Source organism: Pavona decussata, unplaced genomic scaffold (assembly GCF_977016875.1).
Source record: "Pavona decussata unplaced genomic scaffold, jaPavDecu1.1 SCAFFOLD_386, whole genome shotgun sequence".
Lineage (NCBI taxonomy): Eukaryota > Metazoa > Cnidaria > Anthozoa > Scleractinia > Agariciidae > Pavona > Pavona decussata.
The window spans coordinates 3,200,356-3,271,881 of NW_028145758.1; the positions used below are offsets into that span (position 1 = coordinate 3,200,356).

At 38.7% G+C, this 71,526-nt stretch overlaps 8 protein-coding genes across 8 annotated transcripts in view; 2 read left to right on the forward strand and 6 right to left on the reverse strand.

Annotated features, from left to right (window-relative positions):
- Positions 1-2,284, forward strand: part of LOC146451702 (uncharacterized) — a 2,841-nt gene extending 557 nt beyond the window's left edge. Inside the window, exon 2 of the mRNA XM_085098869.1 lies at positions 1,566-2,284. Within this exon, the coding sequence (XP_084954995.1) occupies positions 1,566-1,987 (422 nt within the window). The 3' untranslated portion in view covers positions 1,988-2,284. The remainder of the gene's footprint in view (positions 1-1,565) is intronic.
- A 3,913-nt stretch (positions 2,285-6,197) lies between these two features.
- LOC146451703 (MAP kinase-activated protein kinase 2-like) lies at positions 6,198-19,860 on the forward strand. The gene is made up of 10 exons (XM_085098737.1): positions 6,198-6,517; positions 9,483-9,622; positions 10,394-10,458; positions 10,911-10,990; positions 12,835-12,958; positions 13,602-13,677; positions 15,371-15,495; positions 15,601-15,686; positions 16,839-16,919; positions 18,707-19,860. The coding sequence occupies exons 1-10, from the start codon at positions 6,350-6,352 to the stop codon at positions 18,815-18,817; spliced, it is 1,056 nt and encodes a 351-aa protein (XP_084954863.1). The 5' UTR covers positions 6,198-6,349; the 3' UTR covers positions 18,818-19,860.
- Positions 19,861-24,739: 4,879 nt separating this feature from the next.
- LOC146451704 (neuropeptide FF receptor 1-like) lies at positions 24,740-30,071 on the reverse strand. Its single transcript, XM_085098806.1, has 2 exons — positions 26,592-30,071; positions 24,740-26,423 (listed from the first exon to the last, which is right to left on the reverse strand). Exon 2 carries the CDS (start codon positions 26,227-26,229, stop codon positions 25,174-25,176), a length of 1,056 nt encoding a protein of 351 aa, XP_084954932.1. The 5' UTR covers positions 26,230-26,423; positions 26,592-30,071; the 3' UTR covers positions 24,740-25,173.
- A 10,038-nt stretch (positions 30,072-40,109) lies between these two features.
- LOC146451705 (neuropeptide FF receptor 2-like) lies at positions 40,110-42,049 on the reverse strand. Its single transcript, XM_085098930.1, has 2 exons — positions 41,863-42,049; positions 40,110-41,736 (listed from the first exon to the last, which is right to left on the reverse strand). Exon 2 carries the CDS (start codon positions 41,667-41,669, stop codon positions 40,713-40,715), a length of 957 nt encoding a protein of 318 aa, XP_084955056.1. The 5' UTR covers positions 41,670-41,736; positions 41,863-42,049; the 3' UTR covers positions 40,110-40,712.
- Positions 42,050-51,648: 9,599 nt separating this feature from the next.
- LOC146451706 (neuromedin-B receptor-like) lies at positions 51,649-53,263 on the reverse strand. Its single transcript, XM_085098971.1, has one exon. It carries the CDS (start codon positions 53,217-53,219, stop codon positions 52,059-52,061), a length of 1,161 nt encoding a protein of 386 aa, XP_084955097.1. The 5' UTR covers positions 53,220-53,263; the 3' UTR covers positions 51,649-52,058.
- Positions 53,264-61,211: 7,948 nt separating this feature from the next.
- Positions 61,212-63,684, reverse strand: LOC146451708 (prolactin-releasing peptide receptor-like). Its single transcript, XM_085098738.1, has one exon. It carries the CDS (start codon positions 62,919-62,921, stop codon positions 61,902-61,904), a length of 1,020 nt encoding a protein of 339 aa, XP_084954864.1. The 5' UTR covers positions 62,922-63,684; the 3' UTR covers positions 61,212-61,901.
- Positions 61,212-71,526, reverse strand: part of LOC146451707 (alpha-mannosidase 2C1-like) — a 44,797-nt gene continuing 34,482 nt past the window's right edge. Inside the window, exons 34-35 of the mRNA XM_085098721.1 lie at positions 69,484-69,601; positions 61,212-61,372 (exon numbers count right to left, since the gene is read on the reverse strand). Coding sequence (XP_084954847.1) covers positions 69,490-69,601 — 112 coding nt within the window. The 3' untranslated portion in view covers positions 61,212-61,372; positions 69,484-69,489. The remainder of the gene's footprint in view (positions 61,373-69,483; positions 69,602-71,526) is intronic.
- The window catches only part of LOC146451709 (substance-K receptor-like), a 4,819-nt gene continuing 4,151 nt past the window's right edge, over positions 70,859-71,526 (reverse strand). Inside the window, exon 1 of the mRNA XM_085098875.1 lies at positions 70,859-71,526. This exon is cut by the window's right edge and continues 4,151 nt beyond it. The gene's annotated coding sequence lies outside the window, so the exon portion shown is untranslated.

Below are 71,526 nucleotides of genomic sequence, written 5' to 3' on the forward strand. Positions count from 1 at the left end.
TGAGGGCAACTTTGATAATTGCCGGATAGCATCTATACTATGTTAAAACTGTATGGACATTGCTAGATCGATTCAAAGCCCTTTGCAGTGATTCAACAGAGAATCAACGAGGGAGGAACATTCAGTGGCGTCCAGCGAGAACAAAATTAAACTCATAATACTTAAGTATTCTTTTTATGTTTTCTCAGATCGTTTGTAAAAAGTAACACTAGCAATATTTGCACTGCTGAGATTCTTTAGACGAATTCTGATTTAAGACACAAAGAAATGTAAAGCGAGATCTTATTCGCTGAGTTAAAAAGCTACAACGCCACGATTCTGAAAATCTTTATCTCTCCAGAAACAAAAGGAGCTATTTTACAAAAGTTAGAGGTGCATTTTTCTATAGAAAATCTCCAGTTTTTAGCCAGTCACAAAACAATCCGACAAATACACGAGTCGATTCAGGCAGTTTTCTCGTCTTAAAAGGAAACGCCCCTTGCCCTTTGATTGTCCGTGACTTTGGCCTGTATTTTCAGTTTAAAAAAACCCAACTAGGCTACAACAGAAGGTAAATAAATTCCAGGAGTTGTTTGTTTTGATCATGTGAATTGCGAGGATTTCAAATGTTTCCGCAAAAACGTAAATATGTATATAATTACCTTTTAAACTGGCAAGGGCCTGTCGATAAGAGCAGTATCATAACAAGTGATTTGACATTTCCTGGTTAAATAAATAAAACGATTGCAAAACGGACCCCCAGAAATACAGACGAAGCCGATAAAAGATCGTTTCTTTTCAAGCACTACAAATTATTATTATGACTATCTAGGAGGTTATGAACTTGACGTTGAACTCTTCTCTATTGCGCATGCCCGACGGCGTTCACAAAGTCGGAGAAACAAGGATTGGTGATAACAACGCTGTCATTGAATACAGTAATTGTAAGCGCGTGCGCGTGCGTTCTACGAAGGAGCAACGTCCGCAAGTTCCAGTTCATCTCTGTCCCTCGAAATACCCTGGGTAGCTTGGTTGCTATAACGTTGTAATAAATAAATACTTGATTTACGCGTGTGGAAACATCGGCCAAGAGTGAAATACTGCTGCAATAATTACCACCACCCAGTGTAATCTATTATTAAACAGCATAAATTATTAGCCTTATTAAAATAACAGTATTTCTATTTGTAACATTACAAGAATATGAATCGAGTCACCAAATCCACATAACCAGGAGCTTATGACCATAAGCTCCTGACATAACTTAGAAAGTTTGTATCTCCAAAATTTTGCTTGCGTTTAAGTGTTTATTCTGTGGACTCGGTATCAGCGGGGTCCTGGTCGGGTGAGAATAGTAGAATAGTGAAATGCGACGTCAATTTCCGATAGAGAAGCATAATACTCCAACACGATTCTCGGTTTACTAAATAAGCGCGTTGAGACTCGGGGATCAGGTTGCGTTTTTAGTGATTCTGCTTAATCTTAAAAGTTTTGTTGAATTTTTTTCCAATAATTTTTTTTTACTACAAAAAGCTATATGTTATGCACGGAGTGCTATACTTACACTGATTTTCCTTCACTAACAGACAACGTCCATCCCAATGTACCTGGGGATCCTCCTCAGAATACAACGCGCAGTTTTCAGTATGCAACAGCCGAATCATACTGCCGCCTGAAGACCTTCTTTGCTAATGTCTCCAGTTTGCGTATGGATCACCTGATCATATCACCCGGATTCCCTATCAGGTTTGGCTACTGTGATGGGCCATGTGACAGCCCCTACAATCCCGACGCCAAAGACAACACCTACGTTACTGATGACGTATTAATCCGTCACCTCGCCAACCTTGATGACGTTCCACTTTCTGATGACCAAAAGAAGAAGTTTAAGACTCCCTGCTGTGTTCCTATTGAATACACGAGCTTGTGGGTTACCTTGGCAACGGCAAAGGGTGCGAGGAAGATGCTCTTGATCAATGCTATTCCGCTGAGCTGTGGCTGCCGCTAAAAAACGGCGAGATTTCAATTTTCTTCTCTTTAATATTTTAATAATCGCTTGACGTGAATCAGATGCTTTTTGCTTGCAAGTAAATCTTTTAGCTCCCATAAAAAGTAATTTTCGCACATCGAAACGATATTATTAAATGTTTGTTGATTTCATTATAGAGTTGATAATTTTTTTATGTGAACTTTATTTTGAGCTCTTTTAATTGCCATTACATATTCAGGATTATTTTGTAGCAAATAACATGATTTGATTGTAATGTGATTTGACTGTAATGGAAATAAACAAGTTCTACCGGCAACACATTATTAGATTTTTGATGAATATTATGTTGCGTTTGGTCCCAGGCCCATGAGAGTTCTGATGGTCTCTAAGGCCACACCAAAATGTTGAAAAAAAAATGTCGTTTCCAGGGTCAATTCTAGAAAGGAAGCACGTGATAAACACCGTCTCCAATTCAAGGCATTAGGTATATTACTTTTTATATCCTCATAGTTTAGATTAACAACCTACAGAGAGTTTGACAGTGACCCGAAGTCGAACCACGCCATTTTTGTCAAAAAAGGAATCGATGGTACAAAAGAAATAGTATAATTTCATCGTTTTTTGAATTCAAGCGAAGGCGAGATAAATAGAAAGATATCATTAAGCATCCTCTTCCTTGGGCACCTCTAACAGTTCGAAGTTGGTAAAGAACAACAGCTGTGCCTCAGTTTTCCAATCCACTTGCCGAGACACTCTTCCTCGTGTTTGACATAATTCAACAAATAGAGAAATGGAATTGAAGGTAAATATATGAAATAGCAGGCACTTGAACAGCGGGGGATGGTAAGCTGAAATGTCGATCAGATGATCGTTTGAAAACGTAATCAACCAATTGGTATTTTGAAGCGTTGCCTGTCCATCGTATCGGGCTAAAGTTCCTTTCTCTAAAAGAGACGCATGAATTGTTTTTTAATTCATCCAATCGAAACAAAAAAAGAACGTTTTTTGAAGCTAAGCAAATGTCGATAACGTTTAATGATTGTTTCATGATTTTTATCTCGAAAAGCATCCCTCCAGAGGTCAATGTTAAAAATCTTTCTTCCCAATTGAAAGTCTCAAAGACTCAGTAACTTTTTACCCATTCTACAGCCAGTCCACGAATACCGTAGTGATATAGTTCGTCAAAGAGAATTTCGTGATTCACCGTATCAAACGCCTTAGAAAGATCTAAAAAGACTCCGTCAGCAAGCTCTCTGCGATCAAGAGCAGACGAAATTTTGTCATACAGGTCAATAAGTGCGTGAGTGGTAGAATGGTTTTTCCTAAACCCATGATGGTTATCACAAAGAACGTTGAAATCAATTAGGTAACATAAGATACGATTATAAACAATCCGCTCAAGGAATTTTGAAAAACAAGGGATGATCGAAACAGGTCTATAATTAAAAAAAAATGAATTTGTTACCAGCTTTGAAAATGGGCACCACCCGAGCGATTTTCATTTGGTCTGGTACAACTGATGCCATTTAATCACTATAACTTTGTTATCATTTGTAACCATTGTAATCATTGTAATTTATTAATCATTGTATTTTGTGTGTGGCAATTAAACTAAATAAAAAAAATTAAAATAAAAAATAAAATAAAAATTATGTTTCCTTGATTGGGATGTAATCAATAGCGCGGTATATTTACACTGAAATATGTTTGTGTGGCTCCTGCCCGGGATCATGAATTATATAAAAACAGATAAGGGAACAAAACAATTTCAACATTAAAGTAAACACTACAAGGTTGATGCAAATAAATTCAATCACGATTACCTCGTTTGAACAGGTTCCAAGTAAAGTCTGTACTCTGGTACAAACTCTTTACGGTGTTTGGTAAAGCACACAAACAGATAACAGCGTTATTAGCGGCACGAACAAGCGCGGAGTGGTTTTACATAACCCGTCAAACAAATTAAACGCCGCCGTCGATCACTCCTCTCAGCTAAGACAGGAACGACGGTATCAACAGAACGTATCTTATATCCAGCACAAATTACATGTAACAACATTGTTAAATAGTTTTAAAAACTTAAGCTGGAGAAACAATGAAATATAGTTTCTAATAATGTCTAGTTGTTTAATAGCTATTGCATGGTAAAATAAAACCGCTATATATGACAACAAAGTGAAGAGAAATCGTACGTGTTTGCTACAGTAAGGCGCAAGACCCTCCGTCATAAGCACAGTGTAAGCACACGTTTTCAAGGATTAAACGATCTATAAACAGGAAGAAGTCGAGATAGGTGGCTTGCAGTGACTCGTTTGCCAACTAACTAACCGACTTTAAGATAAAATTTTAAACTTTCGCAGTAAAAGCTACTTTGCTAGGATATCGTGTACACTGAACCGTTTTCTTCAAACTTAGTGGTGACGTAGTTTGATTCTGAAATGGTGCAGTGAAGTTGCAATCGTAGATCAGAAGATAGGCTGTTCCATAACCTGGCTGCGCTGTAAGAGAAAGTTTTCTTTGCATAATCGGTACAGGGCAGTGGAAGAGCCGGGGCGATCTGTACCGTTTGCAACGTCTTAATACAGTTACATGATCGAGAAGACAAAAGAACAAAGGTCAACAAACAGCAGACATTGGTCTCAACCATAAAAAACAATGCAGCTGCAGGTCATCAGGGTCCAGTGAAAATAGAGCTTTTGAAAGGTGCTGGTCTGCTGGAAGAGTCACGTAGCTTATTTTCAGTATTCCTCAATCGACGAGAGGTGAGTTCGTCCCTAAACAGAAATCTAGATTCCAGGTATTCAGGAGTCAAACCATGTAAAGTTTTATAAGATCTGCTGCTGTCATTGGCAATCTGTAGTTAAGCCAAAATAATCACGATTTGACCGGCACGGAGTAAACGATTGGTGTTCGATTTGTTTTTTGTTATGGCCGGTTTGTTCCTTGTATCTCTCCGATTTTAAGATCTTATCACTGTCAGTGTAGAAAAGCTGAAACTATTTGCGGCCAAAGGTGGCGGACAAATTGCAACGAAAATGCTTTATAGAAAGAATAAAAGAAAAAAAGGTTTTTTCAATCGACACAGCGGTTACGAACTACAAAGCGGTCTTTTTGGACATTTTGTCACGTGATTCTCACCACATCAAGTCACGTGACATAAATTTTAAACTTCTTATTACGCGGGATGCCCTGATGGCAGACCTAATCTTATACCCAGATCTCCCACGAAGCATACAGTGGGAATAAATGAGACCACATTAAGCATCCCGCGAAAATACCATTAGGGGCATCTTGTTCACTTTTAAAAAATAAGTTGATCTTTTCGTTTCTGGTCCTATCTTCATTCCGCATGAAAGTTAATTGTCTCAGTATTGTGGCCCAGGCCGTCCGTTCTGTAGATCTACAATCTCAGTTTTGTCCTCCTTTGACGAAGTTTTTCATAAATTTTCATCTTTGCCGATACGGCTTTATATTATTGAAAGGAAGTGAATGTGCGGTGAGATGAAAATTACGAGACCTGCAAATGCTCCGGGTTAGACCAATGCTCGATCCCCGGACGGGACAATGCCCCATTAATGCCCGGTAGTATTACTAGCTTAAAGGGGAAGTATCATGGAGTTTTTGATATCTTTTGTTAAAAATGATGAAATAAGACCTTCTATCACCTGCCAAATAATTCTAGAATGACGAGAGGAACGAAATCAACTCAATTCTTGAAAGAAACAACTTGTGATCTGTTCTAGAGCATTTTGGAAACAAAAATGCGAGAACTTGAAAAACGTTAGCCTAATATTTTTCAAGTTTCAATCCAAACCGGCCTACTCTGTCTCTGGCCAGAGGCACTAATCGACAGTTTTATTGCACTGGGGTGATAATTTTTAACAAACTTGACAATTATTTCGCTGTTTCTGCTGACAGTCAAACATTTTTGGATTTTGAAATGACAGCAAATTTTCGTGATACTTCCCCTTTAATATCACACGGGACCCGATGACACAGTTGCGTAGCTTTGGGTCATCTGCTATTGACCCTTTTCATTATTTTTGTCATTGCTCATTTAAAGCAGATTCAATACTCTTGGTTGCTTTATATTGAGTTCTTGGCTCCAGGAATAGAAACTAAATATTCGAATTGAAATTTTTCCCATTATTACGTCAAGAAAATGCAACTTCCTAAACTCAAAAAAAATATCCCAAAAATAGCAACATGCTAATAGGTTCGGTTCTAGTCTCCCAACTATTATGCGCGGATTTCATCATGGCGACTCGGTGATTTCACGGTGCTAAGCAAATTTCCTTATTCGCGAGTCTTCAGCAGAAGGAAGAGCGACGATTTTAAAGTTTTAGAAGTAATCCAAGTGTTTCTACGATAAATCTAACTATGTCCTCAGCTAACAAGCCTCTTTTTAGCGTTCCTCCGCCTTTCCACGCAAAAAAATCGCTTATAACGAACGACTACACTATCTCACAGAAGGTGCTAGGAGTTGGAATTAACGGCAAAGTTCTAGAGTGTTTTGAAAAGAAAACTGGCAGCCGATTCGCCTTAAAGGTAAGATAAAGTTTAAGCAGTTGCTTTAACTAGTCAGTTGTTTTCTACAACTGGAAAATCTGTAATTTTATGTGATCTTGGATGGCGCCTAATGAGAAGCTTAAGTTAACTGCTGTGAATACTTCCTACGTAAAGATATCCTTTAATTGGATTTTGTACGCCGGTACGGCATCCAAATTCCCCCTGTATGTTCTTCGATATGCTTGCTTTCATTTTAGTGCTGGTAAAGTTCCGAACGGTAAATTTCCTTGCAAGCTGATGAATTTCGATCGCAGCACATAATCTTTTTCAAGATATGATGTGCGTAAACAATACAGATTAAAATATTGCGACATGCATAATTTTTATTCGTGATGATAACAGTTTGGCTGTATGTGTAATTTTGCTAGTAGCCTGGGGTTCCATTTGTCAAGTGCTAAGTTTTAAAACATCATGTGATATTGTTCTTCTGGAGTAAAATATCGACATAAATTTTTCATCCTTGTCTGATGACATAATTATTGGCATCAACAAAGTAAATATGCACAAAATGCAGAGTTGACAGATGAAGAAATGTACAGTTTATTCAGTAACAAAGTATCGCGTATAAAGATACTGAAAATTTCCTTAATGACCATTACTTTTAGAACTTCTATCATTGAAAAACAGGATAACCGAGTTTTTCAATCAGAACCTTAATTATGTTGATCCAAACTCCCCTCACAAATTTGCACCACTGTTCAACTGATTATTACAGGTAGAATGTGAGCTGTGTTTTTTATCCCTGTATATAAATTTTGGAGCACATGACTTAACTTGGCTTTGTGTACTGGAAAGTTCAAGTTCATACAATGAGTAAAGCAGACTGGAGAAAAATATTTTTAAATCGAAAAAGCTTGATGTTTGAGTTTATTGACATGTGAGCAAGCCACAGTATTGTCTATTGTATATTTAACAATTATTCCACGAGCGCGCGTTGGATATGAGATGATACATAGCCAACATTAGGCGCGTAGCGCCGAGTTGGCTATAATCATGTCATATCCAACAAGCGTGAGTGGAATAATTGTTTTATTAAAAACAATCAAGAAATATTGCTAAATCTTGCTGATTTTGTTTTGCAAGAACAGCCAGAAGTCAGCTTAATGGCCACCATTTCTCGGGCATGGTATAATGGCTCATATACCATGGCCGCTAAGCCAATCAAATCCCTGGAATTGCATTATACAATGATTCAGTTTTTAATAATTGTTTTTATGCAATGACCCTGTTTTCACATGAAAGCAGTGAAAGATGTTATTTTTTAGCAATTATTCAGTGGAATGGTAAAGATTGTGGATAATTAGTAAAATAACTTTTGAAAAGCACTTAAACATTTAATCGACTTACATAAAATATTTCAAGCTTCATATCATACTTTCCATGAGGAAAATGTACCCATACTGTAACAAATCATTTATAGTTTTTTGTTGACTTATCAACTTGAAACAAACAACAACGAAAACAGCAACATCGTCACCATTAACAACAACAACAACAACTTCATCACTATCATCATCATCATCATCATCATTTGTATTGTGTATGTGTTGCATAGGGTGCGATAACAACAGAAACACCAGAAAAAAAAAAAAACAAAAAAAAAAACAAAAAAAAACTATAACAAAACCTGTTTATTGTAAACATGGTCTCTGTGCAGGAAATGCCTTTGCATTTAGGCAATCTGTACTGTATTGTCAGGAAGTTTTTAACTGAAGAATGGAGAACAGCTGGTAGATTCAAGCATTAGTGTGTACTATGATCCTGCAGTTTATCAATCAATGTTGACTTGCGGGAAATTCGACTTCATAGTTTATTAAGTTGTTCAGTACTTCAGTAATTTGAACTGGCAATATCTTATTGTGTGAGATCATTTAGAGGTATTCTGGTTTTGGATTACAGTTGAATCTATCTTCAAGGACAGTTGTTTATTATTAATTGACACCCCGTTAATACAGACATTGAAACAGCTGCCTTGTTCATTTGGGCTATGGTTGATTTCAATGCTATGCGACCTTTGAAATCAAAACTTACTTGACAATAGATAGAATTCCGTCATTCAAACACAGGACTACAGTTTACCTCAAATGGACACCCCAAGCATCCGAGATGGCTATGGATATGCCAATGTTTACTTGTTGTTGTTGTTGTTGTTTTTAATGGGAATTTTATGGTTACAAATGTTTTTGCATTTTAGAGAAAGCAATGATTTCTCAGCTACTGGTAATGAACAAGTTCATGAACAAGTTCACCCTTGCTTTGGGTGTTGGGAGATACAGTGTAATTTCAAGAACTGCTTTCAATCATTGAAAGTAGTTCTCAATTTGAAAATATCTTGCAATTCTTGATCGTGACTGATTGATGATTTGAGTGCATTAAGATCACCTTGTAACCTACAGTGTCATAGTCCACGTTGTCCCCTCAGCAAAACAGGAAGTCGCTGGAGTCAAACATTTTGTGTCCTCTCAGTGAAACAGGAAGTTGTTCTTTAAGTGGATTATTTGTGTCAGACGTTTTGTGTCTTTAGCAAAGTTGTGACTTTGTGCATGCTACGTTACAGTTGGGTGCCAGGAATGTAAATTTATTGTCTTGATCTTCTTTTGCGTGGATCTTGAATTACAGCATTACTGTTAGTGATATGTGTTCATATTTCTCAAGTTCTAGAACTAATTCTTCTCAAAGTTTATCATTTAGCTACATGTCAGTAACTATCCTCAAACCCGAACTATGCTATAATTCTTCATATGGGCTGAAGAACAGCCAGTCGGTTTACTTCTCCTTATAACTGAGGTATCAATGACAAGTTTGATTGGTGAAGTATATAAATCGCTTTGTGAATTTTGATTTTGAAGGTCAATCATGTACAGTTATGGTGAAATCAATGGTAAGTCAACTACATGTACGCTTGGTGATAAATAATTGTCTTTTGACTTCATGTTTACTTAAGGTTTTGCAAGATAATGCTAAAGCGAGGCGAGAGGTAGACCTTCACTGGAAGGCATCAGGATGTCCATATATTGTTGGCGTCAAAGATGTTTATGAGAACAAATATGGAAAGAGTGATTGTCTGCTTGTCGTTATGGAATGGTAAGTTATCAGGCTAAGATGAGACAGGGGTTTGACTTTCTAATTCTTCCAGTGTTAACTTACAGGTACATTTCACCTTCATTTCTGGGCCATATCATCGGTCGTAATGCCACCAACAGGCCGGTTTTGCAACAATTGGCCATGTGCACTAACTTTCCATAACTACATAAGCAGTCAGATAAATTATTTTATCAGGAGTAAACAGAGTGTATACTAACTTAACAAGCATGCTTATTTTCAGAATGGAGGATTTCTATGGCTGTTAGAATTAAGAAGGATTAGTATGGGAAGAAGAAACCTTGCCATCATGTCCACTCACACTCCAGTGTTTTTCCGTGGTTAACTTTCAAATTTTCAAACTCTCCCTTGTGTTTTACTGGCATCAATCTAATTTGATCTAACGCTTAAGTTTAAGGTACATGTATCCAGCAACCATTTCATTTTGAAGGGATTAATTATCATATTTAGATTAGATTTAGATGGACATTTAAGTGTAAAAATTAGTGAGAAAACACAATGTTTTGATGTTGCCATGACATCATTTTCAAGTGACAAAATAAAAATTCAAACTGTTTTTTTGCTAGTTTTTATCCTTGATTTATTATATAACAGAAAATTTATTTGGATGGCAAGGCGTTGTCACCTCCATACCCCATAGTAAAGCCTCTAATTTCTCAGGTATTCAAACTGTCACTGTATGACACTGGTCTGAAAAAATATGAAAATCGGCAAGTGTAAAAATTTAACTTAACTTAATGTCTGTTTCTTTAGTATGACAGGAGGAGAACTGTTTGAGAGAATTCAACAGAGAGGTGATAACCCTTTTACTGAAAGAGGTAGGCTCCACATTTACAAGTACAACCTCTGCAGCATGGAAATTTATGAAAATGCCTTTTCTCACAGGATAGCTGGTTGATTTTTTGCGTGAAGCTGTGTACATAGACTTGGTTATGAAGCTTCATAAATGAAATGGAAACGTGTAGTCCCACTGTAATGTATAGCCTTTAATTATCCTTGTTCAAACACTTTAATTGAAGAGTTTTGGGTTAGTTTAATTCCCAGACTTGTTGTCATATGTGGGTTGAGTTTGTTGTTGGTTCTCGTCCTTGCTCTGAGAGGTCTGAAAAACCAACATTTCCAAATTCCAATTTGATCTGGAATCTGAGGTTTGTTACAGGTTTGTCAGTCATAACAGACTGTTGAGTATCAATTCCTCGTTAAACAAAGTTGATTTATTCATTTCATTTATTTCATTAAATTTAATGTATTGTTTATTTTTGATTTTCAGAGGCAGCTGCTGTTGTACGTCAGATTGCCCTAGCGACAGCTCACCTTCACTCACTGAACATGGCACACAGGGACTTGAAGGTACGAGGGTAAATGATGCACTTCAGCAAGATAAAGTTGTAACATAGCACATGTGCTTCCTAATCTAATTGCTATTAGTGTCATCATGGTACTGTACATTTCTCAACATACGCACGGTCGTGTGTCCATCAGATGACATATGCAAGTCAGATGGGGAAGCATGTGTGCACTATGTTATAAAAAACTTTTTACAGTGAGACAACACCGAAGTTTAATTGACATTTTAGCATAAAATAAAGGTTAATGTTGGCAAGCAACAACTATTGAGCCCGCATTATTACTGCGGTCCACCCTTAACATGTGACTTCCATATACGGCAGCCTGCTTTGCATCTTAATCTGTGCCAGTCTTTTCAATCGCCACTTTCTTGGAAGGCTGCAAGTTGAGCAGCAGCAAAGTTTTTCCCCTCCCACCCTCCCTTTTTCTCTTGTTGCTTGCCTCCCCTTATCCTTTCTATTTTGTTCACTGCATTTTGCTCTATCCTTTGTCAGTTATTCAGAGATGTTTAATAAAATTATTAAGGGCGGGGAATTGCTGCCTGCGGCACCCCTTCAGCCCTGTGCTGAAGCCCCGTCAGGGAGGGGGGGCTATAGGATTTGCTGGACTTGGTTAACTTGGCCCAAGGACATTATGCCGGCCATGCGTTTTCACGTGTGAACTATGCCCCCCCTTGCAGGACAGGCATGAGGCACCCCCTCGGTATGGCGCCATGTACCGAGGCCCCTCATTCGGTCATCATCCGGTCGGTGGGTTTTATCCGAGCCTTGTTGGTATATTCCCTGCCCAACTTTGCCCACAAAAGAATATTGTGTTTTCTTTGTGTCTGCGCGCCATAACATTAATGAAACATTATGAATAAACCGATACAAGAAACCATTTTCATTTTTGTGTTTTTGTACAGCACATTTAGAGAATATTGTAATTAATCAGGAATCATTATTTTACTTTATTTTCACTATGTTATAAAAGAATTGGTTCATGCTTTTAGCTGTGCATATATTGAGTTATGGATGCACTCAAGAAGCTAGAGTTGCTCTTGGCTACACCTTAAGCAACTCTTATGCTTCTCTCATGCTCTCCAAACTTCCTGCATGTATCCATAACTCAATATACGCATGCTAAGCATAAACCAATTCTTATTATCCTGCATGTGGTTGTTTGCAATTTTCTTCCAAACAATGGGACATTTCCAAATTTCTATTTGGTAATAATGTCCAAGAATGTAGGGTATTCCCAGTAGTTTCAACCATTTACCAAATCCTCCTGATACTGTACCGTCAATGCACTAATGACTACTGGAATGACCAAGATCAATTGTTATTATTATTGTTATTCACTATTGTTACAATGTAATTGTAATTAATTAATTAATTAAATAATTAATAGACTGAGCTACATTTTCATGTAGGGAAAATAGGTTTGGCAAACCTTGGCTGTGTTGTGATTTTGCTTGTTTCGAGTTTGTTAAAGCGAGGTTCTAAACACGTTCTATTATAGTCCTGTCATCATTCACGTTTTCATATCGAATTTCATGCAGCGGGCTGTGGCATTTACTTTACCGTTTCTTTTGTTGTGCAAGACAATACCACATGGAGCAAAGGTATGGCATTGAATAACAAAGGCAGGATATACGCGTATGACAACATACGCATACGCGTATAACAACATACGCATATGCGTGTTACTTGCGTATGGTACGTGTATGTGATGTTCGCTTGTCTTTGAGCTGCACTGTATGTTTACATGTATTTAGAGTGATTCAGGTACTAGAAGTAATCTCAGCTCATCAAATCCCTCAATGCACTGTTTGATTAAAGCTGTTTTTTTACTTTTTATTTTCATAGCCTGAGAATCTGCTGTATTCTGATCATTCACCAAATGCGCTACTGAAGTTAACTGATTTTGGATTTGCTAAAGAGACTACCTCTGTTACCCTCAAAACACCCTGTTATACTCCTTACTATGTTGGTGAGTTAACTCTTGAAAATGAAAAACAAAATACTTGTATTATCTGGAATTCTACTGTGTCTTTAGCAACAATTTAACTCAAAGCCTGGCAAAATGCTGGAATGTAAGATACATGTATAATGAATATTATTTCAAACTGGAGCATTGTATAATGAAATTCCAGGATTTTTGTTTTGCTTTGCTGCCATAGAATATGTGCCATTCTTCCAGCCTTGTTTTGCGAAATAAAACGTGGTTGTTTTTAGTGAAATAATAATTCCACTCACGGTTGTTGGATAACGAAGTTGGCATGTAAGTGCCTTGTTGGCTATCTATCATCTGGTATCCAACATGCGTTCATGGAATTATTAAAAAATATTTACATTTAGCAAAAGGGCCTCAATAGCTTCTGTACCGCTGTACATGGACTATATGTTGTGTTTCAAAATATTTTTGTTTAAATATTTTGATTTTTATTTCCCTTTGTCTCAGATTATGGTAATGAATAGTGCACAAAGAAAAAGAAAAAGAAAAATTAAACTGGTTTGAAAAATTTTAACCCCCCCCCCCCCAAAAAAAAAAAAAAAAAAATTAATAAATAAAATAAAATAAATAAATTAAACCACAATATTAACATGAAGCTGTTCTGTTCTGTTACTTCCAGCACCTGAAGTCCTTGGTCCAGAGAGTTACGACAAGATGTGCGACCTGTGGTCTTTAGGAGTCATCATGTACATTCTGTAAGCACAACCCTCTAATAATTGTAATGACAGTGTAAATGTCTTTCACTGACTGCTTGAAAGGATAATCTTTTGGTGAACTGTGCTGAGTTACTCAGCTTCTTGTGTTTCACAAGCTTTGTGGCTGGTACATGTACAGCTGTACATGAATTTTGCGTTCAGAAATTAACTGGCAGTATTTGACACTAACTTGCCCTTTGGGCAACCAGGTCTCTATTTTTTGTTGCCTAGCGTATTTTTTGGTTGCCCAAAAAATCGCCCGCTCGCTTCGCTCGCCGTTTTAAACGGGAAAATACAAAGCGTAAATTTGGCTGCTTGGAGCCTGGGTACGGTAAATTTACCAACATTCTTTGCGGGTTAAAAAAACATGGCGGCCACGATTTTGTGCACAGTGTTTCGTGCTCGTTTCGTTGTATCTTGTCCAAACTAATATGTATCTTTTTTCGATCTACGGCTAAGGGGTATGAAAATATCCCAAGGTAGGTACCCATATTAACACAATCAATAAATTGACGGCAAAGAGTTTTCAATTCGCTTTATTTCCTGCTGGACACACTGTGGACAGGAGCAAAACATCTGCTTGCCCGATCGGGCAACTTTTACCGTAGTTTTACTTGCCCATTGAATCATTTTACTTGCCCCGGGCAATCGGGCAAGCGTTAGTGTCGAACACTGGGTTACTATACACACTGCACATCATGTGCAGGAGAGGAGAGCATACAGCTGTGGACAAGGTGCACTGAAAAAACCCGTGTGTAAGAACCTACATTTTTTGAAGTCTGACAAAATAGGTTCTTGTATTTTGGGGTAGTTTTTGACAGTTTAGGGGAAGTAGGTTCTTAATTAGGTTCTGAATTTCTATGAAGGAGATATAGTTGTTGATTACCAGAAAAATAAATAAACTTGGGTTATACAGCATTTATTCACAACTGTATTATGGTAAGCCTAAGAAAAATTGGTTACAGAATGTATATAGTGTTATCTCTACAACAAGAGTTGTATAATAATAATAATAATAATAATAATAATAATAATAATAATAATAATAATAATAATAATAATAATAATAATAATAATAATAATAATAATAATAATAATAATAATAAAAACAAATGTATAAACCCGTTTTTGTTGTAGAAATTAATACTTTTAGTTTTAATTATAGTTTGGTGTTTTCTTGTAGTATCAAATGTAATATCAATTTACAATCTGATTAAAATGTTTATCATAATTTGACTGTTACCCACATATAAGAACCTGCTTGATCTTGCTTGGCTAAACAGTTTCTTATATTTTTGGGTATGAAATGGCAAATTTCTGCCAGCCGGTTCTTAAACCACTAGGTTCTTACACGCGGGCTTTTACTGTGGTGCTAAATTGTGTACACTAAAATACTATTTGTGTTTGCTAAGTGCCAGATTTATATCCGGCGCACAGACCCAACGAGAACATTTAATCAAAATACTTAAAATGTTGTCTCCTCTGCTTCCAGATCGTTTTGTGTCATTTTAAAGACATATTTGTGAAAGTTAATACAGATTGATCTGTTCGGATGCTAGCCGAAAAATTAATTTGCAGAAAGTTTTAGGGAACGCAATCTTATTCTCCGAATTTACGAGCTGTTGTTGGCTTAACGAAAATGCTAGCTGACCTTTTTTCGTATTTTCTGACCAGGCTGTAACTTTTTGCACAGGTTGTGTGGTTTTCCGCCATTTTATAGCAACCACGGAGCAGCCATTTCTCCTGGAATGCGAAAGAGAATCAGGCAAGGACAGTACGACTTCCCCAACCCAGAGTGGAAAGGAGTTTCAAATCAGGGTAAGCAGCTGGAAGAAAACCACTCATTCTTAAATGGTTGCTGCAATTCCTATTGACTTTTCTTTTTGTATCCGTGTATATTGATTGTTGTCCTCTTGTCATCAGCCAAAGATTTGATCCGTGGTCTTCTGAGAACAGACCCTCAAAACAGGTTTACTGTGGAACAACTTTTGAACAACCCATGGATAAAGGTACGAGAACATTACACGGACAAACACTTTGTCAACCGATTTAGAATCAAATAGAGCCAGCTACTTGGCACACCTGTGTCTTAAGGACGGTACCTACTTATACAGAGGTATTTTTTGCGCAATTTATGACTATACGGGAAAAGCAGATCTTAGCAAGGACTAGTGGAATCCAGAAAGAAAATTGGGAGTAATCATGCATTTTAAGAGATAATCAAGCAACAATTATTGTTTTAGACAGAGTTAAAATACAAAGCAATGTATGGCGTTTTTTTTCCAAATTGAAGCCTATCTCTGAAAAATGCACGGCTACCCCCAATTTTCTTTTTGGATACCAAAAGCACTTGCTAAGTTCTGGTGTTCTCCGCATAGTTTTAAACCGCGCAAAAATATCCCTGTATTAGTAGGCACCACTCATAGGAAACCCGAGTATCTCGAGATGTGCAGAACGTATGCGCAGGAACAACAGTAGGCACCGTCCTTAAGTTGTGTGTCGTGGGACACCACCCGGTACAAATCAGCGAGCAACATAAATGTACTACTGTACTACAGACCTTTACCAATCACGGTTATTTATGATTTTGATGTAGGCTAGGAAACCACTGATATTGCTGGGAAGAGCACCTCAGTTTATTTAGTTAAAAGGGCAGGAGTCTTGTCTTTTAATATAGCACTGAGATATAGTCCCATAAATTTAGGAAGTTTTGCATACGTTTCCAAGTGTATGGAAACGGCAAAAAAATTTTCCAAGTAAACCTCATCGTGTGCACTTTGTTACATCTGTAACGAATTAAACATCGAACCAAATGCGAGTTATTTCGTAGCACATTTAAAGTAAAGCGGCACGTTTCATTCAGTCAATAATTTCTTACTCTTGTGTTTGATACTAAGAAAGCGATATTTTAGAGGCAAATGTTTGGTTTTATGGACAGTTAATGAGGTAATTTTGCCACCATAAAGAGATTCGAGTGCTTGCTCTGCTGTTCATAAAATCCAACATCGTTTCTACTCCCCACCGACGCAACACCACAATTTCTTTAGGAACTACCCCCCTTATCATTTGCCATATTTTGGAGAGTCTCAACTACCGCTGGAATGATGTTTGTTTACTGTCAAAACCGTCATGATTTTTTATGTTTTCTTTTTTGCTTTCAGGCTTACACAGAAGTTCCGTCCACTCCACTACACACTGCTGCAGTGTTGAGAGAAGAAGAAGAAAACTGGCAAGATGTTAAGGTAAGAGATTCTGTCGTGAGACAAGGCCCGTCAGGACATATCAATAGAGCTGCTTTATTATGAGGAAAACTAACGAGGTTTAATGAGCTATGGTCCTTAACCTTTAGTTTTCCGTGGTGATACCTGTTCCACGGTGTGAAAAAAGAAAACAACGGAATTTTTTTACGGACTCAGTACATTATGAATCTATTTAAGAATACAATTTCTAATCCAATGAAGACATCTTATGAAATGAAATGATACGTTTTTTCCTTTAAAGGGGAAGTGTCGCGGGAATTTGGTGTTGTATCCAAAAACTCCGAAACGTTTTTTTCTATCAACAGATACCTGAAACTATTGCTCAAATTTTTGTACATTGTCACCCCAATGTACTAGCCACTGATGGACTGGGTTAGAATGGACTGCCACTTGAAAGAAGTTAGGCTAACGTTTTTCGTGCGTTTTCGTTTCCAAAATACACTAGAGCAGGTCATGAGTTGTTCTTTTCAAAAATTCAGTTGATTTCTTTTTACACGGAATGCCCGCAGGGTATGACGTGTCTAGGTTTCGGTCGGGTATCTTTTTCTTCATCGGTGTCATAAATGTGCACATTAATTTATGCATTAAACTCTGTCCTCCCCTAGTAAGGATATATTGTTCTGATTGTCTTCAACAGAAGCGGCCCAATCAAAATCTATTTTTCAGGCACATATCACGAGAGAGGGGACCCACTCATCACTTCTGTGTGACGTCAAATCATCATTTGATTTATTCATTAAAACTAGATTAAATTCTTCCCTCTCCCAGAAGGGATCTATTGTTTTGATTGTCTTGAACAAAAGTGGCCCAATCAAACTCCATTATCTGCGCGTATATCACGAGGGAGGGGACCCACTCATCTCTACTTGTGTGACGTCAAAGCAAATCATCATTTGGAAAAGTTGTTTTCGTTCAATGGCGGCCACATGTCTGAATTTAAGACTCCGGATCTGCCGTTTTCAGAGAGAAAACCAACCTTTTTCAAGCAGTAAATCGAAATAATAACTTCTAGGTAGTACTCGACAGTTGAAACGGCGGAAATTGGGAGAGTTCACAGCAAAGAAAATCCACTTTAAAAAACAGATCGAATGATCAACGCGAAGGATTAGAGCTAGAGGAGGCCAGACCAGTTCAGCGGGGTCATGACGTTATTGCATAGTTATTTCTGGTATGATTTCTAGTAACACAACGATAAGTATCACGCAATATATCTGAATAAAACCATTCAGACAATTATTTCAATGGCCAAGGGAGGATATTTTTTAAATATCTGCGAAACATACAATGGGGAATAATTGGGGCTACATTAAGCATTCCGTGTAATGCCATTAGAGGGGCATCTTGTTTCCTGAAGTTCTAGAATCATTTTGTAACAATGCGAAGGTGTTATCGCACCATTTTCACCACAAAGGGTAAAAATCCCCGCGATACTTCCCCTTTAATTCGTTCAAAGGACTCATTTACGAGATTATTGTCAGGGAGGGCTTGTTTTCGACCGATAAGGGAGGAGAGGGTGGGGGTACATGTGTGATATTGGAGGGAAGTTGGTTGGGCTTGTAAATAAAATCAGCTTTAGAACAACTGAACACTAAGTGATTGGATTGAAATGGTAATGTTTACCCTGACAGTCCACAGATCTTGAACATTGGAATGGTGTTTACATTCGAAATTTGGGCGGCTGAGGTTTGGGTGTGGTTATTTTCGGAGTGTGGAATTTTACAGGGTTCAGCAACAAAACTATGTGATTAATTGATGAGTAATTTTTGCAGGATGAGATGACAAACGCATTGGCTTGCATGAGGTTTGAACCTGAGAAGGTGGCAAGGCTGAAAGATATTGGCAAATCCAGCAACGCCTTATTGAACCGAAGAAAGAAGTGACTTGACGAGAATGGATGAATGGCTGAATATTAAATAGCTCAAGCTAATTACTAGGTTTTCAAATTGAAATCGCTCTTCTAGCAGAATGCACCGTCAACGGTGGAATATTTATCAAGTATTCATTGTGCCTCATAGGAGTAATTTGAACTGAAGATGATAGAAGTCTGTCTTCGAGCCTGAAAAGCATTGTTTTTTTCTTAATTTTACTGTGAATTTGTTGTTGCTTCGCCCTTTTCTGTGCTTATATATGATCTGAGATATGTCCAGAAGTGCACGCTTATGAGACGCATGAACTGTATGATGGACATCACAAAGTGTCCCCTCACCTTATTTCTTACTAAAACACACATAATTCTGTCAAACATGAAGTCATATGAAATAAAAAAAAAAAAGGTCTGCCTTATATAAAATTCCCCAAATTCAGGGTTGGGTGCATTTCTGGGCATAAGTGTATGATCCTGCTTCGACAAACTTCACTGCAATGGAGGAAAAAGAATAGATATTACCATTGTTATCAATAATCAGAGCATTGTTGTCAATGAGAAACCGTGTGTATTTTATGACAAATCTTGATACAGACCTTATTAGCTCTATAATAATATGCTAATTGCCCATTACAAACCACGTGATTTTCTCAGGAGAATAGGTCCTTTCTCTTTTTGGAAGTAAAGAATGCATGCCAGCGTGAATATGACCAATTGTAAAAGAGTCTACTCCCTAGAGTACTGTCACATGTTCTGTAATGGGGCAACAAAAAAACGAAGCGAATAAGGTTTATTAGGGTGTTGGTCTTCACTGTGGTTTAAAATGCTGAAAAGTGAAATGAATGCGTAATGAATTTTACTGTCTGTCAGGCTCTTCACGAGAGTTTGAAAATGTACGGGGCTAAGCCTGTTTGATATGATTGCAAATTTTATGGAAGTTATGATTGCTTTGTAATGGCTACCATAAAGATTGTATCTAGAACAGACAGGAACTGTTCTGGTGTAGTGACTCTTTTTGTGTAAGTGGATCTAAATAAAAATCAAATGACATTGCTTGAAGAGTAGTTCTGTCACTGAATAATTCATCATTCTCATTTATTCACCAGGCTTAAAATATTACATCACATTCCCTTTCATTGCGCATATGCCACTCATTGACATTCCAATCCTAGAAGTATGCAGGATGTTTGTCCCATGAACCCAGTTTACTGATGGCCTTAGCTCCCACGAGTCTCCTGTAGCTCAGTGGTAGAGCATCCGAACTAGTAATCGGAAGGTCTTGGGTTCGACTCCTGATAGGAGCACTCGGATTTCCTTTTTCCGAGTATGCCTGTGTCACTCACTGAATAATACATTATTGTCATTTATTTCTGTTTTTATCATGATTGTTACCCTTTTTTAGAGGACACGCAAGGGGCATGATTCATTTCCCATCAATTTGGCCACGGCTTGAATGCCTGAACCTTTGCTTGGAGGTTTTCTTTTTACCAGCTTTTCTCGTTTTCCCACATACATAAAATGGAACAATGCTTATTTCCATTCCCATCTGAGATGCCAGAGCAACTGCTGTGAACAGGCTCCCAAGTGGACGTCAAGTGGCGTAGAGGGAGAAAATAAAACTCGAGCTCAGTCAGAGAAAGAAAGACCCCCAGACCCGATTCACTTTCTCTTTGCCCTATGTCCCACTTTGGGAGCCGATTTACAGGCTATAACCTGATCGTAAACGTTGAATTATTTATTCGTTTAACGAATTAGGTCAATCAAAACGAACAGGAAAGGGCCCACCATAGCCAAGTTTGTGCTATGTAAGGAATCGAACGCGCTCCAAAGATCTGTGATTTGTATTAGATTTTGTTAATTTTTAAGCCGATTTAGACGTGCCTTTTATGCGCAACAACTTCAACAACCGCAACGGCAATTAGTCCCTTTATTTTAACTCGAAAATAATGATTCCCTGAAGCGTATCAGGCTTCTAGCTACAACTGATTCCACCACAGTTTTGACCAAACCGAGTAAAATTCTCTATGATCGCCTTTAGCGAGGAACCAAATTTTCAAAGAGCTTTTGTTGAATCGCGGTCTTATGTACAGAGTATTTTGCTTGCACTATTGGCGCTCCGTTGGAAATTTCGCGGCAAACTCAGATTGGGTAGAATATTTATACGAGCTACGCCTTTTTACAAAGAGCTCACAAATATCGAGACCACGAGAACACAGTCGGAAAACCAGTTTCTTTTTCAGTTAAGATTCAAGCATGTGAATGAGATATCATGAGTATAATTGTAAATGGTTTGAACCCAGGAGTCATGTCATAAGTACGTAAATTATGATCATCCGGGTGAGTGTAGTCCTGAGAAGGACTGTTTGTGGTGACTTTGACTGACGTTTCGACAACCTGCGCGGAAGTCATCTTCAGAGCTGAAGATGACTTCCGCTCAGGTTGTCGAAACGTCAGTCAAAGTCACCACAAACAGTCCTTCTCAGGACTACACTCACCCGGATGATCATAATTTACGTACTTATGATATCATGAGTATTGAAGGAACACTCACTTTGAACTCATTTGAATAATATAAATAGAAGTACCACCTTGTGCCGTTTTCAGGACAACGACAAAGTGTCGTTACAACTCCCGACAGCTCGGGTTTTCACAAATACAAATACAAATTTTCGACAGGTATTTTATTAAGATACAAGACAAGCGTTATTAGTATTTCCGACAGATATTACAGTTCATGACACCTGTTGTTACAGTATCACAATTCGTGACGGACGTTATTACAACTTACGACAGGACAAAGTTTCTGTTTTTTTTTTAACATCCCTGCAAGTGCGTTATCTGAGAGTAAACTGATGAATAAAGTATAGAAATATCACCAGTAAAGTAGGTTGAGTACTGAAAGTAGACGAAAATAGAAGAATTCATGTTTCCTGAAATGGGGGGTCGCGTTTTCGCGTTCCCAGTCGAGTGTTTTACCTCAGCGTTTACAACAATCATCAAAAGTTATCCGTCTGGTGATATATACTGGAAAGCTTTGAAATAATTTCACCCTACGAGACGGTTTCTTGGATGTTATTCATTAGAAAGGAACAGAAAAGTGTTGATTTTAAAGACCTATTACAAAAGATGACAATGTGTCATTGCACTTTGCGATGCGCACGTTGTGAAAACTACGCCAGGTGTGATTACAATGCAAATTACGACAGGAATCAGACTGAATTCACGGCAGGAATTAAAACTCACGACAACTGTTTATAATTATTACAAAGGTATTACAAACCATGGCAGTACACCCTCCCCTGTATTTAATCATTAACACCATTTCTCTTTTTGGAGCTGGAAATTCATATAGGAAGACCAGACAGTTTAATTTTCGCATTGTGCGCACTTCGCACAAAACCTGTACGGATCAGTGTTTGCGCCGTTACAGTTTTGATATTATTCACCGAGGTAGGTAAATATCCATCACTATTCACTGACACCAAGGTGATTAATACGCTCGCAGCACACTATTCAGGGGCACCCAACGGATCTTTTCGGTAAATTGTCTGTTCGGAAGGTCCTCAATCCCCTACAATTTTCTTAAGGGAATTTTCACCTCGAATGTTCGTGATACGGGATATTTACGGCCTAATGTTTTCGAATTCATAAAAATGTCGTTTTGGACACCGAAAAAAGGTCAGCTAAGATTTTCGGAACGAAATAAGACCTAAGGTTTTCGGAAAATGGACAAAAATGCCCTAATAATTTCGAAAAGACTCAAGTTCCCCTAGAATGACCGAACAGATAAAAATATTATAGCGCGGCTTGAATTGAACCTACAGAACTTTAAAAGCACTCCAGATAGCCTAAAATTGCGTTTCAGAGGATCTGAGAGAAAACTGTCGTTGGGTGCCCCTGACTATTTGAACGATATAGGGATTTGTTTTCGGCCGTAGCATTGCGGAGGGAACTCCAGGCTTTTGCCTCGCTTTCATGAATACTTTTTAAACGGCAACACTGCTGACCATTGTGACTGCATTTCATTATCTCGTTCAACACTTTGCAACATCGTCCAACGCAATCGTTTGGCCGGGCCTTCAGAAAATAAACCCGCGCCATATTGCCAGTTTGCCCCAAAAATAGAGCGAGACCTCAAGCGAGACCGATCGACTTTCGCGTCGAGCCATCTTCCTACTTTTCCTGGTTTGCAGATTCACGTAATTCTTTGCCCTTTCTCTCACTATCTGAACAGAGATCGCTTGTGCTTAAGCTTTCGTCGTTGAGAGATCAGGAAAACTTTGTTCGTTCGCCATACTGTAGCTTGAATACTCACGCGGCAACTCGCGAAGCAAATATCAACAATAAATCATCGCACGAAAAACTTGGAATTTTTGTCTTTAAAAAAAATTTTCAGTGCAATGCTGCTTGATTTAGTTGGTAACGATCATTCAGGCCATCAATAATATTAATCAATTCTGCGCTGAAGTGAAACAGACCAGTCAATCAAAGAACTTGATTTCATTTTTACGATAGTTCACTTTTACAGATTGTGCCAAAGAACACATCAGTTAAAAGAATTCCTATATTTTCGTTCTATATATGTTTTTATAATTATATTTCAATTTCATTCATTTGTCAGCTAGCAGACGACCCCACAATCTGTCCTTCCGTCCGTCTATTCTAAAAGCTAATTTATTCGCAACGATTAATACGGGCCGATTTGGCAAAGAAATTGAGGAGCGAACGAAAATCGGCCCCGGATCTATAAAATTCAGGCCGGTTTTTTTAATTGGGCCGAATTTTAGCCCGCACTACACCAACAGAAAAAGAAATCGGGTGACAAATTGCAAAGTGTAAATTGGCGACGACAGGACGTGTAAATTGGACCACATTTATTGTCACGTGACCTCTATGGCGCCATTATTATTAGGAGTCCCTGAACTAAAACCATTTTTAACCGAATCGCTAAGGTTAACCCTCGTTTCAAGTCATTTCTAATTCTCGTTTCTAAAATTTACCATAAAATATTTCGTTTGATTTATCGATAAGAAAATTGGACAAATGTTTAACCTTCGAATTCAAATAAAAGACTTAATTGTTTACCGAGGCGGTCCTATACATTATTAACTTGGCAGAACAAACTCATTCAACATCCTGCCATCAATGCTGTCAGTGGGGAAGCCTTCAAGCCAAATGAACCATATTGATTTTTACTATTAAATATCTCCGACTTAGTTAATGGAGGAAGTGGTTACCGGAAACCTTGCCATCTTCAAAGTTGATAACAATGTTGCATGGTGCCGCAGTGCAAATTATGTTGGAAGGGCCGCGACCGTGCACAATCCTTTGTTTTACGTTCACACCGACACGGCATAATATCTTAACAGGAATGTTTCTATTGGTCATTTGCTGCAATGCATGGTTAAGGCCAAAAGTGCTAACTAGAACATATAACAAAGAAGTCTGTCATTGCCTTTGATTAACTTTGGCCAGAAGGATTAATTTGAAAAAGGCGATAAAAAGTTCAGTTTGTATTGATTTACATGTAAAACAAAGGACGAGAGAATATATTCTGTTTTAGCACATGAGGGTGTGCGCATATTATTTTTCCAACATTTTCAGCAAGCGAGGACATTTTTAGAGAATAACTAAACGATGGAAAACAAGTTTATTTCGCTTCAAAAAGACAGAACAAAGTGCAAAAGCTAACATGAACAAGCCATAAACAATAAAAAAGTTCATTGACTACCGCTGATCTAAAACCAATGTTGGAACACAACTGACGCTCCTCTTACTTCACGCTGGGCTAGCACAGAAATGTACTTGTTGTGACGCAGGGACGGGGGTTGAGGTGGTCGCTTATTACGTTTTTGGGCTTTCAGAGTGGGCGCTTATTCGAAGATGGGCGGTTAATCGAGTAAACTGTATGTAGCTCACGCACAAAAAATCCCAGTAGTACAATGATAACTAAAATTTATTTAGCGATGGTTAATCAGTACATGCAAATGCACGGCAAAGGAAACACCTTTGTCTTTTTATTGTCATTTAAACTGAAAGTTCTCACAATTCATGTTTCAGTTGTATTTGAGACTGAGTAAACTATCATTCAGCAAAGCTAATCTTACGCCAAGAAAATGTCACTAAAACTAAGTAACAAATGTAAACTAAACTCAGGCATTAAAGTAACTCATTTTAAAAATCTAGAACGCGCTTGTTTTAAAATCCTAATTTACCGAGGGAGCCACGAATTGCAGAACTGAGGGGCGCCTCGTGAGCAAAGTTCTAGCGTCATGTAGCAAATGGATCGCGCGCGTTTTTAAGGTGTACTAACGCAAAATACGGACTCTTTCACTGATAGCGGATCATGATAATGTCTACAAAACCTTATCCTCAAAGCGCACTTTCCTTATGGATTATTTCACGCTCTTCGCCATTCTTGCCATATATATTAAGTAATTTACTGTCTTGTGTCGATCTACGAGACGAGAAACCTTTCAAGGGAAAGATACTCCCAAACTTGCGCACTCCGCAAGGGAAGCGCTTACGAAAATCGCTTCCGATAATAAACAGTACTATCGGATTAACAACATGTTTGACATAAAATAGAGCCAACAAAACAAGGTCCACGTATTTGAAGTAGGTATTGTTGGTAAAATCGCGTGCGAATTCATAAAGCAACATAATCACCATCCGCGGAATGTAGCAAATCTGGAAAAAGGTAACCAGGATAATTGTTGCGCGAACCAATCTTCGCTTCTTGACCCGCCTCGTTCGAGAACTCTTTGAGTCACTCAACGACCTCTCCATGGGATCCTTGCGCGTAAGTCGGTGCACTAACCGAGAATAAACCAGCGTTTGGAAAGTAAGGGGCAAAACTAGGTAAAATACAACTAAATATAACTCGTACATCTGCCGTGAAATGTCTGACGCAAACGAGGCAATACACCAAGATTTATTCCCGATTTTGACCACACTTAGGTGCAAGGCAATTGGTAACCCTGTGCTGAGATAGGCAAGTACCCAGATAAGGATTGCGGCGATTACAATGCTCCGTAAAGTCAGTTTGGGTTTAAATGGTGTGATTACAGCCCTGTATCTCTCCCAAGCGATTAACGTGTATGTTATTACCGACACGACAACAAAAACGTCTTGTGTCGGTGCTACGATTCGGCAGGTAGGTTCTCCAAGTACCCATCCATGGTAAACTTCGACAATTCTCAGTGGCGAGGCTATGATCACCACACCAAGGTCTGCAACAGCATTGTTGACGATAAGATAGTTACAAGGTGTTCTCATCTCCCTCCAACGAATCACCGTGTAAATAAGAAGCGTGTTTCCGATCAATCCGATGATTATAATCATGGAAAATAATGGAGGGGCGAGGATCGCATAGCTTGACCTTTCGCTGGTGGTGTTTTGAGCGCTCGTGAAGTTATCTTCCGCCATTTTAGTTGTTTTCCAGTGACGTTTAACTGGCGTTTTTTTTTTCAAGTTATTTCTTGTTCTTAATTTTGATAACCGTGTCGTCAACTGAAAACTCTTCTCGCTTGTTAACGGCAAAGACAAGTCCCGTGCGGCTCAGCTGTATATAACCACCTGCCTGCCCACACAAGATATTAGTTTTCGACTAATATACAAGCCTGTCGAGAACAAAGATAAAGAAATTAAAGTCAGCTAACCACAAAACTCTTTGTTCACGCTAACTTACCTGGCGCAACGTTTAATTTAATATTTACTAATTCCTGGTTTTTTTAATCGTGTCTTTTTTTCCACTAAAATAAACTGACTGTTCCTGCTAATGAACTCACCAATTTTTCTTGCTTCGTTTCGTAGCCCAATCTGCACTATGTTTGACACCCCATGCACACGGTAAAATAGCAAGTCGTTTCAACTTGTTTCTTTTGATATGATAATTATATCAACTCGTATAAGTAGTATTCGATTCTTTCAACAAAAAAAATGGTTCTTGGACCAATACTTAACATTCAAACAATAAGAATATGTTTGACACTTTGAAGATCACCCATCTAATGCAGGATAATTTCTTTATAAAATTCTCAAGTTCGATTAGTACAACTGACAAAAACCTTTCCCCAAAATAAAAGCTATTCGTTAATGGATTTTTGTCTCAGTGAGGATGTTTGGCTTTTTACAATCAGATTTCCTGTAAAACTTTGACAAAGTTAAGGTAAACAGAAACTTAAACTGAAAGACTGAGACAGACGCTTTATTAATGATCCGCCTCCCCTTGCAAACAAGCAATAACCGTGAAAATTAATTTTGTTTCGTATCTCATTCGAGAACAGTCTAGCGTTCATTGATGTCCACCATTTCAAAGAAACCCCCAGGGAAAAAGATACTGAGTTGGATAAGAAAATACTGCGATTATTTCCTTAAGTTGTTTTTTTTTTCGTAAAAGCGGCCGAAGGCGTATAAAAAAAGATGCAATTTAATGTCCTTTAGAAGAAAGGATCTGCAGACATCGTAATGCTGTTTCATTTTCATGCGAAGCGATTGCCCAATTTCGTAACTTTTGTCAATTTTTGACTGTGTAGGATCCCCAAAACTAAAATCTTGATCCGCATTGACATTTGTTCCCAGAAAAAAAGCGGCGTCGAAACGAACCATAAACGGTAACGGATACAGACGTATGCAAAAACGCACATTACGCGTGAGGATTGCATTCAAGGGAAATTGGGATTTTTTTTTCCCGTAAGCACATCAATTTTTCAGTAGCCATATTGTCCCTTTTGCCTGACAAGTTCACCGCAAAACAAAATATATATACATATATATTCACAAGCTTGTATTTGAGTTCTAGGGTCTTCTTCCGCCCTCATATTAATAACTGGGGGGCGAAACCTGGTTATTCTTCGCAAATTTCAATCCTTTTTATTATGTAAAAAACGAAGGGATCGTGTTGAAAATGAGAGGGAGTTGTATCGATTTTTTTTTCTGTCTCAGTCAACAGATCTTTTATGCACTATCTTGTATTATAAATGCCATGTGGGTGGAGGCTTTGGAAAAATTTTCAATTGAAAAGTTTAGAATTAGCATCTTTCTTAAGTACAACATGTAAAAGCTGTGCAAATATCACAAATATGAAGGAGTATAAGGTTTACCATCCATGTTTGTCTCCACTTGTCATGTTCGTTTTCACGCCAAAATCATAAATGCCTCATATTATCAGAAGCAGCCTTGTTTCTGATCAGCTAGTCTAAACAACAGCGGAGGCGTTGTCGAAGTAAGATTAACAAATGCTATTTAGTTAAGGTACATATGATAGCTCGCCATTAATTTTCGCTTTCCCTTCAACTTTCATAACATAAAAAATAACGGGAAGGTGATCGTGTAATAAAGCGGTATTCAGAAAAAATCTTTTGTACTCTCTGTTTTAGACGACACTACTGACTAACTTTATAGGTCATTAACTAAATCCGATTTGAGGTGAAGTTGTCCTCCCACTACCTGCTCGTAACGTGCTAAGAATTGGTTAAACAAAGCAGCCAAACATAATTTTCATTTCTGAATGACACATCGCGTTTTGTCTTTGACTCATGTTTTTTGCCACAGACAAATTTTCCGCGATTATACTTTGGCCAACGTTGACATTTAATAAGCTTTCTGGTAGAATATAGTCTGCTATGGTTTCTTTTAAAGCTGCATCCATATGTGCGCCCTTAAGGCTCTGTCTGTGATGGGTACCGGAATTATTAATAGCGACAAGACTTTATCCTTATTTGTCTTGTTTCCTGCTGTAAATGACAAGTCTTTCCGTATTTAATTTATTATATCAGGACGTTATTTTGCTGATGGGTATGTCTATATCTGTCCCTTGTTCATTGTGTCCGGTATCTTGGTCAATGACAGTTGGTAAGGTGCATGAATAAACCAATATACGTGACAGTGGCAAAGAAACACTTGAAAGACTGGAGCTCACCAAATTAGCTTTACTTCAGAAAATACGCACTTAAAAAAGAGTGTGTTAATTGGATAACAGCAGACTACTATTAACAAACAACACCGGCATGGGGAGCCAATCACGTGCACTTGCTTATTCAAATCAAGGCTAATTATCAGATTATACTGCGTATCACGTGATTACCGTAAACGCTTTAGGCTTGGGCTTAATTATCCATATTTGTTTGTGTATAATATTTTAATTACGACCCCATCAGCAATTTGCTGTAACATATTTTTATCGTGTCTAAATAAACGCTTTTGTTGTTGTTGTTGTTTGTTTGCATTAATACAAGGGATTTTAAACAGCTTTTCCAGTTTTAGGGGATGGGCACCTTATCTGAATGGAAGCCGGTATTTTGAGTTTCAAAATGGGATAGGGTTGGCAATAAACATAAAAACATACACACATACAACTTCGTTTTAAAATGGTAGTCACAAACAACTAAAAGCTAGTTCCATGTGGGGCATTTACAAATGACCAGAACAGACAGGGCCAAATATTGCAAATTATGCAAGCACGTTTAAATTGGAGGACATTCAATTACACTACAAAGGATAGACCACTACAATAGAGTTAATCATACTACAAAACTTGGATTAGTTTTAGGTAAAGCTAGCCCTGTATCAGATGGGTAGGCTGTCTCCCGGCGGAACTGACCCTGTAATTAGTTCCATTAACCTAGTTTGATGGCCCTAGCTCCCATGAGTCTCCTGTAGCTCCATGGTAGAGCATCCGAACTAGTAATCGGAAGGTCATAGTTCGACACCCCATATGAGCACTCGGATTTCCTCACTGAAAAAAATTGCATTATTCTCATTCATTTACCAGGCTTAAAATATACCATACTATTTATTCCAACGCGCATACGCCACACATGACATTCCAATCCTAGCAGTATGCAGGATGTTTGTCCTTTGAACCTAGTTTAATGACCTTAGTTCCCACGAGTCTCTTGTAGCTCAACGATTGAGCATCCGAACTAGTAATCGGAAAATTACCTACATTTCTCTGATTATGCAGTTTCGACGAATTTGTAGATCTCGACGTTAAAAATGGCGTACTAGCTAAGTTTACGAACTGACCGTTCTGGCCAGCCAGTTTTCACTAATGGAAAACTCTCTTAACCTTTTTGTTCAAATTGTTCCAGCGCATAGCACCACTATTAATATCAAAAACAGCTTTAAAAAACTGCTCGAAGTACACTCTAACAATCTAAAGCTAACCACAACACTCCATGGCCCTAGGTTTTTGTTCGGATCGAAGGAAGTTTGCGGAGCAAGATTTGCGTAGTTTATTTTTCGGTGGACTTATTTTCGGCATTGAGAAATGATGACAAAATTGAATGACAACATAGCGTATGAATCTACGCTGGTCGTATTTTTTCATGTGTCTTAAAAATAGAGAAACTTTCGAGGCATTTTTTGACAAAAAATATTTCAAAAAGGCTTATAACACTAACAAAAGCTAGAGAAAAAAATATTGACGTTTGCAAATTTGAATCAGAATAGGATGCAGTGATTTGGTTTAACTTAGCAGGATACCCGGCTTTAGCCTGTGAGAGCACTCGCTTTTTCCAGTCCTTACTGTATATTACTCACCTTTTCTCTGCGCTTAATTGTAAAACTAAGAGCCGAAATGCCGTCTGCCCTCGGACGTGTAGATTTTTTTCTCGTATGTTATGTATGGTTGTGAACTGAGTGGTACTGCGCTACGGAGCTTAGATGGGGGTCTTAGATATTCCTCGTTATTAAAATTTCCTTAGCTTTTTTACATACTAAAATCTTGTACAACGTAAATATCGAGCAGTTTTTTTGTTTTTACCTGAAACTGGAAAGAGAACAACGCTTTTATCCGAGATACAAGGACTGATCCAAGTCGTGATAAGGCTCTGGACATCTAGAACTAATAAAATCAGGCATTGATGTACTTCTTTTTAAAATTTCTTTCGTTATGTAATTGCAAGTTTTGACAAAGGAATAGGAATTGAATCATGATGAAGGGAAAGGCTAATTTTGTTTGCACAAAACACTGATTAAATAAAAAATATATTTTTTCTATTAGCTCATGCACGCATCTCATAGTTCGGTTCAACGTGTTTTTAAGGCAACCAAACTTTACTGACAAAAGTGTTACTTCTTGAGTCGTTCGCCGAGTTTCAATTCCTTGCTCCGAGGACGCATGGCTTCTAGTTAAGGTCACGGATCGTGCATTTGCCTCTCGTGTAAAGAAAAGATTTTTGAAGTGTTTATGAACCAAAGCTAAATTCAATAAATTCAGGATGGGATATTGGATTTTTCATTTTTTAAGGCAATTCGTCATTTTAAGATTTTCTGCACACACTTAAAGTGTATATTCCGACATGGGTAAATTTAATTTGTTTTGCGTGTAGCCTTCTTGATTTCAACGTAATCTACTTAACAACTCGGTAAACCAACTTTGTACAATATGACTTGCGTCTACTGAAAGCAAAGAATGCACACAAACTGGCATTTTATAGAGTTTAAGGGGCGCGCATTTGTGAAAATTGTTTTGTCGTAAATTTACTTGGATCAATTAAAACAGCGGTTCTGACGGACCTCGACAGGGTCTAATTGATTGCAGTAGCGCCATGTGGCCCAGTTCTCGGGCACTCACAACCTCGTTCTCAGGTGGAGAAGAAAGACCCTGGAAACGAACTTGGGGCACTCAATGCAGGGTTTCCAAACGCATATTCCGAACATATGCGTTTTCGCTGCTCTGCATTTTACTTTCGTTGTTGCAAGTAAGAGAAATCTCGATAACACAGTACATAACTGTTAAAGTGTCTATATGGTCTGTGGAGTTTTTCCTGTTTTGGTAACTTTATAATGTGTAGATAAGTGCCTGAATTTTTTTCTTGGCCATATATTCAGAACTTTTTCTCTAACAATATAATTTCGATGGAGACGTTCACGAGCTGATTAGCGCGGTTATTGTCGTCTGCTCAAACCCCTAATTTCTCCCGTTGTTTTGAAGAGCCGGACGGCAAAGAAATGTATCAAAATTAAAAACGCCGCACGTGCAGAGCAATTGTTTTTCCTCATTAAACCGGAATTTCCGGTATAAAAGGGGCCTGGCCAGGCCATTCTCGCCTTCAGTTGTCAATCAACCGATAGCATACACAACTGACAAACACGTCTGACTCGTGCCTTTTTCATCGGCTTTTACCGATAAAATTGGCTTAGTTTTCAGAATAACCCTTGTTAAACAAATTAGAACTTGATATGTTATTTTGCTGTGGTAATATTATAAAATTTTGAGGCATATGTTTTAGAAGACGCTTGAGGCAACTACTTGCCGCGACTGAACAGCGTCTAAATTTGCATCTCACCGCAGGCAGCCCAAGCTCAATATCAGAGAACCATTGAATTATAAAGATTTGTATGGGGATACAACGGATTTGTGTAAAATGGTAGAACCTAACATTGTTTTGTCATTTACCAGCTTTACAAGCCGATTCAAAGCGATTTCGGCGAGTTAACATCATTCGGGTTTCCACTGCTAAGTGAAACGGAAGGCCGAACACTATTGCAGCCATGCCCGAAGCACGAAACGGAATAATTCGGTGAAATCATCCCTAGTGTCCCAATTCCTTCATAAAGGCAAAGTAGAGATGTATACCTATCCTGCCCGCGCAACTTCGACTCAATTGAGGCCGTATCACGTTTTCTAGAAAGATTTTCTTTCAAGTCAGCTCGCTTCTGACATTTCTAAAGAACCGCGGCAGGAACGCCATGGACACTTTGAGCGTTCGAACAGCACGCTGGGTAACAAAAGTCCCTGTGCCTTATCAATGGTGCAACTAAAATAGACCGTGAGACACTAAGATTTTATATTTTCAAACTTAACCAAAATATATACAGCTATTGTCTTGTAATGCTTAGAGATGTCTGAACTTGTTTGTGTTGAAATGGAAGGAATAATCGTTAAAACGTAACTGACATCTACTAGTTCTACCTCCAAACACTTGCTATTTCCCGAGATCAAAATTTAAATCACCGAAGAAGGACTGATTCTAAAACGGCGACTGAGAAATAGGCAACCAAGTTTAATTTTAGATATTCGTATGACAACCAAACTGTTGCTAGAAAAGCATTCTGTCTCTGCGTCATTAATCTAATAATAGATAACTGCTTCTTCACAATGCTAGGTGATGACGTTATGGTTTCTATTTTATCACCTCTGATAGGAGTGAGACTTCTCTCGCGGTTTCTCAAAATTTATCAGTCATTACCGTCAACATCATCATTACCATCAGAGCAATTGCCAAAACCAAAGTAATTTCTCTGGCCAATCACAACAGATGTAAACAGCACAACGAGCCAATCAGAACACGAAGCAAATACGTATACATGTAACCTGAGTCAAGCGCGGGAAAACGCGAGCGACCAAGCACGATTGTTTTTGATTTGGCTTCCTATTGGTTGAGAAAATGGTGCGAAATTTGCCAACCAATCATAGGGTCTAGTAAAGCAAAACCAAAGTAAACGCGAAGTTATTTTCAGGCAGTCATGCAGGCGTCGTATTAAGAGCTCAAACATGAACTCAAACATGACTCGTTCCGGTTTTCTTCAATTTCGGAGAACAGGTTGATTAGCAATTAACTGAGGCCGGGAGGGAATGAGATTGCTGGGGATGAGGTTTATTTACACCTAAGAAGTATTCAGTTTAGGATGGGTTCTCCCACAAAAACCTATTTCCTTTCCCGATCCCGGAAAGGGAAAAAATGGCGACTGACGGAATTGATGGTTGAAGCTCATTCAACTCCACCGTTGTCAAGTCTGTTTTCTCTCTTTTGTCCATTCGCCGTCTTGTAAGTAAATTACCCATGACACAATGCAGTATTTACCTTGAGCTTGGAATGGCACTGGTCAGTAGAAATGTCGGGTCCAAAGGTCTGTTTCTTCGTGAAGAAACTCGGACTTGCCTGACTTGTGTCTAAATCTTATAGATAAGAGAGATTTCAGCTTCTACCTTCATGTACGCGTTTTCATGTTCCCTCCAGGTGTTTATCGGCAAGGAATTCTTTTTGGAAATTGCAGACTGTAGGCGCCTGAAGATAAACGTGAAGTAACAGTAACATTGACAGTTATCGTCTTGCAATGCCCAGAACAAGCATTGAAATACTTATGGAAGTCGAAGGAGAATGAATCGGGGGCATAAGAGTTATAGTCTAGACTTACAGGCTAGACTTACCAATCGTCCTCTAGCTATTCTGTGCGGAAACTGATTCACCAACGAAGATCAATACTAAATTAAATAGAAGAAAGACCCTTGTAGTTATTAAGGTGGTAAAAAGGTGAATTTAAATACAAACGGCATTCCTGATATCGTATGGCAACAAGACTGTTGTCAGGAAAGTTAGTTCATATTTGTCTCAGTCTGTGCGTCATTAACCCATGATAACTATTTCCTTACTCGATATTTGAAAATTAATAACTATACTTTTCTCTCTTTTTTTTTTGTCTGGAGATCTTTAGAATAATTTTATTATTGTTAATTTTTTTAGCTGCTTGTGCTTCAAGAAGACAAGATAAACCGGTGAGAACGTTACACTGAATCAATAACTGCGGCTTAGAGCGGTTTTCAATTGAGTGTCAAAAGTAATTTCGCCTTTACTTTGGTTTTGCTTTACTAGACTCTATGATTGGTTGGCAAAGTTCGCGCCATTTTCTCAACCAATTGGAAGCCAAACCAAAACCAATCGTGCTTGGCCGCTCGCGGTTGCCCGCGCTTGACGCAGGTTACATGTATACGGATTTTCTTCGAATTCTGATTGGCTGATTGTGTTGTTTACACCTGTTGTGATTGGCCAGAAAAATTATTTTGGTTTTGGTTTTACAATACTCAATTGAAAACCGCTCTAAGATGGTAATGATGATGTTGACGATGATGTAACCTATATATAACCCATATAGCGATGATTTAACCTTTATATAGTCCATTTGTAGTAATTGTATAATAAAAAGTTGTATTTCACGAATGCGCGTTTGATATGAGATGATATTATAATAGGGCGCCGAGTTGGCTCAAGTTATAATCATCCCATATCAACAAGCGCGGGTGGAATAATTATCAGCTATCATGAAAACAACTGATTTCATTTTGCACAAAGACCTGAAGACGATTTAATGGCCATTATTTCTCGACCATAACAGCTGATATCCAATGGCCGCAAAGCAAATCAAACTCTGTAATTCCATTATGCATTGCTCCGGTTTATAAAAACAATCGATTGAAAAAAAACAAAAAACAGGGGCACCCAACAACAGTTTTCTCTCAGATCCTTTGTAACGCTATTTTAGGCTATCTGGAGAGCCTTTAAATCTCTGTAGGCTCATTTCAGGCCGCGCTATAATATTTTTATCTGTTCGGTCATTCTAGGGGAACTTGAGTCTTTTCGAAATTACTAGGGCATTTTTGTCCATTTTCCGAAAACCTTAAGTCTTATTTCCTTTCCGAAAATCTTAGCTGACCTTTTTTCGGTATCCGAAACGACATTTTTATCAATCCGAAAAAATGACTAGGCCTTAAATTTCCCATATCACGAACGTTCGAGGTGAAAATTCCTTTAAGAAGATTGTAGGGGATTAAGGGCATTTCGAACAGATAATTTACTGAAACGATCCTTTGGGTGCCCCTGAAAAAAAAAAAGAAAAGAAAAAACGTTGTCTGGTAAAAGGGATAAACCATGAACAATAATACCAACCAGCTTTCCATCTGGGAAGCTTTTGACCTGCGCGTGCGGTTTTTGGGGTTTACAATTTACATATTCCTCCTGGAGAAAAAGGAAAAACAAAAACAATACTAACTAGATCATCCCATAATTCCATCAGGTCGCATCGTTTATCACATCTCACACTTTTCGCTCGTTTGTTTTCTTGTCCAGTCTTGAGCAGCTTGTTTCTGCTTACCACTGAGCTTGCAATTAGTTTTGTAATAAATTATATCTTATCGGCAAAATAAACTTTTGATTGTTTGGAGTAACGAGCAGGCAATTTAAAATAAGGAAGAATTTCTCAGCGCACTTGACATTCCATTCTCGAGCTTTAAGCTTTAGGCTTTCGGCGGTTTTCACCTTTCGTTGTTCATGTTGATAGCTTGCTAACTGGCACGAGGCTTGACGCCACTTGTACGAACCATTTACTGTTAGGATGATAACGTTAATTTGGTTAAGGTAATTTTAAAGGTGCCATTTCACACCAATGACGCTTTCTGTTTTAATTGGTTGGAGTCAGTTTGTCTAGAATCAACGGTATAAACCTTCCTTGTTCTTCAACGACAATATGGGGCTAGATTAATTAAGATTACTTCTCACAAAACCCTTTGAAGGTTAATTACACTTTGCAAAAACTCTAAACCAATGAAATTCACCACTCTGCATGATTTGTGTGAACCTTCAATCTTGTGTTTTGAATTTAGGGTTTGTGGTTTGTTTGGAAGATTTGCCGGCCAGTGCGAAAACAAATTGTTTGCGGGTCTAAGTCAATTGAAATCGAAAATGTGGCCACCAGGAGAGGCGTTTGTTGTCGTTGCAACTCTTCTCTACAGCGGTATATTTCTTGCTGGATTAATTGGTAACTCATTCATCATAATAACCGTTCTTCGCTGGAAAGAAATGAAAACACCTTGCAATTTACTGGTTATGAACATAGCAATCGCCGATTTAGCAGTCGCTGTTATTGCGGCTCCGTTGCGAATCTTGGAAATTCACTACCATTGGCCTTTCGGTGATTTCATGTGCAAGTTTCTTGCGCCGCTACAAGATGTTTTCGTCTGCGTATCTGTTGTGACGCATACCACAATAGCTTTAGAAAGGTACAGAGCGATTGTCAAGTCCATGATGAACAAGATTTCAGTTTCAGTTACTAAAGCTGTAATATGTGTCAGCTGGTTTGGCTGTTACTTCACAGCAGCCTTGCCTATCGCGATCATTTCACGCACGGAGGAACAGAACAGCCAGGTCTTTTGCACGATTAGTTTTCCATCAACGACTTTTCGCCGAGTGTATGTAATCTGCCTTGTGGTTTTATTCATCATTTTACCGGTAGCTGTCCAAACCTGGGCTTATTGTTGCATGAACAAGGTGGTCAGTATGGATGTTTTTCATCGCTTTCGAATTCGAAGCAAAGAACGACGCGAAAAAAATCCAATCACAGATTTAAATCTTGAAGGATATCCGCCACACAGTGAAGTGACTCACGAACGTGTTAATAGGTCCTTCGATTTGGCGCGCACCAAGCGAAAAAGCAACCTTGTTAAAATGCTTATTACACTCGTTGTGGTTTTTCAAGTGTGTTACATTCCTCGAGGGATATTAATGATTATGAACGAATTTGGGGATTTCTCATCGAGTTCGGCTTTCATCTACATAGATATGGCTGCGTTAATCCTGTATTACATCAAACACGTACTTAATCCGCTGATTATATTTTCAAGTAGCACTGATTTCAGAAGTCGTTTTAAGAAACTTGGTGCTGAAATGCGCGGCAAGTCAAGGCAGGTAACAACTACGGTATAAATTGGCGAAAATGAAATCTTGGCAGTCAAACCAAGAGCAAATTAACTTCAAATTTTAGCCTATAGAAATTTTTGCGCATGCAGCTTTTGTAGCAGTGGAACACATCAGTACGTTAGGGGCCCCATGAACGATCTCGAGAACTCGAGCACTACGGTTAACATACGAGAAACACACGAATACATACGAGACACTTCCGAGTAACAAACGGATGAATACGAGTAACATACGGATACTTACGAGTAACCCACGAATACATACGAGCATATACAGACCAGACACTTACGAGTAACAAACGGGTGCATACGAGTAACATACGGATACTTACGAGTAACCCACGAATTCATACGAGCATATACAGACCAGACACTTACGAGTAACAAACGGATGCATACGAGTAACATACGGATACTTACGAGTAACCCACGAATACATACGAGTAAGATACGAATACATAAGAGCAACATACAGACTCATACGAGTAAAATTTGAGTAACACACCGGTCACATGACACACATGTACACGACTAACATAAGAGTATTAAACATACGATCGTTTATGAACAATACGAAGGAAATCTGTATATGTTTATTTACGTCGACATTTTTGTCATTAATAATTGTGAGAAACTCGCTGAACTACCAGTAACGCCTTAATTGTCGTTTGATTGAGTTTCCGTTATACAACTTTACGAACTTATACAACTACAAGTTTATTTAATATTCATATTTTTATATTGATTACAAGAATACACAGTCCGCATACAGTAGAGCTAATCGAGGCCGACTGTGTAACTTAATAATAATTACATTTTACAAACATGTTATTGCGGGTTGTAAATATTAGTTTAGACTCACGTTTCGTTCATTGAGTCCGTTTTTTTTTAAACAGATTCCACAACAAATTCCTTGTTAATCCCTTCTCTATGCGTGTTAATTACCGTACCCAGCCTACAATCGATTAATTTATTCTTTTAATTAATTACCCCACTTTTGAAGTAATTAAGACACTATTGCTCGTGTTAGTCATGATAATGACGAAAAAGCGTCATTTCGGAAATAACTTACTGTGGCACAGAAGACATTCTAGATCTGTTGTTAAAGAATGGTGCTAAACCCTTAATGAGTTGTAGATATTTAAATTTTAGCTCCTAGTGAGTTTCTCCTTTGGCTCCTGCCCGCGGAGGTACATACGAAAACAAATTGTTAAAGAGGCACTGTTACCTATTTTAGTGTTCTTTTGAATAGAGAAAAAACATATTTGTATCGATGGGAACATTAAAATAATGGTTCAATTTTGTTAAAAATAACCCTACTAGGGCACAGAAACTAGTATTAATCATTTTTGTCGATGGATGGCCAGGATGGAAACGGATTGCAAGTTGAAAAAGTTGGCCAATTTTTCCAAGTTCCTCCTGTGAATTTTGGAAAAGTTACTAAACAGTGCTTCCATTGATTCTTAAGCCGTACAGGGACTACGCAAGCTTGAGCAGTTTGCAACGTGTTACATGGTTGGTCGAGAGGACTAACTGAAGGACCAACATGTACAGAACAATGTTCCCAGCCCTTAAAAAGGTACAGGTCTACTGAAGCTCGAACCCTCTTCTCGCCAATCGAGTCATTTCTCAACTGAAGTCTGTCAAATGACACTGAAAAGTCACCTCGGCGAACCAGACTCACGTACACTCTCTGCCACTCACCCCAAGAAAATTAGTTCTGTATAGTTCTAGTCGAAGGCTTTTTTTATCATATCGACTTGAATTCAATCTTTGGAGCGGAGGCCCAGCATAGAGATTTAGTTATTTCTAATTTTTAACTTAAAGGGGCTATGCCAGCCCAGGCGCATGCGCGCGTTGATGAGAAGCACTTTGGAATCGTTGGCTCAACTTTTTCAAATAGATTCGTAGAGTCCAGGAACGGCAGTTGTTTTAATCTGTTTGAATCGCGTTCATCTTCCGAAACTTACCCGAATTTTTTGTTTACAAACTTTCTTGAGTGATTAAAGAAGCTGTTTGTTGCAATATTTTTGAAAGCTTTTGCAATGATGAAAAAGCAAAAAATACCGCGACGAGTTGTATGCAAATTAGTCTCACCCGCACTTTACTGCGCATGTGCCCCAGCTGACATAGCCCCTTTAAACATCACCGCAGTATCTCAGGGCCCTGTAAAATTGTCTCAAATCTGAGTTCAATATCTCTTGATTCGTATTCTCAATATCCTGTTTTTATTTTTAAAGGAAAATATTATTAAAATTAAGCTGTTAATTTTCCTTTATCCTCAACAAAAATTGGTCAAACACATCGCGTTTTATTTTCCATTAATACGATGTCGATAATTTATGCCCAGCCGATAGTGCTTACACTAATCATTCGTTCATCATTTCATGATCACTGATTGGCAAAAGTGGTGTACTTAAATAAAAGCAGCCTCTGAAAAATAGCCAAAATTTTATTCTAGATCGTGTTTGTGTTTAGTTAGGCTGTTAACAGAAAGCGCTCCACCTGAACTTGGGCTGACTGTCAGTCATTCACACCGCGCGGGAAAAGCTAAGAGTGCGGTCGTATTCGACGATCGTCATTGGCGTAGAATCAAATTCCAGTGTTTTGAATCCTTATGGTAATCAAAAAAATTTCAGTATCATCAACAAACCAATAAAATATGATGTTTACCCCAGTGTAACTAAGTCTAAGCCGACCTCAGCCACTAAATTAGCTTGGAAAGGGATCACTCTTTCAAAGTGATTGGTCCTTGGCTTAAGCTTTATATTTGTCAATTCAACCACCCATTGTAATTAATGCATTTAAAAACAAAACAAACGTATTAAGAAGTGACTAATTTGCATTTTATTTTCAATCTTCTAAGGATAAATTCTATATTTAAATTAAACCAAGGCTTAGCTTCGTGCCTTGCACCCAAATGATGAAATATAAATCATAAAATCTCTTATAGCTGACTAAAAAAACATACTCCTTTGATTCTTTCTTTGTGTAGCGTGAGTGTTATTTTATTTCCATTAATTATTCTCGAAGCATCTTTCAGGCTTCCTAAAAATCAAACCTGCGAAATGTTAATCCTTAAAAGCGAAAGCGTTTAATTAGAATTCATGCGAGAAAATTAGGAGAACTTTGCAAATGCATGTGAACAGCCAAGATGCTTACTTTTGTCATTGGACCGTGTTATCGACGATGCAACTCTTTCAAGACAGTGTTTGAATTGAAAGCTTTTAAACAATCTGGAATGTTTCTGCGCGAAATTTTACCTGCGAAAAATTCTCCACCCAATTACGCTCGTTTGTTGCTTAACCTGCGAAAATAAAGGCATTAGAACATTTAATCATGTCTTCCTTTCTGGTTTAGCTCATACTTAACTAGGACTAAAGTTAACCTACCGTAATAGAGAGCAGCACTCTTGATTTTTAAGTAAACCGAACTATCGACAGCAGAAGCGAAATTCACCGTTTGTGCTCCATAAAATGATTGGATTTATCATGTGCTTTATGTAATAAACAAAAAGAGAGATTATATCAGAATACCAGTAAGCAAGACTTGTTGCAAGAGCCTCCTGATCTCCGAACTCTCTTACAAGCATCAAAACCCCGCGGGGAATGGAACAAAACTGAAAAACTGCAACAAGAAAAACTACGACCTTAACTAAACGGATCTTCTTCTTGTTTCGTTCAAGGAAGTCCCGCCTTTCTTCACTTCTCGTTGAGAAGTGCAGTTCGCTCCTTGTAACAATAAATATGTTAACATAGCACCACGTTTGAATGAGTAAGGGAAGAGCAATGAAGACCGCTACAAGGTAAATTTCATAAACGCGGCGTACAGTTATAGAAGGGAATGCTGGTGTGCAGTACAGTTTATCATCAAGGCTGTGATACTGGAGGCTTAACATCAGAGCTTGTGGTAAGGCAGCAGTAATGTAACAGGCCAGCCAGATTACAGCGACAATCAGTTTGGCTGTCTTTAAGCGCATTCGATTCTTGAAAGGTTGTACAATAACGCGATATCTTTCCAGCGCAATGGTCGTGTGCGTCACAACCGAAACACTTACGAAGAGCTCTTGAATTGAAACAAGAAAATTGCAGAGAAATTTGCCCAAAGGCCAACCAATATAATTCTCCATGATTCGCTGTGGTGCTGCAATCAACGCCATTCCCAGGTCTGCTATGGCGATACTTAGAATCAGACAGTAGCAAGGTGTCCGCAGCGGCTGCCGCCTAATAATGGCCATCACGATCAGCAAGTTGCCGGGAAAACCAGTCGCTATTATGAAGGAGAACAGAACTGTTGTTATTGTCGCTGGCTGGGATGCCGTGCTGTTCGATGGCATTAACGAAGAGTTGTTTTGTAAAGATGCATTTTTGTCCCTCAAGTCGACCTCCATTTTGTGTGGACTGAAATCTTCTCAACCTCTTTCCGATGGCTCTAACATCGCAGTGCAGTAAAACACACTAAAGAAAAAAATATTATTCAACTACTGCCAATAAAACAACAAAGGAAAGCGCAGCTATCATTATTTCAAATGAAAGCGGTGTTTATATCTGAGTGATTTTCGATAACTACTTCCGAAACTTTACCGCGATGCAGTTTCTTTTCAAGCCGCCGTTCTATTCCACGCTCGCCGCAAGTTATTTTCTGGAAGTCAGCGATCCCTTGAAAATTCTTTTTTCAGCACACAGCTTAGAAGCTAATTTTTTTTTGATAATGACCACAAATATCAGCTCACCAAATTTAATTTGATGTGGTTTCATGACGCGGCGCCAAAATCACTGACTCCGTCAACTGAATACTCAATCACTTCAAAATATTTATTATTGAATTGTACACAACTGTTTAAATTTGCGTAAAAGCTTTTTACGTAGGTGCAGCGCATTGTTTAAGACCATTCATTGTTTATTGCAAAGAAAGCGATTATTCATTGGGCTCGATTCGAAAATACATTTTGCAGTTAATTAGTACGAACGACGTAAAATTGTTGGCTATAAACCAGTTGGATTTTTTTGCGCCTGCACTGTTGTCCAGCTTTCGGCGATTCGCGTGTCGTTGCGACTGTTGCTCACACGTTCCGAATGTAAAATTGAAAATGCAGATTACCATGTTAGCCATCTGTTTGCGTCTAGCAAGTTTTCACCGTAAATTCAGCAGGTGCATGCGCCGGTACTTTCGATGGTGTAGTTTCGCTATTCAAATAAGGCGTTCGAGCTTTTTTGGAAAAGTATCACATCGAGGCTGACGAATTTGCGCGACATTAAAAAGCATCATTCTAGTCAATAATTGATTAGAAAAAATTTGATTTTTGGTTCCTTTTTGCTTGTTCAGTTTCAGAATAGCTGTTAACAATAATGGCAGCTCAGTACATGTATTATTTAGTATCGCTCAAGAACCCTTTACTGTTGTGAATGAAAGAATCGCAGTGACATTACATGTCAGTTCTTTATTGCAAAGGGCGCCGTCCAAAGCATGAATATTATCTTTAGCGCTGGTTGTCACTAATTTGATTTTCCTGATTTTCTAAAAGTTGCTTCTTTGAACGTTTTGTTTTTTCAGTTTGTTTCTCTGAGCTCTGAGACGACAATGTAAGAATGAAAGCAAAGTCTGTGGAACCAGACGCGCGCAATCAATATTTTAATATCGATAATGAGATGTAAGCCTTTTGTCGTGCCAAAGAAAAAAATAAATAAAATAAAAAATATAATAAATAAATAAAATACACGAACGAGTTTTTCACGGTTTAAGACTCTTCAGGAAAAAAATTACAGGATTAAGAAAAGGTAGTTCTTTTACTTAGAAAGACAACCTGATTAATATTGAAAGTTCCGTAGGAATTAAAACAAATGTGATTTTCCTTGCCGAGAGGTTAATCATCATTCCAGTCAAAGGCCAGAGAACACATTTGCCGCCGACTTTTGTCTGCTGTGAAATATTTCCTGTACGGCGTAGGTAGATTTTCCTACATAAATTCATCATCATCGATCAATTTTCCGCGCACCAGTAGGCGCATAAGGCCTAAAAAATGGGGAAGTTAAAATTATACTATTTTTTTTTACAAAGAAGACTTGAGTAAAACCGTACATTACATGGACATCATTCTGCTTTAATGACTGTAAAAAACGTCGGGAAATTAAAGTCTTTAATACATGCAGACTCGTATTCATTACATGCACGCACACACGAACCCGTATCATGGGTTCATCGCCAGTTTCTATCCTCAATCGTTCTTTTTGGAAAAGCTTTAAAAAAGGCAAAAATCCTTACAATTCTCTTATTGCAGTGGTTAGAATATCCGACCGGTGTACAGAAGGTCGGTTGTTACTCATGCACGCTAAGAGAAGCTTCGAGAAGTGCCGATTATTTTTACTTAATAGAATTGCAAATTTTAATGCTATTACGCCTTTTAACATCAAATCATGTCAAATATTGTGAATCAAAGTTTAGTCGCCTCCAAATCATAAACAATCGATTAAATGAACCAAGCGGGAGTCGTTTTTGAATTTGAAAGATTGATATTAAGAAATGAAATGGCACAACGCCGTTATTAGTTGAAACGTATATTTACGGCCTTCAGTCAAAATGCGTCACTACGTACCCTTGCGCCGAGCTCTGAAATTTGCCTTTTGTGATCCATTGTAGGGGTGTCATAAGTACCAACACAAAGCTATAGACCTTGTTTTTTCATGGATTCAAACGCTACAATATGTAAATTTGCTTAGGCCTTGCACTCTCATTATTTTTTTGCATCGCCCGACTGACCCAATTTTTTTCCAAAACGTAAACAACTGACATCCCTGCCTGGTTTGTCGCCAGGAATTCGATTAAAGCTCTTTCGAGTAAGACAAAAATCTGCCATACAGGATGTTTTAATGTTCCATCAGCGAAGATGATTCTTTTTGTTAATAAAGTTGCCTGGTTATATTTGTTCTGTTTGCTAAGCAGTAGCATAACCAGAGATTGTTTATGCTAGAACACGAACTTACTTGCATGCAGTATATCACCTTTTCGAATAATTTCTCAGGTTCTTAGCCTATCCGCTTCATTTTATAGTTTCTTTCCCGTACGCGTTTGGTACGTACGATTTGCCAGCGCCTTCGCTATGTTCTGGGAGCAAAGTGGGGGTAGGCGGTTTTGACTGGATTCATGGGTTCGGAAATGTCATTTCCTCTGTTTTACTGGAGAAGTTTTCATGAATTTTAGCTCTGGGGCACTCGATGGAATCATTCTTCCCTAGAACCCTCGTTTTTCTACAGCAGCAAATTCTTGATTTCAGTTCAGGTGACACCGGCAAAGAGGTAGAACAGAACACGTATGCATGGCTCAGGAGATTAACGGGTTGGGCTTATTTCAGCAGGTGACAAACCTCACCGGGACGATTAAATTCTCTTTGAGGGAGGAATTAATACAACTGATTAGGGATTCGTCGGAATCTACCAAGATCTAGGAAGGACAAAACCGAATTCACCAGGGAGGGAAAGATTACCCGCGGCTAGGTAGCGTTTCACCGGACTGTTACAGAGTAGGTATGTATGTAATATGTAATCTCAATAACCTCCCCCACAACGATGTTCAGCGGCTCGTTGTAAAATCATGACAGTCCGCCGGCAAAAATTATTCATCTTTTGGCTTTTCAATAGTTTTTCTTTCCAAGAGAGGGCGATGGAAAACGGAAGCTATCAGTAACTTCGGTTGAAAATAACAAAGTCTGTTGAAAAAGCTCCTTTTTTCCATTTTAACGATTTCCTGTAAAAACAGCTTATTTTATTTTAAAATACGGTTCTCCTAAAAGGACCAAAATTGTCACAAGTTGCCAAAATACCCACTAAATCGCTAAAATTAGTAGGCAATTCAGAGGAAAAAGTGCTAAATTTGTCGTTTGAAATAAAGCTGTAATTAACTGTGCGCTGCTCCCTTTCCCCCATCCAAACGTTTACGAGGTAAAAACAAGTACATTCTCGGTTTTGAAACATGAACTGAAAATCAGTTGCCTTGCATGTCGATACGAAAGAAAGAGAAATTAATTTTATCAATTTTATTTAAGAATTATGTATTGAATGGTTATCCTGTTATCTCCTCAGATGAACGCACCGGAGGTATTAATAAAACGCCTTCATGAAGAAACGCATAACCCGCCGCTTTAAATAATTTTCGGGAGCTACATATGAAGAGTCATAAATTACTCCTCCGTAATCTGAAATTATTTCTACGCGGATTACATTTTTAATATCCGTTTCGGTTCCCGATTAAAAACAATAAATGATGGACATCTTGCCGAGCAAAATTCTGAGACATTATTTTGACAAAGGCCGTCGATAAAACCAGGAACATGGAACATACATCCCGGAACATCCCGGAACACGAAAAAAAAAAAAAAATAAAAAAAAAAAAAATAATAATAAAAACGTGTGTATATATATATATAAAATGAAATTACATTGTATCCGAAAGAAATTCATATAAGAAGAAGTATGGAGTAGGATAAATGGGGTGTTGTAACTGACCACACTGAATGAAGGCGCAAGTACTTTCCGGCCATTTGCAGCACGTGTTTATCGTCCGCTCCGCCAGAAATGGATAAGTTCCAGCTCGGCTGGAATACGCGAATAAGCACGGAACACCCTCAGGCGTTTCTCCGTCGTATTTTCTCCTTTCACTTTGCGCGAAATCCCTGTTTCAAAACCAATTATTCGGTAAAAATCGAAAAGGGTTTTGTAGTTCTAAACCAGCCAAAGTAGAGTATGTTCTTTTGCCGTAAATGCCAGTTCGCTTATGGTTAAGACACAGAGACAGTCAGACGTATTTTACTGACAAATAATTATGGCTACACCTACGTCTTACCACCGGGGGTAGCGCACTTCTTGAAACTCTTGCCGAATTTCAGACCAAAATATGTGATTTTTCCTAACCTATTTCAGACACGACCTTCTTTTCGATTGCATATTATCCAAATTCTCCAAATGATCATGTTAACCCGTTAGAAACATACAAGAAGCTAAATTGGTTCAAAGACCGGTATGAATATGCTAAACATGTGAGTAGGAATGACTTCGTTAGGCCTTCCAACTCCATTTTACTCGTGAAAACTATAACCAATTCCAGACCAGCCTCACCCCATTCAGCCAAAAGTCGTCAATATCTATGCACTACTTCAACTGGTTTCAAAACGTACCTTTGCTACTAAAGAATGGACATCGTTTGTGTAGTTTCAAACCACCCAAAATACAGTATGTCTTTAACCCGTAGCTAACTGTTCACTTATAGTTGAGACACCGAGACACCAATGCTTCTTTTACTGGCAAATTAAGGCTGCACCTGCATTTCACATCTCATTCCTTTTATTTACTCCAATTGGTTTCTTCATTAATTCGCTCTAATTGCTTTCAGATAGCGCCTCACAAATAAAATTTTCAAAGCGGCAATTTTGTTTTAAAACATCTCTTTTAGTGAAGACCTTACCTGATAATATATATCGCGAAATTTACTCTGCATGAAACGTCGTCTCTAAGACAACATTTAATTTCAATCATTTAAGTCTTAAGTTCCTCATAAACCAAATTGTTCAAAAATAGGTTTGCTTCAAATCTTGCATGTAAATTACACTTAAAATACAATTGTCGTTTTAGCCTTAAACGCTTTCTTCCTCCGTTTCCAGCGGGGTCCCTTCGTTGGCAAAAATTGAATTTTTTGTAGTGAAAAAAAAAAAAGCAAAATTTTAACAATTTTGATAACTTTCCACAACAAAAAAAAAGTTGCTCCAAGGCCAAATACTACGATTCGTGGATAATAATATAACTGACAAGACTTCCTTATATCAAAATATTATTGACATTTTTACATAATTGTTTCCCGACCAACCATCACTGCTTGTAAAAAAAAGGAAAAATGGGTGCACAAAAATGCATGTAAACTAATAGTGAGACGTCCTACAGCAATGCCCTTGAGGTTATGATGAAAACACAAAGACTTTTTATCATAAAATAAAATCGTGCGGCCAGATGGTTTTAAGACCCTGGCGCTGCTTCCAAATACTAGCATTTCTCAATTTTGCAAAATAGGAGCTTCCACCTTTGCATAAACCTCACAAGGAAGTATGACTTGAAAAACGCTCTTCAAGATAAAGAAAAACACTGACATAGTTTCACAATAAAGTACACTGCAATTTTATGTTGGTACTCACGTAAATAGCAGTTTATGACTCCTCTCTAAGACTGTGTGGAATATTAGATTAGATGGAATCTGATTACCAAAAGCCAAGCTTGTTTACTTGAGCGCTTCACAAAAACCTTAGAAGCAAAATACAAACTTGCTTCGCTTTGAGATGAAAAAATTTGGCCATTGTTCATGGCTGCTTTTTATTTAAAAGTACAAAACTTAAGATAATAACTGACAAATGATGAGGGAACAGCAAGGAATTTAAAGCTCTACCAAAGATGATGGCTTCGCTTTGAGATGGAAAAATATTTTTATTCGGTTCCAAGGTAGATTTGAACCCAACCCCTCTTCCCCGGAGGGCATATAGCATAATACTGCCCCACACCGCATGCTTGTCTACCTTCACAGTGAGTAATTTTTGTATTTAATGATTGTTTCTGGTGCCAGACTATCTGGCACCCGTGGCGCAACGATTCTAACAGCTAATTGCTTTGGATCGCAAAAGAAGAATACGCGAATGAGCAAGGAACACCCTAAGGCGTTTCTCCATCGTATTTTCTCCTTTCATTTTGCACGAAATCCCTGTTTCAAAACCAGTTTTTCGGTATAATGGAAAGGGGTTTTGTAGCTCCAAACCAGTCAAAGTAGCGTATTTTCTTTAGCCGTAATGCATCAAGCAATTCCAGCTGTGCCCATCCCCCCCGAGCAATAGTGGGGCATTTTCCCACACTGTCCATCCCGGGGGTTGGGCATTAGCCTTCTACCCAATTACCCCAGGGCTTTTGACCATCTCACTTTTTTCACCCTACAGCATTGTCGCTTTCTTAATGACAAATTCATCGGCAAATATAGCAAGTTTCTTATTGAATGCGTCTAGATTGGACATAAAATGGGACTCTAGAGCTGTAGAATGACCTATTCTTGCACTAACTACGGGAAAACGACCCAGCTAGGACTTAATTTCGCCTGAATTACCTTAGGTTTTACTGAAAGTAAGACGGCGAAAAACGAAGAAAATAAAACATTTTTCACATGTTTGAGCCACCACCCCGGGGCATTTGAACAACTATTTCGGTCCCGGCGGTGGGGCATTTGCCAGTTTGTTTTCAAAAAATCCTAATTCCCGGGGGTCGGCCCGGGGGGGGGGGGGGGTGGGTACTGTTGGAATTGACTGATGCATAAATGACAGTTCGCTTGTGGTCAAAGCACAGAGACAGTCAGGCGTCTTTTACTGACAAATAATTATGGCTACACCCACATCTTGCCACCGGGGGGTAGCGCGCTTCTTAAAACTCTTGCCGAATTTCAGACCAAAATATGTGATTTTTCCTAACCTATTTCAGACACGACCTTCTTTTCGATTGCATACCATCCAAATTCTCCAAATTATCATGTTAACCCGCTAGAAACATACAAGAAGCTAAATTGGTTCAGAGACCGATATGAATATGTTAAACATGTGAGTAGGACTTCCAACTCCATTTTACTCGTGAAAACTACAGCCAATTCCAGACCAGCCTCACCCTATTCAGCAAAAAGTGGTCAAATCTATGCACTACTTCACACTAAAAAGGCTTCCGCGGTCAAAAGCGCCCTTCAATTTAAACAAGACTTATCCTTGTTAATCACAAATTTATAGAAGACGTTGTTTTTATGTGCGTCATGCATGAAAAGTTTTAATATCTTCTTTTTAATCCACCATGAGGTTTCTTATTATTTTTTTCGTGTTCCGGGATGTTCCTGAATGTTCCAGAATGTTCCATGTTCTGGGTTTTGTCCACGGCCTTTTCACAAGTGCGTTTATAATCAATCAATTACAAATGACGCAGCTATTTACTTCAGTAACACAGAATACACTTACAACTGCAAAAATTATAACATGCACTCATAATTTAGTGGCATGCATAAACCATGCCGCTTTTCTCGTGATAGCAGAGAAGCTAGCTTTTGAACAGGCTACGGTAGGGGATAGGACGAAAGAAAAAACCGCGAGCGAAGCGAGCCTGGGGGAAACTGTGCCGAGAGGGGAGCTGGCCGAGAAGGGACTGGGGGGAGGAAGGGAGTGCCCCCCTCGGCCAGCTTCACTCGGCTCGCTTCGCTGGCGGCCTTTTTCTTCGCCATTTCATTTGCCCTATCCGGCTACGGGAGCCTGTTCACAGGCTACAGAGAAGCGTGAACGTTGGTTGATAAGTTGTTGTCTTATGTAAAAAAAGTTTTAAGGTAGGTTAGTTCAGTCGGCACAAATCAAACCGCTGTCGACCAACTGCTATCCGTAATAATTTGTAGCTTTCGCCGGCAACTTTCTGAAGCCTTTTGGGCCTCAGTCTTCCGACACTTAAGTTATTTGGTTCTTATTAAAAAGGGTCAGTTGACCACAACTGGTAAAGAAACATGATAGTAAACTGTTGAATTTCTAGCCAACTCAAACGGATGGCATGGAATGTTTGCCGGAGTTTTCTTTGACATTTATTTAAATATGTGGTAGTTTGTTCTTTGTGTTTTATGGATCGAGGCTCGCGCACCAGCAGTGACAACATTTGTCTCTACAAACTATGTACTCATGATAAAATTCGCCGTTACCAAATTTTCAGTTTGGCAAACGCGCGCTTAAGACAGCAAAATATTCGCAAACTACACGCAACCAATCAAAGTGAAAATGAACACTTTATTTTCGTTCGAAAAACAATGTGAACATGTTTTTTTTTTTAATTAATAGAATTGCAAATTTTAATGCTATTAAGCCTTTTAACATTAAATCCCGTCAAATATTGTGAGTCAAAGTTTAGTCGCCACCAAATCAGAAACAGTCGATTAAATGAACCAAGCGGGAGTCGTTTTTGAATTTGAAAGATTGATATTAAGAAATGAAATGGCACAACGTGTATTAGTTGAAACGTATATTTACGGCCTTAAGCCAAAATGCGTCACTTCGTACCCTTAACGCCGAGCTCTCAAATTTCAGTGCCTTTTGTGATCCGTGGTAGGGACGTCATTTGATCGTTCACAATAAACGAAAAATCATCATCAACAAAAAGCTATAGACCTTGTTTTTTTCATGGATTCAAACGCAATATGTAAATTTTTCTTAGGTCACCCTCACGTTGCGGTGAAGCCTCAGTCAGTTGTTTTATTCATGCTTCAGAAATTTCCCTTTGGATATTAAATTAACTGTCACTTTTTGTGCCAGTTGAAGCTCCATCTCTATCGATTTCAACTTGCTTCAGACCGCTATAGGCGGAATTATCATCGCGTACAGCTGCCCGAAGATGATTCATCCGTGCAGATATTGAACTTCACCTAGGCATCGCCAGAAATGGTTTGAACTTCATGTCCAGATTAATTAAGTCCTATAACAAATTGCCACCTAAAAGTTAAATTTTGGAGCTTATCTAGCTCTCACTAAAGAACCCCCGCCGCGTTAAAAATTTATTGATTAGCGTTTCTATAGCTTTCTCGCGTTTGCCAAAAGTCTTGTCGAACACAAGGTGAGAACGACCGCGGCTCTGAAGACTGGTAGGCCAGTTTGACAAAAATGGTAGGAATTAAAAACGCGCGTACGGACTTGAAAACAGCTGTTTTGTTTTGTTTTGGCCCCATGCGGATGGGCCCTTAGTTTTGAAATTTGGAGATAATTATATTTTCTGCATGTAACTAACTTTGCGATCGGCACGGCCATTTTGAAAGTTGAGTAAATCATTTTCAAAAATTTCAGAAAAGAAGACTTTTAAATTTATTTCCGTAGTCACTTGTGCGGCGAGCCATGGGTTAGGAGTTTGGCTATCAGTACAATATTGTAGTTTGTGTGTACTGTTTTTTTCTCAGCAGTCTCGTTTTCAAATGAAAGATTTAAGTTATTACTTAGCGTTGAAACGCGCTTTTCTATCAAATAATGGTACTGAAAATTCATTTGTGGGTAAAGTTTTGACGAAAAGATTTCGTGGGAAGAAATTTTCAGGCGGGAAAATAATCTCTGTTTTGCGATTTATGGAAAAATAGCATGGATATACGCAGTAAAACATTTAATCCCGGTAACTAGATCTTATTTTTACCTTTCCTAGTTATAGGGAAGATGCGCTTAATGATTAGAAAACATTAATTCAAGTTAGATCACTCAAAAAAGTACCTTTTACAAGTATTTTATTCAATATAAGAGTTAAAGGTTAAAGGGTAAGGATTGCAGCAATTACAAACATTTTTAACTGATTAATTTCGTACTAACCCGTACCCGTAAAAGGGCCATTACTGCTTTCATAGTTAATCATATATTTTTTACAAACGCCGGGAGCTAATTCTATATATTTGCGGTTAAGCGGACTGTTTAATAACTAATTTTCAATGCTCAGTTTATAGTTTAGGCGGCATTTCAATTTATAAACCTTGTCATTTTCTTCGCACGAGCAAGAGAGTTGCTCAAATTGCTTTTGTTATTCCAGGCCTGTCAACTCCGAGACTGACTTCGCTTCAAAATCAGTATTTATACCAATTTTCTGATTCTATTTTGATACGCAAAAGTCAGCATGCAAGTCTTAGCTTCGCGCCCTGCTTGCGTCTAAAGTTGTACTTATTACGCCCACTAAAATTGAGCGTACATTAAAATGTCTAAAATCTGGTCATTTATGAGTGAATTTATTTACACTGGATTTTCCATTTCGTCTTTTTCTGGCCCTTCAGCGACATCTTCTTCGAATTTCAAAACGTAGTTCCGGGTCGTTTTAACCTGCGTGTTGTTCTCAGGGTATTTTTCGTTCCTACAGCACGCTACGATGCCATTTCTAAAGTCCGCGCTCATTACATACAGAATAAACGGGTTGATGACATGTTTTACATAGTACAGAGCCAATGCTATGAGATCGATATACTCGAATGTGGGACCAATCGAGCGGGGCTCAGCAAATTCGCGATAAAGCATCGTTATCCCACGCGGAAGATGACAGATTTGGAAAGCTATCACCAAAACAAGAAGCATCTTCACGAGTTTTTGTTTGCGTTTCACGCGCGCGGCGAGCCCAGTGCAAGACATTCGCGAATCGAATGACGCTCCCGACTGTATCAAGTTTTCAGTTTTCGAAGCCACTTCAGCGATGATATCACTCTTGCTTTTCAGTGTTCGTATGATGTTTATGTAGGCGTAGCTCTGAATTACGAGCTGTGCAAGGATGAAAATCAACACCAGATAGGTTTGATAAACTCTGCGGTACAGTGTGGTCCATTCAGGAAGACAGTACACCACTTCTTTGTAGGTTTGGAGCTTCAGTGGGATAGTTAATGGAAGGCCACCGAACACATAGCAGAACACCCATATCCCCAAGATAACAATTCTTATTTTGCCAGCGGACAGTCTTGGCTTGAAGGGACTAACTGTGGCTCTGTAGCGCTCCAAAGCAATCGTAGAATGCGTCACCACCGAAACGCACACCATAACATCTTGCAGAGGCGGTATAAATCGACAAAGGGCGGAACCAAAAGGCCAACCCACAAAATACAACTCTGCGATTCGTAAAGGCGCCGCGAGTACAGCGACTCCGAGATCCGCTGCCGAAATATTCGCGATTAGAAGACCGCAGGGATTTCTCAGTCGCTTCCATTTTAGAATTGTTCCCAGCAAGGATGCGTTCCCGAGAAAACCGAACGCGAAAATTACGGAGAAGAATGTAATGACCATAATGTTAAATGACCGCGGATCAAACAGTTGTCCTTGGTTTTCGGTTTGCTCCGTGCCATTATTTCCGAGCTCCATGGTTCGGTTTGGTAGCTGTATATCGTGGGTGAAGTTCGTTAACGAGTTCGCCATTTGTTATTCACAATTAATTAACAAGCGGTTGATGTATTCAGTCAGCCAACTTATTACTAATTCACGAACTAAGGCTTGTTTCGTTAAATCCTGTAAGACAGACAGAAACATGGATTAAAGTGGTTATATTGGATGATAAATAGTATTCGGTGTTCACATTTTCAGTATTGTGTTGAGGTAAAAGGTTTGCCTTAAAGCTACTCTCCGAGTGAGCTATAATCGTGCAAATTCACTTTATAGTACCCCGCCAAGCGAGACGTTTATCAAACGTGTGTCGCCAGCAGGTAACTTTTCCAGCAATGTCTTAACTTGCATTTTGAGTGACTAATATAGTTCAGTTTGGAATTAACACATAAAATGAAGCTTCAACATGGCTTCATATGAAAGACTGCAGTGCCGGACTTGTGCGCTACTGAAAGCCAATGAAGGCCTTTAATAATGGATAGACAAATTGGGGAGCCCATTATAAAAAGAACCGAAAAATGGTTAAAAATAAAGGACGATTATGCAAGGTGACAGAGATATATCATATCCATTTTCAAATGATTTAACAAGAGTGAAAAGGGAATGTATTATATAGATGAAAACTTTTGCCATAAATAATGTCCATTCTGGAAAATGTGCCAAAAGTACGTATCTGGCTATCCGGTTAAGATTCAGAAAACTTTTAATCTTACTTCTTCTACCGAGAAAAAATTTGCCGTTAAATTAGTTCTACTATCGATAAATTTGGTGTGGGAGACTAAGTCATCAGCCGGCCGACCGGCCGGGACAAACTTCTAACCGCCTACACAATTAACTATGCACCTTATCGTTGACAGTTACTGATACAGAAACACTTTAACCGGCCAGTTTGGCGAACGGTCAATAACTGGAATTTTGTTATCTATACTGACAATGTTTAACTAATGCCGACATCCGAATAAATCGCCAGTACATATTTTTCTACCACGTATACTGATTGAAATAACAAATAATACTGTACAAAAACGATTTTTTTTCTCTTGTTTGGATAGCGTTTCAGTCAAGGTTTTCTACTTCAAGTAAACCGGGAAAAAAACTGATTAAGACATATGGCTTACCGTAGCTTCTGGAGGTTCTGCGGAAGCATAATCTTTGCAGTGCTGGGGTGGTTTATACTGAAACTTTCGTGTGAGCCTTGAATATATAGTGCTGTATGTTTGGTTTTAATTCTTTGACTTGGAAATTAATGGTAATTTGTAAACAGAAAGGACAAAAGAATTACGTCCGTAACATTTGGTAAATTCATCCTTTTTCAGGGCTTCCGCGGAAACAACAAAAAAAAAGCTGCAATTGGGAAAAAATAAGTAAACGATAAATATTGATCGTTTTTTAAAGCCAACCATGTTTTGAAATACAAACAACACTTAACCTTCACTTTAAGTTTGTAAACAGTATAAATTCAAAAATCCGGTGAACTCATTTAAATATATTCTCGAATTATCTCTGTGGCCAAACAATGAGAGGCCCATTTCCTGCAATAAGTTTATTTGCCGGATCTTCGTCAATAAGAGCTTAATCGTTAGTGTGGATTGTTTATACGTTTAAACGGGGACTTTTCAAATCGCCCATTTCTTCTTTCAAAGGAGATTAAAGGCTCTTTGTAAGACTGATTACAATTAACGTCATCGGAGATCCTACGCAGCTGAAATCAACTAAAGCTCACCCCTACAGAAAATAAATCACAGCCGCAAGTGTTCATGGTATTTTCTCCCATCCACCGTATTTACTCGCAGTGAGCGCCCGGGTGCTTGTATAATTTTGGCCGAACGGGGTAGGGGGGGGGGGGGGGGTGGGGGTTTATTCGAAAGAGAGAGGGAATGGGGCACTTATTTTTTCTTTCAACAAACTGGTCAGATTTACAATCATATAATTTTTTTATTACAAATAAGAATATTATTGTAACTTTGTGACATTTGTTTCTTTCTTAAAAAAAATTGTGCTTGAAAATAAGACAATCAATTAAAGCACGTAACACACTCGGACACCAACCCACGGCCTGGCCAGTACCTTACGCCTTAGGTTGGTGTCCGAGTGTGTCACTTGCTTTAATTGATTGTCTTTTTGTTTGAAAATAGTCAATTTTTTTAATCAAAACTGAATTGTAAATAGGTTTTAATAGTTCTTTTTTTCTACTTTTAACTTGTAAATAGCAGTTGGCTTGGAATATGTTAATAAAGAGACTATTTTAACTTTAATAATAATAATAATAATAATAATAATAATAATAATAATAATAATAATAATAATAATAGTAATAATAATAATAATAATAATCCATTTAAACGCAAGCACATGGACTAGAAATAACTGGAAGTGACTTGAAAGGAGAAGAAGATGTTATCCTACATTGATCTCTGTCCGGTTCGACGTTTAATGAAAAGATTATAAAAGTGACAATAAAAACAGGCTTTCCTTGCGATTGCCTTACTATTTATAATTTTTTGGCAGAAATTACCCTTTTGTTTTTGAGCCAGCTATTGTGAGTGACCAGTGCGCCGTAAAAACTGAAATTAAATAAATAAATAAGTTAAAAAAGAAATAAAAGCAAGAACGCAGCTTACATTTTTATCAGCAATCACATAAAATTATGAGCAGGCAAAGAGCATGAAATAAAGACATAAATAAAAACAAAACAGAAAAAAAGTTGGCACGCTTAATATAAGAAATATGAAGTTCTCGATCGAATATCCGCTTGATAACCCATTTCGTAACTGGTGATTCATCGTCTGCTCAGATTATATTTGGTATCAAACAACAAGAAGCTAATAGCAGCTTGAAATCGGGCCGTCTTTAGCATATATAGTTTTGTAACGAACTGCATATTCCCTGTTTTATGGATTGTTCAGTTTTAGTGGTGTAATTTTTGTATTCGTTTTGTTGTAGCTGCTATTGCATGGGATAGCTGTGTTTTTCGATTTGGCTGTTTGGGAAATAATTACTATTTAGTAAAAAAAAAATTTAGTAAAAAAATAATACTTACTATTTATTCAAGAATTACTATTATCTCAAAGTTCTTTTGTTTGCAGAGGTGAAAGGCGACAGGACCGATGTTACTTTCAATTGTGAAGAGCAAGGCGGCGACTTTTTATGGGCCTCCTTTTGCTATCACCTGTCTTTGTTTACTTATTTACATTTTTGTCATTGAGAACTTTGTATTCATTTTAAATATTTATCCATTTCTTTTTGTTGCATGGAAACGTATGAGAGGAATTTGGCTGGAAAACTCCGTCGACTCTTGTAGGAAAACGCTGAAAATTCCCTTTACTCTTGACATAAGTGAAGCGAAACTTGTTGTAAAGAAGTTATTATACTTCCTTTAGAAGGTGTTTTCAGCTGTGAAATTGGAATCTTTAATGAACGTTTGTTTTAGGCTCCTGCTCGCTCGCACCTTGAAGCCGAGCTTACCGAACCTCATTAAAATCCAACTTCGCTCGCACACTTTAACACCTCTAGGTTTTTTGTTGCCAACTCAATCGTTTTCAGTTAAATTTTTACTCTTCTTTTAGCCTTACACTAAAATCTATTTCGACAGGATTTTAGTAAAACTTGGTTACTTTCAAGGCTAACGATTTGAATTGCTGTATTGGAATTCAGACTTTCAGATATCTTCAGTTTTCCAAATTTTTGCACAAACAAAGAAATCTTACCTAATTTCTTATTCTCTTCGCTTTCCGGCTCATAGCAGCTGAAGACACCTACTTTTCGCATAAAAGTAACGTTTATCTTTAGGAAAAACCAATTAATCTTAGCGTTTAACATAAATAGTACTGCTTGTAAACCGTTGATCACTTAACCCTGAGCTTTATGAGAACGACGAATAAAACAAGTTGGACGCCTATCCTTGTATTCCTAAAATCTGTCCCGTAACAGTTTGCTAGCTTCAGGACATTTACTTATATAATGTGTGATTATCGGAAGATACAAGTCCAGCTTCACTATATGATTGCCTATCATGCTCCGACTCTTTACTGCATGGGTGGTACAGAAAGTAGCCGACTACATAAATCAGAATCGAAAGGTTCTTTAGTTTAGTGGTTCTTAGTCACGGATGCAACTGGGAACCTAAACCTCACGGACACAAAATGTGCCTTTAGCATTTCGGGTGTGCTACCAATAAAGAAAAAAAAAATTTAAATGGGAAAATCCACATAAAGTATAATCACAATTTCCGAAGAGATTTTGCTGTTCAGGGCTGAGTTTCTCGAAGCATGGTTAGTGCTAACCATTGGTTAAGAGGTATTTTAAAAAACCTATAGGTTTTCATGGTATTTAACCCGTGTTAGCGCTAACCATGCTTCGAGCAACTGGGCCATGAAAGTTCACAAGTTCAAAGAAATTTTACAATCATTATTGTGCCAGGACTGCCAGACAACAGGTAATAGAGGGCTGTCAGTACTTTGCAAATAGGAGCTAAATGAACAATTTAATTAGCTGTTTTAAACTAGTCTAGCAATCTAAAACTGGCAAGGACGTGTTGCTTGACTACCACAGGTAGCATGGACAGTAGTACTAACACTCGAATGCAAAATAAAACAATGCAACACGTAAGCGAACTCACTTACAGTACGCAGTGTCTCAAAACCTCTCGGCATTAGCCTTCCAGACGAAAGAAATCAAATGCATCAGATTTCCCAGTTCTTTTGAAGTCCGCATTTAGTGTACATAATAAACACAACCTCGATCGGAACCTCTCTCCCAGGGCTTTTCGGCCGTGTTCAAAAGCCCTGGGAACGAAGTTGCCGGATCGTGCCATTGTTATGTTGTGGCTTGATTATCACAGAGAGACCAGTCGTTATTTCGGCATTTCTTGACTTTACCATTAATTATTCGTTTTTTTAACTTTTTTATCATATTCTTTCTGTCTTCGGGTTATTAATGTTTAATTTTCAAAGGGTTTTATTGTGCCATTTAGCTCTTAACTTTAGAAACGCCCCTAGTGGATTTCCAACGTTTTGCTTTCTTTGAGCTTTCGGGAAATTGTCAATGTAGATTACATAGTATTTCCGTTTTTCGGACTTTTCAATGTTTTTCAAAAAATAATAAAACATGCTCATGGAAAAAGCCGACAGCACTTATTCCGGTAACAACTTCAAACTACCTGAATGAGCGTAATTAACGTTCAGCTTTCAGAAGTGTTACTTTTGTAAATGATTCACCGCAAGTTAATTTATTTTCCTTAACGAGTCCCCCTCTGAAATCATCGGTGTCCTTTATATGCCTTTAATTAAACGGCTCGACCCGCTCATTAAATACTCATAGGTAACCTGTTAGTTTACACACCTAGGAACTTTAAACTGGACTTAATTTTAGGCGATACTTTTCTGGCTAGATAACAGACACCTGTTTTTGAGGTTTCTCTCGCCATCTTCAAAGGAAAAGTTGCAAAGCTTTTGCCATCTTCAAAGCAAAAATTGTATAGCTCTAGTTACTGCCGGATCGTTTGATTCACCGCAGGTATTATAAAACGGCGAACACAAATGTATATCAGTAACTTGAATTGTATATAGGCCACTTTGAGGTTGAGCACGGGACTGGGTCGAGTTGTAAATTGTATCCAATTTATAAATTGGTAGAATCACATAAAAGATAACGTAAAGATTAGTCATTTGACCAGGTTTGGTACAGTTCAGTTGAAGAACAACCACGTTATGGACCTTGAGACAATGATCCAAATCCATACAAACGTCTCTAATTTTGTGACGGTGCGGCGCCCCCTCAAAGCAAAAATATTCTTCAAAAGCTGCTCATGTTTGTTACCCCTGTAAAATCCTTTTATATAACTTCTACTTCGAAGAAAATGAGTTGAAAATAACGATGTTAATCAATTTTCAAGTATATCACAGAAATGAGAAAAATTTTGAAAGTTTATATGGTTTTGAGGGAGGCCGTTTCAAAATTAGAGACATTTGTATGGATTTGGAACCCTGCTTCATGGTCCATAACTTAATTGTTATTCAACTAAACAGCACCAAACTTGGTCAAATGACTAATTTTAAAGTGGTCTTTTATATGGTAGTGAATTGGATAAAATTTGCAACTTGACCCAGTTCCCTGGTCAACCTCAAAGTGGCCAAACGGTGAAGTGATTACATCTACGATTATATCTATGATATTAGATTCAATTTTTACTCTTTATCCAGTAAAAACCAGTCATTAACTGTGTTTGCAAGGACCACCGCGACAAAATAAACGGTACCGGATCCTGTAGTAAAAGATCTAATCAGCAACAAATTGTTTGAAATTCGAATTGTAACGTTTTTGTCATATATCTTTTGTTTATGTATTTATGTTATCTATTATTCAGTAACTGTTTTAATTGTAAGGTCTCTTGCCACAGGGTCAGTCTCAAACATAACCAAATCAGCCTTGCCAACCGGGGCCATCTGCACCGTTTGGCAACGTCTTATATGGTCGGTCGAGAGGACAAAAGAACGAAGAGCAGAACAATGTTCCCAGCCCTAAAAAACAATGCAGCTGCAGGTTATCAGGGTCCAGTGAAAATACAGTCGGAACCCCAAGGGGACATGCCAAAGTGTCCGTATTATCCGGGTTCTCACAAAAACGCTACGGGCACATGTTTTATAGCTACAAAGACAAAAGCAGACATTTTTTACCACAACAAAGCGTTTAATTTCTTAACTGTACAGTCACGGTTAAGAACTGGAGAGATCAAGTCTAATCGGCTAAACTTGATTAAAATAAAATAAAATACAAGAAGTCCAAATACTATTGCAAAGCCGATACAACATGTTGATAGTTTCAAAACAATATTTCGGATGGCCTTCTTCAGGTTTGAACTTAGTAACATCTCAAATTAAACCTGAAGAGGGCTGGTCTGGCCAGCCGAAATATTGTTTTAAAATTTATGATTTTCCTTAGTTAGTACGCGCGGTGTGATTGGTCAATTTTGCGGGCCGTATTTCACTGTACGACCCGCTAAACTTCAACTAGTTCGCCTGACTAACCTCAGAGGTATAATAAATATCTTACTAACCTCGTTTTCTCGGTCCGTACTGTAAGTTACGGATGCTCGTTTTTTCTTGTTGATTTACGGCGCCGCGGAGAGCTTGGGCCATAAATCAACAGGAAAAAACTCGGTCAGTAACTTATAGTACGGACCGAGAAAACGGGGTTCGGTACTGAGGTGTATGTTGACACGTTGTACCAGCTTTGCAAAAGTTTCACATGCTTTTCAGAACACAATGAGAAGAGATTTGACTGTTCGATACATTCAATATCGCGGCTCGCATAAGGAATATGCACTGTTTTGTGCAACCTCGTTCGCAGGGTCTACCTGGGAACGAGGTTGTGTTGAGACAAATGATAAAAAAGGAAAATAATTTGAAGGTTCAACATTTGTTAGCTAAATTTCAGCTCCCCCTGCCCCTCGCTCGCCCCATATTATATTGCCAATACTGCTACCAACATAGTTAAAATGTTTTACTGTCGATTTTAAAAACCAATATTTATCTCCAGATGGCGTGAGGTTTTGTTGTTATTAAGACACATGCAGACCTCCTGGTCTACAATCCATGCTATCACCCTAGCAGGGTTCTAAAGCTAGAATTTTCGTTTCAACGTCATACTGAAATAAATCTTCGTTTTTTTAAAGATGCAAGAAGAACGCTGCTAAAAAAAAAAAGAAAAATTGGTAATATTGTACCTAACATTTCATCGGTTTAGCCTTCAGCGTCAAGGTCAAACAAAATATTTTTATTACGTAAATTATTACAAGAATTCTATCTCCTTGTTAGTCTGAACGGAAGCGGCCAAAACCTAAAGCACTTTACTTAATTCGTTCAGTATCCGGAGTACGCTTTCGTCGTAATTTTTAAAACGTGCAAATCAGTGAAAGTTATAAACGGCTTAGTCTTATAATGATGAAAACCTTTTTAAAGCAAGGAAAGATTTACCAGGCTAATCTTGCTGAGCACGTAAAGTGATAAATCGATTTTCCGTGCACAGAGCTGAGATATCAGTGTAATTTAATAAAGCCCCTATGTTACCGCCCCATAAATTACATCGTTTTTGTAATTAATGCTAGCTAGATAACATTAATACCGAAACATACTTTTCATAGAAGAATAGAAACCGAAGTTCTGATCACTTCCTCCAACGTGACACTTTATCTAGGAAAAATAATGAAAAGAAAGGAAGATAATCGGGCCATTAGCTCATTTGTCAGACGTCACCTACAAAGCTTTATTTACTTGCTCTTGACCCGTTTTCCTTTTTCAAAAAAATGGTAGAAATTTAGATAATTGAAGTATTAATTGCTTTCTTATCGGGAATCTTCTGTGAATTTTAAATGAAGATTCACATTACGTTTGTCCTAGAGAAAGCTAAAAGGTTTTCCACAGTTATCTACACAGGACGCTGAAGCATAGCAGTATTTTGAAAGGGGTATTTCGCAGAACGCCGAAAGCAACATTTCTACACTCATCTATGTAATATTTAGGGTTAAGCAATGATATCTGATTATACAGACGGTTAACTTTTAGCTGTTGTTTGGGCACACATTTGACATGCGGTTTTCTGCAAAATACCCCTGCCGTAATTAGGAGGTTAAACTTAAGTGTGTTTTTAGAGCTCCGAGCCACTACCTCAGGTCAACAGCCGAAGTGTTTTAGAAGACATTGGCCCCACACTTTACATGTATCAGTGACAGATAATATGTAGACAGTTTGAACGGCGAAACTCAGTGCTTATGGCGAACAGAATAATAGGATTCATAACATGCTTCAAGTAGAATAAAATTAGCACAAAAAGATCCATGTACAAGAACACAGTCCTGTTTAAATTGCGGCCAAATTCGTACACCAGCATCATCACTCCGCGAGGAATAAAACATAATTGAAAAGTAAACACCAGAATAGCCAAGGTCTTGATGAGGCGCCGACGCTTGCGGTACTGTATCGCTCGAGATAACATTCGGTTCACCTGAAGGGCACATAGTGGAACCAGTCTTGCTTGAAGCGTTTTTAAGATCTTGAAATAAGACATAGTTTGTATGAAAAGGGGAATAACAATAAAGAGGATCACTAGGTAGACTTGATATATTGGACGATACAACTCGAAGGGCCATTCTATTGAACACACATGCATTCCGTTATTTTCTTCCACCTTCAAGACCTTCAAGATAGGGGCGATTGGAAGGGATGCAGTGATGTAGCAAGCTGGCCATATTGCAAATATTACAAACTTGGTATGGCGTAGTGACAATCGTGTTTTTAAAGGCCGCACGATTGCGCGAAACCTCTCCAACGCGATCGTTGTGTGCGTAACAACTGATACTGTTACGAATAAATCTTGCATCGGGGCGAGCAGACGGCACAAGAATTCACCGAATGGCCAGCCGACAAACACTTCGATGATTCGTAGAGGTGCAGCTAGGGATGCCACTGCCAGGTCGCTAACTGCTATGTTTACGATTAGAAGATTGCAAGGTGTCCGCATCTCTGGACAACGATACACGGTGAAAACGATGATGGAGTTGAGGAACACGCCAAAAAATGTCACAGCTGAGAAGAGTATGGTGACCGTGATTTTGTAAGCTTGCTCATAATGCTCTAGATCACCAAGATCAGGCGGTGTTGTTGGTCCTGAGTTCGCGTACGTTGGGCTGACGATAGAGGCCGAGAAATTTTGCGCGGATGTTGAAGTCGTTGATTCTCCCATCTTCGCTTCTGGAGGTTGACAGGCTTGGTTGCGACAGTGATGATTCACAAGTCAGACTTTCACCGAACTGTGTTTTTAGATATAGATTTTCACAAAAATGAACTTGATACGCTTTTTTCCTGTCGTCCTCTGTCTCCTCTCTCAAGGGGAAGCTCACAGCAGCAACTGATTCAACAGTCTTTAAATGCTCATATATGTCTTCAATATCAGTCTTAGTGACTTGTCATAGGTCAGTACTGTATACTGATTGATTGAGCCCGAGAAGTAAGAAAACTTGCGTTAGAAGCGAGTTTGGCTAAGCCGGCCACATGTGTATGCGATAACAATCGACAACACGTTGATGTCACCTGATTACTAAGTTCCATTTCTAGTTATCACGGTCAGGAGAAAAAGAAAAACTTTCCTTGTTTTCATAATATTGGCATTGAGGAATTAACGTAAGCTGTGGTTAGGAGCGATGAACTTTGGGTTCGCTAGGCATTTTTAATTGACGAGCACTTCGATTTTCTAAAAATATAACATATGGAATTAATTTGAAAAAAATTAACAAATTTTCAGCAACTAGCTGCAAACCCTCTGGGCAAAACAAGACACGATATCTGACCACGGCCATATTGACTATTGTTCGTTGTTCAGATTGAGCCGGCCTCGTGTGGGTGAGGTCATCTCATGTATTCACCATGTACGTGATTTGATTTTGTCTTGTCTCGGTTGGCAGACGGAAAAGAAAAAAAACTTAAGGATGTGTCATGGGGGATGGGGGGCGGGGGGGGGGGGGGTTATTAGGGATCAATCGCGCTTGGCTTGATAAACGCCTGTCACGCAAGTTAAGTTTTTTTGCGATGTCTTTAAATGTCCAACGGAATATCTTACGAAAAAAATAGGCGAGATTTTTTGCAAAGATGCATATTTATTTCCATTCTGGTGATCCGCCCGCCAAGACACTTATATCCTCGGCAGAATGTAAGAAAAATAAATTACTATAATGCAAGTATAAATGGGCTCACTGAAGAGCTGACGTTTCGAGGTTTAGGTGATTCGCTCAGACGGTGAAAACGAAGTATTCTTGATTATCACGTTATTACACCGTTTGTGTCTTGTTAGTACTCTCATGGAGGGGTTTAGCAAAAACCATTTTCCATTAGTCCGGTTGTAACAATTCACGGCTGAAAGTTGATCTGTACTTGGCCCACAGTGCAGTAAAGGCAGGAGAATATGAATCAACGGATGGCCGCGATCTTCTGTATTGCGGTACACTGGTGGAAGCTAAGCCTGCGAGGAAGCTCTCGAGGAAGAGGAGGAGCGGAGAGGGGAGAAGGAGCGAGTGGAAGCTAAGATGGAGCAACTTTATCAATATTACCACTTTCCCTTTTCACAAGATTCTCGTCCATCGCGGTCCGATGGTCGTGCGTCACCCCGTAGTTTGAGAGAGACAACTTGGTGTCTAAGGAATCTGACACGACATACAAAGACCAACCTAGCGGGGTGATAAGGGGGGGGGGGGGAGGGGGTGGTACTCCTCTATATAAACTATTCAGGTAAGTGCAGCGAAAAAAAGTATGGTTTTGGGTCGTTTTGGTCTGAAAGTCTCAAACGGGTATGGATTTTACAGAAACGGGTGTGGATTCTAGAAACCAGGGACTGGATTTACGAAGCAATCCTAAGTTAATTAGATGTGCCCTTAATATTGTTTCTTGACAGAAGTATATTGTGACACAAATTATAACAATAGTCTACTATTACGAAACAATACTTAAGATGTATATTAACTAACGAGGGTTTCGTGAATGTGGTCTCAGAAAAGACAGAAAAGAGTACCGGAAAATTACGTAATTTGCTCTGAAAGAACAAATTACCGCGTGTTCCTGCGCGGCGGAAATAAAGCGCAAATTAAATCACGGTCTATCCGAAAAATGACCCACAAACCGTTTTAGGTTCCAAAAGCTCATTGCAAGTTGATACTCGTCGTGCTGTGTGCAATCAAGGTTCTTAAGAAAATATAATCCCTGCTAAATGTGACGAAAGCGAATGTTTTTCCACGTTGTTTTAATGAAGATAGGTTGTTTGTTGTTTCATCAAAAGCGAATAAATTTCTGACATGGTGAAAATACGTGCAATGGTAACTGCTAACACCGACAACCCCAGATGTGATTTCTGACTGCATAACCGTAAGCACATGTACCATATGGGAAAATCATTCGCTTATCCGCACATTACATTCAGGAGGCCAGCCTTAGCCTCATGCTGACAATGAAATAAATCCTCCTTGAGAAATCTTTTCTCAAAGGCGTAAAAAGGCCATTTTGAGAAAAAAATATTTTAAAGTTATGCATCAGTCAATTCCAGGAGTGCACATCCTCCTCTCGACGGACATTAGTATTTTTGGGAAACAACTGGTAAATGCCCCACGGGTGCAGTGAAAAACGACGTCGAATTCCTCGTTTTTCATTCACGCCAAACTGCGGTGTCGCAGTAAAGTCCTCTTTCTCCTAGCCTGCGTGGCAGGCGCTAGAAAGAGAAAGGGAGAGGGGGAAATTGGGCGTGCGGAGCAAGTTTCTCGCGCGCCCAATTTTCCCCTCTCCCTTTCCCTTTCTAGCGCCTGCCACGCAGGCTATCTTTCTCCTGATACTATGGAATTGAAAGTTCGTTCTGTGGATCTCCCATATCATTTACGTCCTCCCCAATCGTCAAGACAAATGAACAGGAAAATGAAGAAACTTGGTGCCGTGTCGGTGGTTGCAATCCTGGGATTGTAACAAGGTAAATTGGCTACCGTAAAGAGATTCGAGTGCTGACGTGTCGAGCCGTGTTAGCCCTTCGTCGGAGCGACTCGAACGGCTAACGGCGTCGCCAACGCTCGAAACGTCATTACTCGGATCTCCTTACGGTGGTCAAATTACCTCATCAAATCCAAGCATTCGTAGTTAATCAAGGATTTTTATAAAAAACGTTTGTCTTTACTGATGAACTTATCGAAGGAATTGAACAGTGTTGTCACCAGGCCGTCAAATGGGTAGACCCAAGGACGGACAATATTGGCAAATGCCCCACTAATGCCCGGGCGCGGGGAAGGGGGGGGGGGGGGAATGGGCGCTGCCGAAATTGACTGATATCCTAGCGTTGTACTGTAGACTTTGTGGTAAAAAAAAAAAAAGTTTCATAAAGGGATAAAAAGGAAGAAATGCTACTTCCGCTGCCATGGCAATGGGATAAACAGCTCGTTCGCAATCATGTAAATTTTAAAAATATTCTGAAAAAAGTCGAACAGTTGTACTTTCCAATTCCACAGAAAGCACTTTTTCCACCCAATCTCGCAAGTCTACAAATTTTAGTATTTTTTACCGATCGAAAAAGTAGCACCGCCCATGAGGCCATGTAGGGTAACAAAATTCGGCTGTGGTCTGCAGGAAAGCCACGTGTCTTTGAGCCTGGCGATATCTAGATAGCGGTCAAACGCAAAAAAGGTAGCGCCACTTCCGGTTTTTTAGGGCCCAATATGAAACTGGGCTCAGTAGAAAAGATAAAGCTTGTGCTAAAGCAATGTAGAAAGCACTGCGGCAAAGCGAATTTCCGTTTATGATCAAATCAATCAATCGATCAATAACTTTATTTTAAAACGCGCCAGGGAAGGGTAAAGATCATTTGGGATACCTAGCTAGCCATCAACAGCATCTACAAAAACCCAAAATATTAATTACACTTGATAAAGAAAGTCAAACTAGAGCCCACAAATTGATTCAGCTGCACAATACGTTTATAGATAAAGTTCGGAAATCAGGCCCCAGTTGTTCAAAGAGCGGATAACTTTATCCACTGGATAAGTCGCTATCCAGCGGAGTAAATGTACTCCAACCAATGCTTTTGGCAAGTTTTACACACAATCGTATTCTTAAATTTGACTTACGCTTCTCCTCTATTCACAAATTACAGGTCTGTCGGGAAAATCTTGCACACATTTTATCTGCCAGATAGCGAACTATCCAGTCGATAAAATTATCCGCCTTTTGAACAGGTGGTGCATATAATACACGGTTCGTGCATCCATATCCTGCACTTGAAGATAATCCAATAAAATGGAATGGTCTTTTCATCGAATCAATGGAGGCCAGGGGTCAGATCCACGAGGCTCTCATAAGTTGAGATGTATCTCAATAGACTATTGTTAGTCCAACAATAGCCTTGTATGGGAGCCCCAGGTTCCTTATTAGTCTGCTGCTAGTAGAAAGAGAAACACAAAGATAGGAAAATACTATCCCCATTTTAAGAGAGAAGACTTGATTTTGAAAACTACTCTCATCCTACCCAGCGACACATCACCATGAAGACACAAATAAAGAACTGCCCCCAGGCTTGGAATCGAGTTTATCCAATAATTATCACTGTTCGCAATTGCCAGCAAACAGCTTTGAGTTACCAACGGAATGAATAATTTCCTGTTGCTCTCCCGCAACTAATTTTCATAAGCCAGTGTTAATCCGTCTTGACTGCTTCAGTGGTGGGGTCAGTATACTGTGAATTTCTCAGGGGTGGGGATGTTCTGCTGGGACTCAAAATCCAAACCGATTGACAGTTCATTCGTGCGTCAGTGTGTGGTCCTTTGCATTCAAATGTTCAGTAATTACTCCAGAACCCTTACCCAACACCAAACCATGTATGTACTTTGTAACCCTATTCTCGGGTAGATCGGACATAACTTGAAACTCTACCCTATCCTAGACCTGCTACTTTCCAATTCCTATCCAGACGTTTAAGAATTTAACTAAATACCTCATACTAGTACTGCTAATCAGTTTCCTGGTAATGGATACCCCGTCCTTCGGCAAAACTCTTTGATATTGGTATACGCTATTTCCGATTATACTGCTTAAAATCCATACCCTCCACGACGGTGTGCCTTTAGAAGAGTCTTAACTGTTTAAATTAACTGTGATGTACAATCCCCAACCTCCCCCTCCCCCTAAACCGGGGGAGTATGGGTTTTGAATACAGTTTTGGTCTGAAAATGGGTATAGATTTCAAGTAAATGCCTAAAGACAAAATACCTACAATTCTAGTACTTCCTTGATTTTCAACGCGTCAAAATCACCGCTGGATAAGGTCATCACTGGAATAAGTAAGCCGGACTGGGGGTACAATAGCGCCTTGACAAAATTAAAAGGTCACATTTTTATTTGGAGAGAATTTCTTTGCCTAAACACGCACCAATATTGGAGTGATTGGGTCATAACTTTGCATCCGTTTGTATAACCGAAAATATTCGATTATCTTAGGTCACAAACCCCCTAAACTGAACACCTTAAGAAATTAAAGAGAGTAAAATTCAGAATATGTACTACTATACGCCCTTGGCTATAATATTCGTTAACTGGGGTTACTTTTGTGCGATTAAGGTGATATCGTTGAAGAAGATTGATTCCGTTTGACAATAACAAAATCCCTCAAACCGCTACATAGACTAAACAGTCTTAAAACAGCATAAAACAGAAAACCATTAATAACGTAACATTAGCTGGACTTACATTCAGGAAAACTAATTCAATATTGACGAAAATGATGCTTGTGTCTGAGATTTGAGGGACGGAGGAGGGGTAGATTTGTCCATTGCAATATCGTGTCCTATTGCTCAACCAAATGTCGGTAGCGTTTGAACAGGTCGTTCAACATTGTTGAAAGTGTAAAAAAAATGTTGAAAGCTTGTTGAAAGCGTGTTGAATCAAGTTTAAATTGGTTTAAACTTGATTCAAAATGTTTAAAATGTTGAATTGCGTTGGAACCGTTTGAACACTCCGTTCATCCAACATTCGCCCAACATCCGTACAACTTTTGTTGAACGAATGTTGGTCAAATGTTGAAACCGTTTAAACGGGCCTTTAGGGGCCTTAAGCAGCGACAACGACGACGACGACAGTCGTTTCAATTAGCCAAACAGTGGCTCCTATGACTTTACGTGCGATATACGCTGCGGTACATTTCCTACCGTCCTCTGAAAACCAGCAACGTGAAATGACGAAATCTGAGGTTCTGTGAAGAACGTGAACTCATGATGATTAATTTCCTTTTTTTTAGAACTTTACAGCCGCCCTAAGGACGTTAGCTTCTGTGTACTGCGGCTCCATCACACGGCAGGACTAAATGCGTTGGAACGTATTCAACGCGAATTTAATTTTTAAGTTACATTTTCAAACTTTTTCACTGAGAGTTATCATCGGCCCTGCTTAATTTTAAGGACTAAAATGCAAGGAACCGCAAACAAAAATGCTGCAGGTTTTGCTGTGCTTCACCGTGCTGACGAGAGCCAACCAGCTCGAAACAGCCGTCCACGGTTGCATTTTTTGATTCTCGGTTTGGTCTCTATCAGGTCGCTGTCGTGTTAAGTTTTCTACGCAGTCCGATCAGCCTCGCAGTTATTTGAGCTACTTAAATTTTAAGGTCTATTATTACCTAAGCGCCTGCTACTGAATACGGGTGACTATTCCTAACCTGTTCTAAAGGCTGTACAGGGAAACTATTCCTAACATTACATAAAACTATAATTGTATTTTTCTCTCTAACTGAGCATTACCTGGTGTTAAAAGTAAAATAACAGTGTAGTTATTTGAAAAGGCCGTAAACTAAGTTCCACGTGACCAGACGACCACGTGACGTCACCATCTTCATCCGAGGTCTCCAGAAGATTGCACCTACAAAGGAAAAGTTCATTTTTTTTACAACGAGTTCAGTTCACAGGGCCGTAGCCAGTATGAGGCAAACCGAGGCACTTGCCTCAGTCATTGTTTTTTTTTTTTTTTCGGGGAAAGTAAGATTTTTTTTAAAGGAGAAAGAAAGGCACTAGCAGCAAATAAATTGACAACAGTTAAATAAATATATATATAAAAAAAATGTTAACGCAACATGGTATTATGTTTAATGATAACGCGAATCAGGCAGTGGCCTGAATTACAGATGAGAAAAATTAAGCAAAAAATTCATGCTAACCAGGCAGCGACTTGCTAAAGAAAACTGTCTCTTTTTTCATGTGTTTTGACGTCATTTCTCGAGTTTTCTGTCTTCTCTGATCTGAGTGAGGAAAATCTATCAAAATGCAGCGTTCTATTTCCGTGCTAGCAGAGGTCTCTGCTGTCAGAGACCTCTGCTAGCAGGGAACGTTCTATCTAATCAACAGCTTTTTTCAAAGAAAGCGGTAAGTAGATGCTCTCATAACATGCTTTCAGTTCTTCTCAATAATCGAAACAAAATTTAAGCTTGTTTTGACATTATTTAGCTAAGCAACTTTGACCATCTAGTAAAGATGGTGATGTCAGTGAAGAAGCCACCGGAGATGGTGGGAAAGAAGTTGTAGAGGCCGAAAGCGGACAGGCGACAGCGCGACTAAGTGCAGGAAGCTGTTCGTGCGAGCGCAGCTTTAGCGCTCTCCGCAAGTTGAAGACCTGGAGTGAGTTGCATAAAATTTAATGTCGGGTGTAACTGCTAAGGGCAGGCTTTCAGCCCAGTCACATTCAGTATTTTAGCACAGGTTGAATGGCCTTGCATTAGCCCAAGCGAGTCCACAGCGAAATCCCTGTGGACCCGCTCGAGGTTCTACAGCGATGGGATGCTAGTGGGAACAGGTGAATCACGCTGGCATTTAACAGCTAAATTCGTTGCCTGTTAGAAACGAGAACGTCCGAGACCAGGTTTTATGAGCCTGCGAGACCCTACTTTTCCCGAAACCGCTGGTCAGCCGAACCTGGTTTAGGTCGTTGTTATCTAAGGTCTTCATATAGAAACAAACCACCAACAAACACATTGAAAAGTCGCATACAAGAACACAGAGCCCCTAAAGTAGCATTTAAATAGCTCCCCATCCCCCTTCCCCCGCCAAAACACCTATGTCTCTAGATCTATATGTCCTTTAGGCCTTTTAGCGGAATTTTTGTCAAATAAGCTTTCATCCCAGTGTTTTGTTTAAACGTAGCCATCATATTTAAGACCCTAAACAGCTAGGCGGGAAATTCAACCATGGATATTGCCTCAGTCATTATTTTTTTCTGGCTACGGCCCTGGTTCATTTAATTTTGCAACACCTTGCACGAACTTTACAGTTGTTTCCCGCTCTCCGAGATACTTTCTCGACACAACTACAAGCGTATTATATGTATAATTGTGCGTACTTGTACCTCAGCAATTAGATATACATGATATTTTCAGTTAAAGGTATTTCATATTTTTATTTCGATACCAACATTTATTTATTATTTTGAACCACATTTGCTTGCCTTTATCATCTGGATTCCCTCACGGAATCTTTGTCAAGATTCCGTGAGGGAATCGAAAGTTTGTACTTGAACATAAATTTTCGATCCTGAAAACGAAACCTCTTTGTTTGATATGTCAATATGTTTGCACGGAGCATTAATTTGAGCGACTCTAAAAAAGTAGAGCGCTAACTTCCGCGCCACTTATTTCCATTATTCCTGGTATTATTTCGAAAAGGAAAAGAAAAATTATCAGCTAGTTAGGATAGAAATCAGCCAGCACCACACACGCAGTCAAAAGTCCTCTTCAAGATCTTGTCTTTATGCATTGCCTAACATTTTGAACGATCTGGTTGGTTCTGTTTTGTTTT

What these genes read in the sequence shown, in the direction of transcription:
- LOC146451703 (XM_085098737.1), top strand. Translation starts at nt 6,350, where the DNA reads ATGTCCTCAGCTAACAAGCCTCTTTTTAGCGTTCCTCCGCCTTTCCAC. An exon ending in TTATACTCCTTACTATGTTG is followed by an intron (nt 12,959 to 13,601) that starts GTGAGTTAACTC and finishes TGTTACTTCCAG; the next exon opens with CACCTGAAGTCCTTGGTCCA. An exon ending in TGAACAACCCATGGATAAAG is followed by an intron (nt 15,687 to 16,838) that starts GTACGAGAACAT and finishes TTTTGCTTTCAG; the next exon opens with GCTTACACAGAAGTTCCGTC.
- LOC146451705 (XM_085098930.1), bottom strand. Translation starts at nt 41,669, where the DNA reads ATGGAGGTCGACTTGAGGGACAAAAATGCATCTTTACAAAACAACTCT.
- LOC146451708 (XM_085098738.1), bottom strand. Translation starts at nt 62,921, where the DNA reads ATGGGAGAATCAACGACTTCAACATCCGCGCAAAATTTCTCGGCCTCT.
- LOC146451704 (XM_085098806.1), bottom strand. Translation starts at nt 26,229, where the DNA reads ATGGCGGAAGATAACTTCACGAGCGCTCAAAACACCACCAGCGAAAGG.
- LOC146451706 (XM_085098971.1), bottom strand. Translation starts at nt 53,219, where the DNA reads ATGGCGAACTCGTTAACGAACTTCACCCACGATATACAGCTACCAAAC.